Here is a 72,089-nt window from a genome sequence, read left to right as displayed (position 1 = left end):
TTTTTCAGCTCTCAACCAATAGCTGTACAAAGTTTTCTAATCATGTCTGTTTTGTTTTTCTTTCCATTCTCAACCAATAGCAAAACAAAGCTTTTCTACAGCCTTCCTGTTGACTTCTAATATTAAAGTAACAAAATAATATCCCATTTCCTCTTTCAATTATTTTTATTCTACCTACTGCTGTGACAGAACAAAACATGCTAACCCAGGCTCAACATTATAAATCTACATATTATTTAGGAATCAACATGCCAAAATATGCATATGGTAAGAGCAGGGAGAAAGCTACCCTGAATTGCCAAAATGCACATATCAACATGCAGTTCCTAAGTCGCTCATCATTAACAATATGCATATACAAGCATGCAGGAAACTAACCCTACTCATGAGCAGTGATACTATAACCTAGTGGTCACTTAAACTTCACATAGGGAAAAAAAATATGTAAGTAAAAACATTCTTTCTCAACGGTTTGTGAGAGGTATTAAATTGGCTATACCAGTTTAATAGAAATAATACAGCTTTGGAGAATGGATTAAGCCCAAGGATCTCTGATGCACTTCTGCTAAATTGGAAAATTTTGAAAATGAGTCTGAAGTTATGTATGAGAGCTCACACTGCAAACTGTTCTACTTGTAAACATCTTCACCTTTTTTTTTGATGGAAATTACAACTCTGAAAATGAAGCAGCTTAAGCAGGTAGTTTAGGCCTGCTTTGACTTAAACAGCTCGTAACATCCAGGCTAACCTAGCTAACTCTGCACCAGACAGATTAGCGATAGTACATATCTCCTGATAACAGTTCACTGTCATGCTGAATAAGAATCAAAATCTTCTTTCTTTTGCATCAGGACTCTGTTAATGATTTGTTGTTCTGCAGCTAGAAACCAAACTGTTGTTCCTTTAAGTCTCAGTCTTTGTGAGTCTGTGTGACGAAAGGATGTGAGAGCCTTCCAGCAGACAGCCTGTCTGAAATCCTACATAAAAGAAGGATCTGGTAGATGCCCAGCATAGGGAAGGATGCCCCAGTCCTCAGCAGAGCTCTGTTTCCATATGCATCACTAGCAGCATTCTTGTTTTGTGGCTACTCTACAAAGAGACAGGAGTTCATGCTTTCACAGTCACATAAGTGATTGAAGGAAAATCAGAGACACTCCCCTACTAAACTAATGTGCAAGCTGAGAACTAGTATCTAACTTCAAGGCCTTACCAGTATTTGTCTCTCCAAAGTAAAATCAAAGCAAGAAATGAACTTAAACAGGAGAGTGCAGGTTCAAAAGTCTCCCCATGAAGGAAGCATAAATATAGGTGGGAGAAATCCAACTTGAAAAAATCTGAAAATCCACCTAGATATTTTCTAGGCACCAAAGACACCTCGACACACATATCAACAGCAGGAAGTAGCAAATGGGCATGGGAATGTGCAAACTTTCATAACCCTGATTGCCTGACTTTTGTTGAAATTAATGGTATAAAAGATCTAAGTGCTTTTACAACTTTCTTAGCATGTACTTTTTCTTCTTTGACTGTTAACTACCTGTTAAAATCTGGCTTAAAATACTTAAAGTAGAGCAGATAAGCCTGTCAGAAGAATAATATTCTATTTGTTATAAGACAGTGTTCTTCTGTCCTGCAACAAATGTCTACAAATCAGAGAAATGGTGGCATTTCTTGTATGCATTCATCCATATCTTCTACTGTATTCTCAGATTTGTGCAATAAGAATCTGAAATAACAGAAAAAAGACATTTTTTAAGAGCTTGCTTTCACTACACCCACACAGCCGTAATTCCAAAACCAAAAACAACAAAGAGAATCACAGAAAGTTTGAGGATGGAAGGGGAAGGAACCTCTAGAAATCATCTGGTCCAGCCCGCTGCTCAAGCAGGGAATTCTAGAGCATGCTTCACAAATCTCCAAAAAAGGACACTTCACAAGCTTTCTGAGCAGCCTGTTACACTGCTGTTTACCCTAACAGTAAAGTAGGTCTTTCTCATAGGCAGGTGAAACTCTGTATGTTTGAATTTGTACCTGTTACACTTTGGCGTGCCCTTTCTTTCTCTCTCTTAACCCTAGCCTGATCCTAGCCGTAAGCCTCAGGTCACCAGGCCTAGTGCGGGCTAAATGACAAACATAATCCTAGCACCAGTCCACATATAGCACTGTATTTCCTTTGACATGCCCTTTCTAGTCCCACTCCCCAAATGACCTAAGCCAAATGAAGAGTTGTGCTAGTAACATTGCTGACACAGAAATAATTAATATCTATGAGTAGTCCTGTGAAGCACTCTTATAACAGCATATGTAAATACACGAAATAGTTCCTAGACAGCAGCAATGAATGCACTATATGAGACAAAGCTTAAGGGTATCATTTTGTGCCATAGAAAAGATGTGGTAAGTGATATGATCAATGAATAGAAATATTTGCACATGGAAAAGGTTTCTGAGTAAAAGGGAAAGAACTTTTACTGCCAAAGAAAAGACTACAACAAAAAGCTGGGTGTTGAATTTAGAGAAATGAGATACATTTTCCTACAAGTTTGAATATTTAAAGCACTGAAACACATTTACACGTATGTGATGCCATTTGTAAGCACTAAAGTTGGATCACATATTTTTCTAATAGAAAGACTGTGATTCCAATAGTGATTTCGCAACGAAAGGCATTCAAGTGGTTGAAGTGCTTCCCAATTAACATCAGCTTCTACAATGCGTATCTATTCTGTGTAAGGTAGTCACAGGTCTCAGCCTATTTTTATGAGAAACCTACAGCTTGCATACACAGGAGCCCACTCTAGAGGATTTTGGTGATCTTTTCTGGATGCAGAGGGTAGGGGTCTACAAAGCCAGCCTGGGTCAATGTCTTCATTTGCTTCTAAATATTCAGCAGATCATAACTTTGCTGTTGACTCTCTGTGGGTGGAACAGATCCTTTAGCTTCCATAAGCAGGTGCCCATGTTTTCTCACACCATACACACTCCTTACAGACAACCTAAACAGAAGATTTTTTTTTTTTCGGAAATTTGCTTAATTTTAGCCCAGTATCATGGGTTTCTACCTCCGTAGGTGGCAAAATGTGTAAGAATATTCCTCGTCCTCAGAGGTGAATAAAGAAGAATGAGAGTTAGGAATAGAAGGGAGGGGAAAAAGTACAAGCACTCAATAATGCAATGTTATGCAAGAAATAAATGCACTGGAAGCAATTTAGCAGTAATACGAAACCAGCATTCATAGGGATTTTTTTTTGCTACCCAGGGCTTTAGTTAATATAATTTTGGAAGATGTTCCTTTAATAAAGTTCAAAACATATAAAAATGTATGAAGCTGAATTAGAAGATTGATTCTATTTCCAAAAGATTGTGTTAAAAAAACTTACATATGCTCCATTTTATTGTTTTCACTTGTTAAAAAAAAAAAAAAAAAAAAAAAANGCATTCATAGGGATTTTTTTTTGCTACCCAGGGCTTTAGTTAATATAATTTTGGAAGATGTTCCTTTAATAAAGTTCAAAACATATAAAAATGTAAGAAGCTGAATTAGAAGATTGATTCTATTTCCAAAAGATTGAGTTAAAAAAAATTACATATGCTTCATTAAATAGTTTTCACTTGTTAGAAAAAAAAAAAAAAAAAAAAAAAAAGGAGGGATTTGAATCTATGGAATTATAATTGTTCTGGGAAAAAAAAAAAGTCTGCTTGGAGACTTTCTTCAATGTATAAAACTTGTTTAGATACTTCAAAGAATTGAAAGTTGCACATAGAGAACTGCCCAAAGATAAACTAAGATTATTCTTGTTTTACTTTAGCCCTGGCCAGGAGAATTCCCTCAGATTCCTAAGTCACTTACAGAGATTTCTGGAACTATTATTTGTTACACAGGCAATGTCATTCTATCTTTACATATAACAAATTTAGAAAAGCAGAGTAATCATATTTGAACCACATTTTTTTCCAATGTTAATTGCTCTTTTCATTTTATTTTTTAACATTGTTCCATAAATTTCTGAGATTAAAAAGTAGTAAGTAACACCTTTCCACAACTCAGGAGAAAATTTTGAGCATCATCCAAAGATGAACATCTTTGAAGAATGTTTTGCAAATTTCAAAGCACATCAGCTTGCAAAACTGGAGACTTAAGCTTGAAAATTACTTCAGATTTTCAAACTGCAAAGGGCACACTGATATGCTGAGATACGTCAAGCAAGAAATTTAAAGTTCAAGAATTTATAACTCTTATTTTCCTTCATTTACCTCTCAATTAACCTCATTCTTAAAATTTTATTTCAATTGAACTTAATGGGAAGTCAGTCTTTTCAAAATGGGCATAATTTCCCCTTCTTTAACTTTTTTTTTTTTTTTAAATTGGTAACTAGATCCCACTGCTTTCAACTACCTGTAGATCAACCACAACCATTGCTATCTGGTTTTAACTGTAGATGTATGCAGTATTCATCTTTATAGTGCAAAAGCTAATTTTTTTTTTATTTATTACTATAGCAATTGTATTACTGCACTGAAGCAATAAAATTTCCTGGGTTCTACTCCAGGAAATGCAACTATTTCAGCATCTCTTCAGAATATGCCATGGGTCTTCGGTCAGGAGAAAACTCTCCAGCTTCTCTAGTTGCCTGAGGTAATAATTCTATTCCATGTTGAAACAGATACAAAGAGTTTTGTCTGGCTGGTTTATGTATTTAGGTTTCCTTCTTTAAGAACAACAAATTTTTGGAATGTCCCAAGAGGCTGAATATTTCTCACTTGGTTATGAGTGGAATTCTGCTAACATTTGAGGATATAATATCCAAATATTAACACAATGCAGAGTTAACACTATATCAAAAAAGTATTACTCTGAAGAGATATAATCTTATCACTGTTATTAAGGCAGACAAGCTGGACCTCAATGTGATCATCAAAGGGTCATTCTAATTATTAGATCTATAGCCCTTTGGGCATAAAAAAATAATAAAATGGCTTTGATTTGTGAACATTCAGACCACAGAATATCATTTAGCATGTCATTACTGTGGGCAGTCCAGCAAGGGCCTAAAATAATTTTTATTAGACCATCAGTGAAGGGAAACTGATCCAACTTGTTTAGAAGGAATCTGAGAGAAAATGAGGAAATCAAGAGGAAAGAAGCTGAAGAATAGCATGCATTTTCCTATCTATGCAAAGAGGTAATTCCCATTGATTTTTATGCAAGATGCTGGGCAGAATAAAATCTTATTTAAAAGGTCGTTATTTGGCTATGTTATGTAACTGAAAAGAGAAGTGATTAATTTCTAAATGAGACTTAGCCATGAAACAGGAACGAAAGACCAGCAGTATAGAAGGGGGAGTAAATATGAAAGGAACAATGGCATAAAGAAAAAGTACAAAGCAGAGAGGGCAATAAAAAGGGTTTATTAAGAGCAAGTAGTCTTAAAATGTATTTTTCTCGAACCATTTCTGTTTGGAGTTTAGTATACATTCATTCCTTCTTTAGGCTTCAGTCCCACAGGTAGGTGTGTGAATAAAGGTTGACTCATGATCAGTTCAACAAGAAAGCATTTGTGTTTGCACTTCATTGCAGCTTTAGGATCTGAAGAAGTGGGAGTGACCTACTTTCGAATGTTTGTAAATAGTTGAGGTTTATAAGTGGTAAGACTCTAAGGGAGAACGGATGTTTATATGGATAGTAAGAATATAGAGCCAGAACAGCTAATGCAGCTATTGAAAGCAGAACAACCTACTGCTTTAGAGTGAATTAGGATCAGACCTTAATGCAGCAAATGTTATATTCTGTATCTAACTATCTTGAACCATTCCCCGAGGTAACTGCCTTTGGATATAGGTTTTTTGTCCAAAGGATTTCACGAATGATCCAGCAAAACAATTCTGGGGAACATATCACCCACAGTACTTGTCCACATGTTCTCAAATGTGCTGAGCACCTGCAATTGCCACTGAAACCTGGAAAGTCAGCACCTGAAGAGTCATCACCATATCAAACTGAATCAATACTAAGGAATGTATGTAGAGAATCCAGAAATGTATTTTGTGTAGGAAACAAAAATAGTGTTCAGATGAGCAGGGGTTTTATTGGATTCCAGTAAATTTTCTAATAAATTCTAAACCTTCTCCATGCGTGGAAGGGGGTTAGTAATGTATTGTATACAGCCAATATGTTGCTGAACATTGGAAATTAAATGCAGAAAAGGCTACGACCTATTCTAAAAATATATTTTCTCTTGTATCAGCTGCTCAGAGAATCACAGAATCACAGAATGGTTTAAGTCGGTAGGGACCTCAAAAGACCATCTAGTCCAAGCAGAGGCTCAAGCAGCGACACTAGAGCACAGGGCACAGGGTGGCATCCAGGCAAGTTTAGAAGATCTCCAGAGAAGGAGACTCCACATCCTCCCTGGGAAGCCTGTGCCCGGGCTCTGGCACCCGCATGGTAAAGAAGTTCCTCCTCACATGGAGAAGGCCACTTACACTGTTACTATGTTGTGAGAGTCCTTTCCTGTAGACTTGTGCCACTATTTCCAAGATGTTTAACTCAGTAGGCAGATAGTTTAGAAAAGGGAATGAATAATACAGGAGCCCGAGCATTTATTAAGTCCATGCATTTCCACTGGAATTCTTCTCTCTTCAAGTCTTCTGCAGCCACTAAGCACTTTTGTGCTTTACAGCTAGGTTTAGTGTGGAGAACACAGCATCTTCCTGGCAATATACACATTACTTCCCTCAGTAATAAGTGATGACTTCTCTTGTCAGTGAATCCTAAGTGGGAAGATCCTTCTGTTTATATGCTCCAAAATAATCAAACTTACAAAGGTGGTATTGTATTTTCTTACAAGGCAGCATTTTAGCTTTGAAGCTGAAAAAGAAGTCCCCCTACAAGGGATGTTAAGTTTTGACATCCTCTTACGAAAGTCACATCCCTCCCATGTCCTCCCGCATATGGTCTTCTTCACATCCACCCATATATGTGACAACATCCACCCATATATGTGACATGTACCCATACTCATACAGTTTTGCAGGGGCACCACCCACCTTATTATCTTCCATTTCTACAGTTTTAACATCTTTTGAACCTTCAAAGCAGGACTCAACTTTGTAAAATGCTGAAAGAATTTTAGTGTGAAAATTTAGTGTACATTCTCATCAGGATTTGATGGGAATGCATGGCATGTAACTCATTTCTCCCAGACCCTGACACAAAAGAAACATAATCAAAACCAATAAAACAGAAGAAGTCTTATTTGTGAAGCAGATGAAGATGCAAAAAAAAATCTTCATCTAAAGAAAATCTTTCAACTTTATGTTTGTCCTCTTCTAGCTGTATCATTGGCGTCTTTTCACTGAACAAACTTAAGTGGGTCTTTTATTCTTTTCTAAAACTCTAAAGGCTACTCCAAAGATCAGAATGGCCTGTGTCATATGCTCTATCATAATCTTTGAAAAGACCAAGTGCATGATACAATGGCTTTGAGAATGAGGAAATAACTTGGCAGAAGGAGGTACGAAAAGAAAAGCAGAGATCCCTCTCTAAAGAATTTTATAGTACCAGAGTTCCTCAGTCTTCGCTTCACTCTGCATCCTTCACTTGGAGCAAATCTACAGATATGGAGAGCTGAATCAGTTAGTGCCTTATTAACTTTTGTGTCTTAGGACACAGGCTTGACATTTTGTTCACCTAGAAAACACTACACAATTCCTTCAGTTCAAGTAAACATCTTTGCAGACATTGTATACGAAAGTAAAAGCCACTGTATTGTAATACGACACCGTGTAATACCACACATCCAAATATGACCTGTGTGTCCTGATGTCAGTCTTTCTCTGTTCAAAACAATATTTATTATATATGATTATTAGTCCATTCCCCAGACTTCAATGACTTGTTTACAAATACATGTAGATCAGGCAGTATGGTAGAAAAACAATTTCCAGTTTAAAAGTTGTTTTATTCTCTGCCAGTATGGCTTTCAATTCTAATATATTTCTGCTATAAACCCCAAAGGATTTCTGCTCTTAGCATGATTCTCTGAAAACTGATGGACAGCAAAGGAATGTAGCAAAACTAATCACACCATAGGACCCAAGACATATGGCAGCAATCTCTTAGGCAGACTCCATGGGGCAAGTGGGGCAAAGAAAGGAAACGCAAGGGTGTCAAAGAGAAGAAATACAGAGGAATTAAGAGATTATACGATTATACACATGACATGAAATCACTTAAAGATTCTTTAATCAAGTACATCTTTTCCCTCATTCACACCCCAAAATAATCGTATCATATTAGCTACTTTCATTGTATTTTACACCAGATTGAGTGCACTTATGCACCATATTTCTGGTAAAGCAACAGTGAAGAATTAATTTCTGAAGCAGAGCTGGCTTTAATATTATTAAGAGAACATGCTCTGTGTCCTCGTGGGTCTACCAAAGTACTTCTTGAAAACAGATCACAATCACCAGTATTTCATTTTCATTAGAAAACAAGTAGGTGATGAAGGACACTTTTGACTATTTAAACTGTCCTATTTCAGTTTATTGGAATCAAACATGATGGTTTCTTGTCTTGAAATAATTGTTTACTTCTGTATGTTGCATGCTATTAAAAAAACAAAAAAGCTAAAATCAAAAAAGAATTTAATGTTGTGAAAACAGAAGGCTTTGAGAGAACTAAAACAGTTTGTACTTCTTTCTTTTAGAAAGAAATCTGAAATTGTCAGGTTTTATGCTAATTCTGAACTGAGCCAAGTTTTGAAATAATTATATACAACATTCTTACCCTTGGTACTGAGCTGGCAGTCAATTTCTGCTTGATTCTGCTTTTGTTGCTGCTGACCACAGAGGGCTCTGCTGACCTGCACCTAATCCCCTCTAGCAAATTATTCCACTGTAGTGTTTTTATCTTTAATTTGGTAAATTCAAGTTCCTGCTCATTACTGTTCAGTCATTCTTTTGGCTGAGCATTACATAGAAATTTAAATGTGAGAGTGAGACAGCATCATAGGAATGGAATGTGGAAGACTGTCTTGTCTTGCTTTTCCTTTTCCCATTTACTTTTATCTATTCGTGTCTCCGTTTTCCTTAGGTCTTTTTTCTTTCTTTTGTTCTTTCTCTCTTTTTTTTTTTTTNTTTTTTTTTTTTTTTTTTTTTTTAAGGAATTAGTAGGAAAGTCAGATGAATTTACATTAGCAATTATTCCAGAGGGGCAGGAATTGCTCTAATCATTACTTGAGGGTCATATAGGGAGATTTAAAGCCTGAGGACAGCTAGAAAGGAGGAAGTGAAAAATTATTTTTCTTTATTTTGAGAGCCAGTTACTAACCCCTGGTATTACAATGCCCTTAATTGGAAGAGGTGAAGCAAATGGAACAGAATATATCTTCCAATTTACTTGTTTTGATTTTTTTAATTCAATATATTAATAAGATTTGTTTGCAATGGGATTATTTCTTGAATAGAGAAAGAATTTCTCAGAGAGAGGAAGATTATTCCATGACACCATTGCCATATAGAATATACGAAAGAAACCAGCTCCTACTATCCCTGTAGCAAGATCATCAGGCTCACTTAAGCAGAACCAACTCTTAAGTTCAGGATCAAACCCAGAAAAGGTAATAAAGAAATCTGAATGTCCAAAATAGGAATTGGTAATTACTGAGTGTGACAATTCCGTCATTCACATAGGACATATGCCAGAGGCAGAAGGCAGAGTTCAGCAGCCGTGTCCAGCACTGACATTTTGTTTTGATAAAGTTCTAATGCCTTGAGATTATTAAACCTTTCTAAAGTCTTTGTAGAAGAAACAATGCCTTCCTTGATTTTAGAATAACATCCAGGAAAAAAAAACTGAAGACCTTCTTAGACACTCTTGTGGCCATTTTAACACTGAAGCAAATATTCATAATCATTACAGAACTGAAATATGTCATTTGAGGGGCCCTGTTCACCCTTCAGCAGTAAAATCACAACCAAATCTCAAAGACTAAAAAAAAAAAAAAGTCACAGAAATAAAGCAGGTAAGAACTTGTTTTACTTATTCCTGTTTGAACATGATTATTCATTCTTGTCTGGACAAGGTCTAAAGATAGGTTTACACCAATCTTGATTAATAGATTAAAACACATCCTGGTTTTCATGCCAGAGTCTTCCCTTGTGTTAAGTGACAGAATGCATCCTGACCTCGCAATGGGTTGTGTATGTGTAATGGGAAGGAAAATTTATCTTCTAGTTTCTAATCCCTACTGTAAATCTTGTAAGCACATGTACTCACCAGGGCTTTTTTTTTATATTAAGAGATAAAGAAGATTTAGCTGGTACTAGGAGGTACCAGAAAATGTAACTTAATTTTACAGTCACCTCATTCATTGAGAGCTGACTAGAGCTGAGGGGAACAGACATGAGATTTTAACGGGGAGGCAGATTGTCTCTCTTGTCAAGGTTTAGTAAATGAGTGAGAACTTAGTCAAAAGAGTAACAGAAAAGCTGCTATGTAGGTTATGTATAATCTCTAGACTCTGTCAGGTGTTGATGGAGGTTGTGCTCATGCTTTTGCCATGCATAAAATGGTTCTCACACCTTTAAGAAGGATACTTGATTAAAATGCCATAAACAAACAACTCTGCAGTAAAACTGAGGTTAAAGTGCAGGAGGCATTAGAAGCAGCAACACAATTGGAGACTGAGGATATTTTCTAAAAGTTAGAAGAAATCACTTCTGAGTAATTCCATCTCCCCATGTCCATTAGGAGAATATTTAAGTTTATGAATTGAAACAGGCAAAAAGCAAACCAGCAACCAAACAAGACAGCATCTGTCAGAAATGCAAGTGACAGCTTCATGTCATATAAACAGTTGCCTAAAATTTCAGGTTTGGAATCTTGAAGACTGTTGATATTTGAAAAATATCTCACTCAGAGCTTGAGTTATTTATTTTCAGGGAAAAATAGGAGAGAGGGCAATAAGGAGCACAAGAATAGAATAATCCTTTCCATCCCCTCTCCCTTCCAAAAGCTAGATTAGTCCTGCAAGGTCAGCTTTTACATTAAGATAGTGAAATCCACCTCCAACAGAAATTTATCACTCCCAGAAAAACCTTCTGAGCCTTATTTGCTCCTGTGCTTAAGCACAAAGGCTATGCAAGACAGCTTCTGGCCTGGCCCCACCAGGCACCGGTGCAGTGAATTTCAGCCCTTGATGAAGATTTCACTGGCTCTCCCCAAGCTCACAGCCACAGGCACATGTCAATCCAAGGTGATTATAAAAAGGTGTGCATGAAAAGCAACAGGTTTATGAAGTAATAGCCAGGTATTTTTTTTCTGGTTTCTAGCATGGAACAGCTAGATAGTCTACTTGTTAGTATTTTTTTTAAAAAAATGGTAAGTTATAATGTTCTTGCTTTTTAAGAATGTGTTCTCTTAAACCCTCATTTCTTTTAAACACCCCATTGTATTACATGTATGCACATACACACACACATTACTGCAAAATTTGCTGTTAATATTTTCATCACTGAAAAGCATTACAGAGGCTACTGGCTGTTTGTTTAAGCTGTTCTTAAAACCTCCAGTTCCCCTGACCCCACAGTTCTCCCAGTTGATTGCCACTGCTGACCATCCTTCATATTAGAAACATTTCTCTGAAGCAACATCTTTAATCATTTTTGATAGTAAAACAAGTTTTTCACAGCATATTCCACCATGTCAATTACCATTTGTACTGGAAGATTCTGGTTGTCCTGTATACTACTTTCTGATTTTTCTTTCTTAACCTGTGTTTTTGTTTGTTTGCTTTTGCTTTCCCCATTTTCCTATTCTGGCATCATAACTATGTCTTCTAGCATTGCTGGCTACTTATTAAAGATCATATTGTATTATTTGGACTTTTGCAATTATAACAGTGCAAAGTTAGACCATCCCAAGGAAATCCCAACTAAATTCCAAACCTCAGTCCAAATACTGCATCATGTGGTTAGATGCCCTGTTCTCTTTAATGGAGAGATTTTCTTCTTACCATACAACTACATATATGGAATGGATGTTCTGCTCATTTCAGAGCTAGCTTTGGTTCCTTCTCCATTTCCAGGCCATGAATAAGGAATGGGCTGCACTGTCTTACTGGGAGCAGAGACTTCTCTTACAAAATGGAGAATGCCTCTGCACTAGTGACATGAAATACAGATTGTATGCCCATATCTACCAATAAGGTGATGGTCTGTTAGAGAAATATAGATGAATAGGACATTACAAAGATGTCTCAAATTTCTGGAATCCAGCACAATGTTTGAAATGGTGAAGAAGCACACAAGAACAGCAACCTCAGCCAACTCTGAGCCACATGATGTTTCTCCAGAAGCTCATCTTGTTCCATAGCTGATTTGCTCAAGGAATCCCAGCATGCATGAAATAAAATAAAAAGCATATTTTTTCCTTTACGTATTTTAACAGGTCAAATCCACATGGACCAGCAACCTTCCAAATCAAGAAGTATTCAGAGACAGCTAGTCTCCTCAGGTTTGCATCAGAATTTGTTGTTTATCTAGGTGTCACAGCCTTGTGGAAGAAGGCCTATGATTGTGCCATTTAAACTACTTTATGGCCTTGGAAATATCTTTTTATTTTTTCTGCCTTCCCTGTTTACCCTGTGTCTTCCCTATCTGTACACACATCCAGCTCTACAGAGCACAAGCTTGCTTACAGTGAGTTTCTATAGCACTTAGAAGAAAGTAGCCTCTGCTTTCCATAAGATTCTCTAGAAGATCCTGGCAATGTGAGGGATGTACAGCCAAGCCTATGATTTAATGTTGGATGATCTGTGGTTGTATTTCCACATTCCAGTTGGAAAGCAGGAAGGTGTGTGACCTGCCAAACCTGCTGGAGAAGTGACTGCAGCAACAAAACTTTTCCTCACAGGAATTATAGTGGTACAAACCGTAATTTCACAGAATCATAGAAGATGGTTGAGATTGGAAGGGACCTCTAGAGATCACCGAGTCCAACCCTCCTGCACACACAGGGCATATTACAAGGATATCACCGATCAGAAAACTAGGTTGTGATCATCACCCTCGTGTGACCCACCAAACAGAACATCTTGCTTAGGCAGAGTGTACAGTAGCCTCAAATTTAGTAAATTTTCAAGGAAAATTAAGTTGTGAAAAGTTCAGTTGAAGAGTCCATAAATAAAACAATTATAACACATTCCGGCTGGTCCAAGAATGAAGCCTGAATATGCACAGTAGTAGGATAATTTTATTTTGAGCTAGTTCTAGGTTTTACTACAACCTTCACCACAGATTTATGGGGGCTTGACATACATATTTCTAGCAGCACTTCTAACTTCAAAAAGGGGATAATGATCAGTTAAAGAATGCCATACTGCTATGAGAAGATAGGCACAAAGGGTTGTAGGCAAGATACCGAGCAGTCCTTGCTTCAGCAGCCAGCATCAGTGGCAGGCAGAAGCACTGTTCTGTGCCTCTAAGGACAGTGCCCATGAGAGAGAGTAGACAAAAAGTCCACAAGCTCATGGATCTTTATTAACATGGAGCTTATGTAAATTGCACATTAAATAGGTTACAATACTTCCACTTGGCAAGAAGAGAGCCAACCATCTGGACTGATGTGATTAGCAATGTTCATTCTAATATTCTTTGACTAAAAAGCACATAGTTTGCTGGAAACAGATATACATGAGAAAAAATGGAGGATTTCTTTAAGCTGTATTAATAGTGGAAGTTGTGCTGTGTAATACCAATTCATTTGGGTAATGAGGTGTGCTAATTTTCAGACTCAGTCCAGTTTAGACACACAGCATGCATATGCCCTGTAATAGGAGTGTTTATTAATTATATTTAATTGTCATCATTTTTCCTAATGATATTTGTGCTCACCCCCGTTCATTTTGTTACTGAAATGTCGATTAGTGAGAACAAGGAACATGGTTGAATAGGCAGCTGGAACTAAGGAACCATGGGTTGCTGCAGCATAAAAATCGGCCCTCAGCAAGCCAGCCATCAACACAGTCACCCCGGCCATCATGGTCCAATGGCTGGGAAAGGCTTGCCCAACTCAGTTGCTATTCTCCCATGGCAAGCCACTCAGCCTCACAGGCAAATCGAATGTTCTTTCAAATATGGATGCCTGCACCACAAGCAAAGGCTTAATTAGAATTTTCCAATTAGCTGATTGCACATTTTTATGAGGTTAACTAGTGGTAACCTCTACATCACTCTTAGCTGGGGTATTAGGGTTTTTAAACCTTAAAAATGTCACCAGTAGGTGGAGAACGAGTGACATGAATCATGCACATACGTGCACACATACACTCAGTCCTGAGGCACTGCTGTAACAACTTGCAGAGTCGCATTTTGTCACTCATACTAATTCACGAATCCTTTCCAGTTGCAACTTCACTGGTGGTTGCAAATATTCTGGCTTAACACTGGAAGCAGAATTGCCAACATGATTCTTCATAAGGTTGAAGTTTGGAAGAGCTAGGCTAGAGCGTAATGTGGTCTGTACACATATCTGAGCTGGATATATGTTTAAATCTACTTTAGCTGAAGGTACACCATGTATGTAATCCCAAGGTAGTATTTTCAACTTCAAAATGCTATGAAATTATTGCTAGCCATTATAGTGGTGAGCAAAGACACCTTGTCTTCTACATATGTCACTGAGGAACTGCCTAGTATTCTGAATGTCTAATATGGCTCTCGTCTGTACATTCTCTTATATTTTCTTGTACATTGTGATACAGTGACAAAAGCCTCCCAATTTAACTAGGTTTAACACAGCAGAGGGAGGCTGTTATGTTTAGTTGCATCCTTGCTCTTTTTTTTTTCAGTCCCAGACTTTATTAATTGTGTGTAAATACATGATGAAGAGAAACATGAACAAATTCATATTGCACATCTTCCTACGGGTCAAAACTTTCTTGAAAACCAGTTAGTTTGGCAAATTTTTTTAATAATGCAATTTTAATGTTAAAACAGCAAAAATATTAGCTATGATTCCAAGTACCTTTTCTTACTCACACGGTGAGATGATTTCTTGAGAATCCTTTGAGAATGATCAATAAAAATTATTTCAACAGAGGGTAAGCAGCAACCATTTTCCTAAGAGAATACCTGGCACAGGCCACATCAACTCTTCTTCATTTCTGAACCACAAAGTCCCTGGGTATCATTTCCCTTTCTGTTTTTTTTTTCTGTAGCATGTTTCTGGGAGATTAGGCTCATTGAAAAGGAGAAGTACTTGTAGGCTGCTTTCATTTTGTGTGAAACTGGGTATTGTTTCCTCTTCCTCCATCCCAGGGCAAAAGGCTGCATCCATAACAGTTCTGACCAGCATATTTTTATGTTGCAACTCATTCCCCTTTTGCTTTCTGAGTATCTTTTCTGACAGTAAAGAAGGCATTGCATCTTATGATGTTGCAAGCTCTTTTTTTGCAAGCCCTTGTTCCCGGAAGAAATTCTGGGCCTTCCTGAAATCTGTGTAAATAAAAGTCCATAAGCCCTGTTTGAAGATTAGTTACTAAACATGATATAATGGTATGTAATTTGGGGGCAAAAAGACGTATTTTACCACAATGGTTCTAAAGGGATTTAAAAGAGATGTTCACTGAGAAGAGAGGACCAGTGTCTGCCCACTGTATTCTCAGATAGACCTACCAGACATGGAAAAAACTGGTACTCACACTGCATAATCCTGTTCTCTGTTGCTGAACACTTGAATATCTCTTGTGAAGATTTACTAGATACAAGCATTTTCCCACTGTTCTTCAGACATTTTGAATGAGAAAGTTAGTAGGTTGGGGGGCAAGAGGAAGTGGGTTTTGGCAGCTGAGATGTGCTCCTATTTTTATTCTTCAGTTAGCATCATCCAGCTGAGACATCCATCCCCTTTGTAACAACCTTTTGCTGGAGTTGGAGACTGCATGGCTTATCCTATGCTATTGGGAGGCTGTCATACATATCACCCAACAAAAGCATGGTCCCAGGAGAGCCTCAGAGACGCTGAACGCCCCATGCTGCCAGCAGCCTCCAGCACACTCCTAGAAGAGCAGCTCCACATTTCAGGAAGTAACACATTACAGAATGATTCTCCTATTAAGATTTATGCTTAAAATAGAGGAGCCGCAACCTCGTGCATCAGCACAGTTTTCATCAGCTGATTAAGCATGACAGATGAAACAGCCTCCTGACCTTTCTGAGGCTGAGGGGAAAGGGGAAAAAGAAAAAAAGAAAGAAAAAAAAAAAAAGAAAGAGAAATGGCCTCTATTTCACCTCCTTATTCAATGGTGCACTTCCTCAAACAAATAAAAAGACACTCTTGCAGCTGAGCAGGAGGCTGTGCATTTAGACACGGGCCCCTGAAGTTTTTCAGTCAAGAAAGAACATGATATTTTATGATTTATCTGTTCATTGCTCTTGGCGTGGGCCATTGCTCCTAAGTGAAGAATAATCACTGTCAATTACATTCAGATCACTGGAAGGGCCCTGGCATTCTTAGGCAACCTGTTATTAAACCGTTAACTTTCTGATGACTACCTTATTACTTTAAACACATACATACCAGACTGACTTTAAATATACATACTGGAAGTAGTAATAAATCTATCCTAACAGTGGGAACCTCATTTAGTGAGTGCAATCAAAGGGTTGGGTGTGTGCATAACCATTTTTGTGTGTGTGTGTGTATATATATATATATATATGTATATGGATGTATATATGTATAAAATATCTATAAATTCTGTAGAAAGTCCTGCATGAGTAAGTTACTTTTAGTGACTTCATATCATATACTCTACAAAATGATCCTGTCTTGAAATAATTGGGCATATCTTTTTGGAAGATATGGACTCGAATCTGGGTAGAAGAAATTATTCTGATTTTTTAAAGAAAGATGGCTGGAGAAAATGAAAACAAGGAAGAAAAATATTTCAGATAGACTTATTCAAATATGATAGTTTTTGTAGTATAATTTCAAGCACTGGACAAAAGTTTATCCACCTTTGATAGCAGATTTAACACTGCTTATTTAAGAACTAGCTTTTAACTCTTAGCATAATATAATCTAACCTCTGTCACAGGGGTAACGCATTACCAAAAATATTAATCAAGATTAGATTATTTACTACAAGCTATACTTCAATTGCCACCCTGTGCCACATGCTCTAGGTGTGCCTGCTTGAGCAGGAAGGTTGGACTAGATGATCTGTAGAGGTCCCTTCCAACCTTAAATAAATATTCTGAAATATTCTGAAATTCAAGTAGAAATTAATTTAAAGAAGTCTTATGTCCAGAGCTATGAAACAATTCATCCTAGACCAGTAATCTCTCCTGAGTTGGTAATTTATACATCTATGAAAATGCATCAATTTTTTCCATTAATTTATGGAACTAATAGTTAATCAGAGCTATATGCTAATACTAAGTGTTAGACTACCACATAGCTTTCGCATTGTTGCCCCTGAGAATTCACTAGGTATTTAAAACTAGACATCACAACTATTCTTATGCCTTCTTCTTTTCTTGCCTGCAGGAAAAGTCATCTGGATACATTAAAGGACACCTGCTTGTTTTCTAATTTGAACGTTTTAAAAATAAAAAGTTTGATGACACAAAGTGCATACTAAAATTTTGAAGAAAATGACAAGGCAAAGAAAAATAAATAGGTGCTCAGATGGAAAGTGCTCAGTTGCACAGGTTTCCTAATCCCCTGTGGAAATGAATTCCAGAACCTAAAGCCAGCTTTCTGAAAGTTTCTGAGTTTACAAGCTTGTTCTTAGTTCGGAGCACCTTCACTGTTGGACTGTACATGTCAAAGGCTCCGCTGTTAGTAACAAAGAAAAGTAAAATCTGAGATAGAGAGAACCAAACTCACAGAAAATTTTAACAGCAGCAGCAATGTTGACCTGAACTTGAAGTCTTAGGGAACTAGCATAGAATGAAGGAGGAAAGCATGTTTCATCTGGCTCGTGGGGTTTTGGTCACGATGTGCTAGATCAGAGCAGGGATTTGTACATAAATCCCTAATCTAAGGCTTCATTTTCTTTTCCCTTCTGCTCTTCACTCAAAGACTTTTAAGAGATCCCAATTTCAGTGCAAGGATGAATGAAAAACAGAAATACACCAAATAAGGTTAACTAGCAGGGGACAATATTTCTTAAGAAAGCTCAATTTTAGACAAAAAGAACTTTATAATTGTCTTGTCAACCTGAAAGTTCGTACCTGAGACAAGTGACTTAGGACCATAGTTTATCTGATCTTTTCTGGAATCAGTGACAAACAGCAGTCACCCACAAAACAGAGTTCACAGAAGTGCCAACATCCCTCTAGTGGTTATGTTCATTGAACCCAATAACAAGTATATCAGATCAGGTTTGCACTTTCGTTACAGGATCCTATGATAACCCCCTCTCAGGCAACTCAACATTCACTATGGTACCTGATTTACTCTGGAGAAGCACCTACAATAGTGTATGGGTGAGTCGAAGTAAGTACCTTGGCTGAGTCGATAAAATTCATTTACTCTTTGCCAGATCTTTAAAAATATAATATTTCAGGTAAATAATTTCAGATGTTTTATAACACCTCTGACTCATTTTATTTAGTGGAATTTTCTAGGTTTACTGTTTCATTTTTAAAGGCAACAAATGAATCAGAAAAGACAAAATGTACACATTATTGCTCTATCTCCATTTGATAAATAGAAATAGTAATTTTTATTTTCCAAACTTCTACTCTCTGGCCATGGATGACCAAAATTACCTTACGAATTTCATTTTCAATGGCATGGAAATTGAGAATTTTTTAAATTATAAAATTAGAGTAAGAGTATTATTTGATTGCAACATTTCAGTGCAGTTTATTAAATTGACTCATACTTTTTCACATTGGCTTCGTTTAAGAATTAATTTTACCTGGAATAATTACTGAAGTATCCAGTATCTTTATGTTCAGTTTTCCTTCAAAAATCTCCAGACATCTGAAACAAAACTTTCAGGAAAGATTTTGCCAGGTTAAGAAAATATAAACAGAAGTCAAAACAACCCAGAATTAAATGTTGCCACTTTAACTCAGGTTATCCTATTCCCAAACAATGTTTTGTTAGGTTTGCTTGATAAGAATCCCTAAATTTTTGCAAAGTTAGAATTTCCCCACAAGATCTGCTGTCTGTGCCATATGCAAATATGAAACCAGAGAGGTGTCCAAGGAAAAAGCGAAGTGACAGAGACAACCTTTTACTAGCCTCTTAGTTGCCTTATTTAGAAAAGAGATAACTTGAACAGTTGTTTCTGTGACTCATACAACCCAGAGATCAATCAAGGCCTGATGTTCATGGAGGTCTTAACTACTGACAGACATTTTTACTGTCCAGGAACAGCTTTTGTTTCGATTTGGAAATGGGCTAGACTAGTGAAAAGAGGACGTTGTGTCTGAGTCTATTCTCAACTCAAAAGAAGTGTCTTGTAATCCTAGACTTTTGTAAATTAAGATAACTAATCTGCAAAATATGTCTGATCAGAGACAACCTGGATTCATAGAATCATTTGCGGTACAGAAATTTTTTCCATGATGTAATTTTGTTCTTCCTCATAGCTGTAACAACACAACGGAAGTATCACTTTTCTCCATCTTTCTTCAGGGAATCACAGCAAATAGCTCACGATGCCTAGGGAGGTATTGAAAGATTCTGTGTAGACTTTCATGTCTTTTCCTCTTTTAGCAGAAAGAGTTGAACTTCATAAGGCAGTCTTGTAAAAATTGGTTGTTCTTAAGATAATGACTTCCCACTCCAATAGAAATACAACTGCCTTCCCAACAGGGAAGGCCTATCCTCTCTTGCTGGAACATCAAATGAACTTTTCTTGCCTGATCTCAGAAAGGGGAGAAATGAGGCATTTCTTATTACCTCAAAACAGGACACAGGTGACTTGTCATTATTTACTGTCTATATCTACACATCTTGAAAAATCACACACATCAGGATGTGTATGTATGATAAGTCCTGCACGGCTTTTCAGCAGAAATAAAATAGTTTTCCCTCTCCTCTGCACCTTGTAGGAGTCATCAAGGAGTTCTGACCACACTTGCTGAATCTTGGGCATCTCCTAATGGGAGATAAATAAATGGGAGATAAATAAATGGGAGATAAAGGGGATTCCTACTGCTTCTTTTTACAACTACCTGAAAAGAGTTTGTAGTGAGGCAAGGGTTGATCTATTCTTCAGAATAACTATCAATAGGACAAAAGGAAATGGCCTCAAATTGCGCTCATTGAATTTAAGATTAGACATTAGGAAAAAATTCTACATGGAAAGAGTAATCAAGCATTGGAACAAGCTGCCCAGGGAAGTTGTAGAGTCAGCATTCCTGGCAGTGGTCAATAAGTGTGTAGATGAAGCACTTAGGGACATGTTTTAACAGGAAGGGTATTGAGAGGCTTACAGTCAGACTCAATGATCTTGAAGGTTTTTTCCAATTATAATGATTCTATGATTCCTGAAACTCAAATATCTCATGGATCACCATCATGAAGGATGTCTAGGTCCTGAAACATCCTGAAGGATGTTTAAGCCCAGAACCTAGGAAATGTGTTTTTTGTTTCACCTAGGATTCCTGCGTGTTGCGCAGATTTTTTTTTTTTTTTTTTTTTTTTTTTTTTTTTTTTTTTTTTTTTGCCTCATTTTCCCACCTGTGAAATGGAGATAAACATACTTGCCCCCTCTGAGGATTTAGAGACTGTGAGGCCTTCAGGTATTGTGGTAACACACCAACCCCTAATCCAGACAGTTAGCAAGATGGATAGGCCCCAATTATGGCCAGGTTGGCCAGCGAACCTGGCACTCTACCAATACAATCAGAACAGGAGAAATAAAGCCAGCTGGTGCATAAGGTTATTCATGGGAAATCAGCAAACAGCTACTTCACATATGTCCATTTCAGACAAACTTCAGGAGGTCATTATATGATCAGTCAAGGCAGTTTTCTAGTCATAATGATTTTTTGCATGCATAGTCTTACCAACAGTTAGGCACAAGCCACAGATATTACAGAAAACTAACCCAAAGGAAGCTGTGTTCATTGTCTCAGAATTCTCTGCTAAACAAATATTTAGTCTCCAGGAAAAAAACTAATCATCATATCATTTGCCAGGTACAAAAACATAAAAAACTGAATGCAGGCAAGAGCACTTGCTATCAGTTAATGGTTGCAACTATTTGCAGTTCATTACTTTCCCACTTCTCATGGAAATTTCAGGCATATGAGGAGAGTGGAAACAACTCCGGAAACTTTAGTCAACTGTTACATACTACAAGTGTGACCAGTCAAAATTGAACATGTCTTGTTAATTGACAGTGCAATCAATACAAGTGACTGAGTCACAAAAAAAGCGAAAAGCTGTATTCCTTGGATTAGTACAGTGACTAGTACTATTGTATGAAATTACATTGCTGAAAAAGCAAATTATAAATGAACATTGATTTCCACCAAGCATTTACACAGTTTAAGCATCAAGCATCAAGCAGTTTACATCATATTTCGGATAATGACATGTGTTGCTTCAGAAACAAAACCTGATGCCCACATTTTTTAAATCCCACCTTCTAGCTGGAACAATGGATGTAGGTAAAAAACAACAGGCCAAAAGAGCAGTGATTTTCAGTGCAGTGGTAGAGACTGGTGTAGTTGTGCAGCTTGTCTTATGTTGGATTTTCTTAACTTATTGCAAGTTCAAAGAACATAAATAGCACACTTCACTGAATTAAATGTGCAAATATATAGCTGGCCATACATGATACTGATATTTGGCAGAGTAAATTCATTACAAAATTCAAGTCTGTCTATGTCTTCTTTGTTCTCAAGTGTCCTGTTTTTCCTCCTTGTGGACCATTTTGACACTTCCCTTAGTTTTCTCCAGATTAAACATTACATTTAATCTAACTGGTAGTGATTGGTTTCATCTGGCTATGCTCCCTTTTATGTTTCCTTTTCCTAGATACATTATTGATTAAATGATTTCTTGTAAGGAATGAAGTTCCTTTCCCTTCTTCCTTTGCACTGTCAGATTCAGCGCAATCCATTTCCTAATCACTGCTGTCATTTATCTCTTCGCTTTACCTTGTCACCTACTTAATTCCACTAGAGGCATTTCTAACATCTCTGTCTAATAATCTCCACTAACAATGCAGAACACTATTAGCATAATAAGCATTTCCCATCTGCACAAATGAGACTCCTTCTCATCAGTCTGAAAACTAACTACTGTACATAAAAATAGCTGGGAATCATTAGACTTAAAAAGACAGCATATTCCCTTTCAAACCAGCCTCTTCTTTCTGTCCTCTTGATGGTGACAACTTTGGTCATCTTAGATCATTCCATTTGGCCTGTAAGTATGCAAGGCCAGGACACCTGAGATCTGAGCACTATGATCTCAGCACCACAGTTATTAGTGTTGTTTAATGCTAGTATGTCCTACATAATTTTGAGCTGAAACAAAGAGCCAGAAGCATCCAGACTCAAGTTAGGGGGATGGTACAAAGCATGGGTCCATCTCAGCACACAATTTAAAGAGCCACACTGTCTTATGTGTGAAGACAGTTTGACTGCGTGGACCTGCACTGTAGCATGCCATTGCTATCAGACAAGGAGCGATTTCACATTTAACTTCAGAACAGAAATGTAACCTCTGAGTATGACCCAAAGCCTAGTGAGCTGAAGGGAGACCTAGCAGTGAATATCACTGAGACTTTGAAACTTGCCTCTCTTCTTTATGTCAACATGGAAAGAAGAGTTATGTGTATAGACTTAAGTATAGTTTTGTACTTACCCTCTTTAGATGCTTTACCTGACAAACAGGGGTATGTGAGCTCCCCATGTTATTTACAAAGAAAAACACTTATATTTCTGTCCACTCAGCCAAACAAATTCCTTTCTCACAGAGTCAGACTCAGGTAGCAGATATCAGCCTTCCTTTGTCCCATCCTGTCCTGGACCTATAATTTGACAGATGTTCTGCGTAAGTATTGCTCCAATGGCCATTCCCATTGCTTTTGGAGGGCCACCATGAGTTAGATAATTGTTTCAGGGAGATGTCTGGCAAGAACAAAACTAAACTAAAGAAACTTACACTCTTGACTCATGTGTCTTCACAGTCACAATAGCATCTCACAGAAATTAAGTGAGAATTCTGGAAAACGATTAACTAAAAACACAGACTGGCCCATATTCATAGTTACTGTAGGTTCAAAACAGGTGCTTGTGTAATACAGCCTACTTTTTTTTTTTTTTTTTTGTGAAAGCCAGTCTCCTCTCCACCAAGCGCTTTGCTCAGGCTAAGCATAAAAACAGGTTTCTAGCCTTACCCAATAACCACAGAAAACTTCAAAATGTGTCATTAAGTTCTGTCAAACTATACCTTTATGCTTTCCTCCATGCAAAGATGGAGAAAACTGAATGACATCTACTGCGTTTTTAGTTTCAAAGCATTCTACATCTTTGCCTTGCGATTAAGTTGAGGCTGAGGGCCTTGCAAGGAACTGTGACTGTGGCCTGTACATACTGTGACTTGAATAGAGGCTGTCAAGACTCTTTCGTACGTCTACCTCTTGGTGCTGGTTCCCACAAAACCTTCACTGATGAGTTGTCTGGGATTCTTCTGTGGCCACAGGTGAAATCATTTTGAAGAGCTTTAGAAGAACCTCTGACATTTTGAAGTGATTCTGGTGGGGTAGGATTAGTTTCTAATCACACAGATACATGTGGGAACGCTCAGGGCAAAATACATTAGAAAAAAAAAAAATCAAAGATCTTGTCTGTGCCAGTAGACTGGGACTGGAGATGGTACATAAGCACTGATATATGTTCATCTATGTTTTTTTTTACATTTTTTGGCAACACCTAAGCACTGTTGAGGTAACAGTAATATATGAAAGGGTCCATCAGCAGTCAGGAGGAGACCACCCTGTGTGTGCAGCAAAGAGATTTGAGCCATAGGTATACCATGCTATTTGCACAAATGGACCAAGAACAGGCCCTGGACTGGGTTGTTTACTAAAACTGATGTAGCCAAAGTCTGCAGGTCTTTGACCACATCTATTTTCATGCCTGTGACCTTATCCTGATGTCTCAAGGTGCAGGAAATAGGGACACACTTAGCTCTGCCTTGCCCTCCTCTCCCCTCTACATGTGATGTCCTTCAGCTCAGGAGTAATTCATCTCATCATGAGAAGTGTCACTACGTAATATTTGCAGACTATTAAGGCACTAGAAAACATGACTGTTGCTAAAATAGAAATTTCTGTCATATGCCACACTTTCAGATTGAAGGAACAAAATGTGACAAAAGAGACTCTTCAAGCAGTAGATGGAAAACATGAGCATTTAAATCAGAAATTGGACAATGTTAAGCAAATTTAATCATCTTTAATTAGAGATAATAAAATAATAAAAGAATTTATGGAAATTAATTTAAAAGTGTAAAATATATATTAGAGTAAATTTGTTTTATACACATATAGATAGATAGACAGCATTTTCAGCTTGTCAGAAAATAAAATTTCTTCATGACTATGTTCTGACAGACATCTCAAGTCAAAACCATAAATCTTACTCCCCTCTCCTCAAAAAATCCTATAAATTAACCAGGAACAAGTATTTATTACTATCAAAATTTGTAAAATCTAGCTTTTCTGTCCTCAGATTTACACATAAAGACAAATAGTGAATTTTTCATATCCACTTAACAACAATATTTGATTAAAAAGAAATCTTTAGGAAATAAAATAAATACTTGTTGAATGTTGTTGAAATTACACTGAAAAAAAAAATCCTTATCAGTTTGTTTATAATAAAACTATATTTCTTTATTTTAATTTAGATGAGCTTTAGGATGCTGAAGAATGTGTTTTTGTGGATGGTGAAGAATTAGTTTTTGTTTCTACAGGAAACAGTATGTAGAAATAGTTCCAGCTTTTAAACGCACTAATATTGTTTATATGCTCACACACATAAACACATCATGGGTTTTTCTCTAGCTGTTAGTCTACTATATTAAAGCCAATGCAAGTATTTATTATGATAAAATGAAGACATATTTTATTTGTCTCTATGTATATGCACATTTTCTTTTTTTTATAATTTTTCTTTTCATATGTTGAGTTATTTCAGACTGGGTCAAAGCTCTGCTTGTTATAATAACACATACTAGTCCACTAACTGACTGCAGGGCTGAAGATTGCTTGAGCAAATAAGACCAAGAGAATATTTTCAAATACTTTAAAGCATTGTTAAAGATCACTCAATATGATTTTTCCTCTGTGTCAATCATCAGACACAGCCATATGACGAGATTAACAAGATATTTTAAGACTCACTGGTATAATGCTAAAGATACTCTTGTTAAGTAATTATTGATGACAAACTATTTTCCCCTACTTTTTCCCCCTTCAGTTCTTATACTGTCTAATGTATCAGCACTGATTGTTTTTAATGTAACAACATAGAATTTTACTAAAGAAGAATTTTCAGTTCCATCTTTTATATATTTTGTTTCAAGTCATCTATTATTATGTATAGATTTAGCTCTTCATAGAGTTACTTGTTAAAAAATCATTTATCCCAGGATTTTGAACAGCAAGTTGCACACAGGACATAGATGTCTGAGGACTTCTAAAAAAAAAATCTATAAGTTAAAGTGGGTGATGTGAGAAATTCTCTGGATAAATGCAGGATTTAACATGTTGAATAGTTCTTTCTATTTCAACATTATCTTTTCTATAATTTACTAAGGCTTGTTTACAGATCAGGGATTTTTTTTTTTTTTTTAAGTTACATGTGCCTGGAAAGGAAGAATATTTTTATGGTGTTTGCACAGTAGACCTCCACCCCCTCATTTACAATCATTGAGATGGAATGTGGAGATACTGACTTCAGTGATGTTTGGATCAGGCACTCAGACTGTAATTGGATACACTGAGATCTGTGCTAAAAAAGTTCCCTAAGGCAAATGATGCACTCCAGAGGATACAACCTAAATACAGCTTATGGGTTATTTTTTTTTAAGAAATCAGAAATCTGGATGAGAGTTTCTAAAATCCATGCCTTTCTTCTTCCTGAACAATGTGAACATTTAATTTTTCCTACACATCTCCTACTCTACTGCCTGTCAGATAAAAAAAGACTCACAGATGGTTTTGTGGGGGTGATAAAAGACCCTCTTTTAACCTCTACCCCACCCCCTAAATAAATTCATATCCATTGTGAATTTATCAGAAGCCTTATGTGAGTTTCAAAACTTTTGCCAAGTCTACATTTTCTGTTTCACCAAAAATCTAATTTCAGATTTCATTCTTTTAATTAACAGATCACAGATACTACTTTAATTAATTAGACTCTACCAAATTAAATCAGCTCGATGTGGCTGCTTGCTTTTCTGCTGAGCTCAGTTGGAACAAAACTATCAGTGAAAATGCTCACTGATGGAAAGGACCTGTCCTCTCTTATGACATATAGGATCATTCTTTAGACCATTCTCTTGGCTTTAGCTGACCAGATCTCTTTTAGGCTCATACTGGTGCGGAAATTTCCCTTGTGTATTCCACAGCTAAGTGGCTAATCTAACCCTACTGTACTCAAACCAATTTTAGTACTACTTTCAACCAAAAAATAATCAAGCCCTCCACATTATTTCCTGTCTAGTACGTGCATGTCGTTCATCAAATAAATACAACAGACATCTACTTCAAAATACTGAAGAAGCTTCCCAAATACAGCAAAATAGCATTACAATAATGATACTGCAATCATTATTACATAACGATATTGTAAAACTGTTTTGCTGTGTTTGGGAGGCTTCTTCATAAAATGCTCAATAACATGCAGAGAAAAATGCAAGGCATGGAGCTCATCTTTCCCTCAGGACATTTATTGGTACATTTTAATCATAATGCCCCCAAACCAGGCCAATGTCTTTAACCTAATACACAGCAAGTATTTTTTCATAAAATACTAAGATTTTTTCTTGTTTGTGTAATTTTTCTCACTCCTGACCATGTATCTTACAGAAAGGCTTAAAATCAAAACAAAAAGGAATCCCAAACTGAGCAAGGATGTCAACTTTTAAAATAGTTCTTGTTCCATGGCAAATTAAAGGAACAGCATGGAAGCACTTCAGTTCAAAAAGAAGTTCTGAACTTGACAAGAGCAGAAACACAGAATAAGAGCAATTTAGATTGGAAATGTCCATCTGAGTTCATCTAGTCCAACCTACTGCTCACGGGATGGTCAGACTGACCAGGGCCTTGTTGAGTTTGTTTCTGAATCTCCACAAGGAGAATCAATAACGTGTTACAGTGTTTGACAATCAGTGATGATGATTTTCTCTGCAAAAAAAGATAGTTTCATCTAACTGGAATTTCCCTTGCTGCATTGTGTGTCCTTGGTCTCTTGTCCTAACATTGAATTTTTCTGAGAGGAATCTGGCTTTATTTTCTCTAGATTCTCCCTACACCTTGATTTCCATCACTACAGACAGCAGTAATGTCTCCCTCACAGCTATTTCTTCTTGCAGATGAACCAACTGAGATCTTTCAGCCTCTCCTGTGCTCCTGCCCCTGTGGTCATTTTGGTGGCTCCTCTGCTGAACTTTCTGCAGTGTGTCTTCGTCTTTCCTTTTCTGAGGAGCCCAAAAGTGAACAGACTACTGCAGATATGGTCTCACAGATGTTGAATAGAGAAGAATAATCACTTCCTTTGACCTGCTAGCTACTGTCTTGCTAACACAGACCAATTTGCTTTTGACCTTTTTCACCACAATCACACAACGCTGACTGATGTTTGTCTGCTCAACTATCCTGAAAAATATCTGTGGTTGATGACTACAATCCTAAAATCTTGTAAGAGCTATGTATGCTTATTGCATCTATGTAGTAGGGCCTCCAAATAGGACTTAGTTCTGGAAGGTGCAAAGCATCATTTACACTTAATGAAAATAAAGAGGTAGATCTGCTTGAAACTATGCAGGTTATGGACAGTGAGATTTCTAGAACCAAATGGGTACTCACTGAACAAAAGTGCAAGGATCTAGAACACTGGTGATGTCCTTGATTCTTTTCACAACTCATCACAGTATTTTGTGTCATTTGGCATTTTTTTCGAAAGATTCTGTTACCAATTCTGTGACATGCTGTGCATTGGAGTGTGCCAAATAGACATTTTAGGAACTCATTTGGACTATGCATCTATTGACTGCACTTATGGCAACTGGACCTGACGACCCAGATGGTCTCCTGCAGATCTCTGTTTCTAGATGAATCTGTAAATATTAACTGAAAAAGTAACCCACTACTTGGATCAATGACAGCTTGTTTTTCATAGTCTACTACAGCATATTTTTGCATGTGAAATTACCTGCTTGTGACAGCACAGGCATGTTTTGCATGCATATTTTATGTCAGTTGCCTTTGAAAGATAGTCTTTGGATAACCTACACAGCCCTCCAGGAAATCCATATAAATGACTTCTGTTCTATGGGTAAATATATGCAAATGAAACAAAGAGGTCCCACCTCTCCTACAGAATTTTAACTACACACATGACAATCCAAAAAAAGAAAAAAAAAAAAAAAGGCATTTTTTTGCATCTGAATAGTATAGGGACCACAAAAAAAAATGAAATGTGAGAAACATATTCCTAGCAAACCATTTCCTATGTATGCTTGTGAGAGGTAGGACAGAAAAGTTTGTCCAGTCCTTCAATAGCTGGAAAGAGTGGACAGGACTAGGCCCCCTCTGTCCCCTCTGCAGTTCCATCTGTAACTCCATTATCCACTGTAACTCACTTAGACTGCTAAGGAATTGAGAAACAGAGTGAAAGAGGAATGTGCAAAAAACTGAGGAAAAGTAATTATGAAGTGAGGAAATTACAAAGAGAGCATTTACTAAGACACATATGTGGGCAGTTCAAACCAGGACTCCTGATTTAACATGAATTTGCAAGTTCTGCTCTTCTGTTGACCATGTAGACAGTAGATGGGAACGATTGGAAGGTACTATCCAGTGATGACAAAGACTCGCTGAGTAGCAACTGGAAAGTAGTACAAGAAAATAAAGAGTTTCTTACATTTCTTGGCCCCACACAGAAATCCTTCATGGTTTCTGAATTTTGTATAAAATGTTATGTCAGGCTTTCCAGGAGCTCGCTCAGAATCTACCCATCCATTGAATAAGGCAAGGCATCACCAAGGATCTTCAGAAAGATTACTGTGGTGCAATATCCGAGAAGGGATGAAGGTGGTAAGTCCTCACCAATGCACAATAAAAGTGGGTTTATCTCCTTCATTCCCAAGTCCGGGAAGAAGTCACCCAAGCTTTCCACACCTCAGTTCTGCACCTGTACAATAACACTACTCTAAAAGTTGTCAAGAAAAACTATTCCATCCATATTTCCCCCACCACTCCAAATATACCTTTCATACAATTAGCAACATCTTGGTAGCTTGGAAGGCTTGTCTTTCTTTATCAAGGGAGTAGATTCATACAGAGAAAGATTTTCTATCCACTCCACATTCTTAGGTATCTCCATCCTTCTATTTGCTGATTCTCTCTCAATAGAAGAGGAAGGAAAAGCAAAGTACAGGAGTAAGACTCAAATGAAGTCTTGCCTTGGTGTACAAAGCAGTTCCCTGACAAGTTTCAGACACAGGCTAAGTTCTTTTTGTATTCAAATATGGGAGATACGGTAGTAGGGAAAAGGAAACACTGCCTTCACAGAGCCTACTGCCTGCATTTGCACAAGTGAACTACTTTTGTGAGCAGTTGCGCTGACTCATGTGAGATATCTCAAATACCTGAGGATGTTAACTGGAAAAAAAAAAAAAAAAAAAAAAAAAGAAAAAGTGGTGTTTGTCTGTGTACAAATTGCTCACATAGGCAGAGAATTGATAAAGTAGAATTTTGGAGGGCAGTTCAAAATAAAAATTATAGATAGAAGAGGAATCATTTCTTCTTTTGACACTAGCTCTACTCTAAATATCTGTATTAATATGTAGGAATTCCCTGATTATATTATCTGTACATCTCAATAATAAAACACTAGTGTTATTTTCTCAGGAGAGCTGTTACTGCAAAAGAATCACAAAATTGACACCTGTTAATACAAAGCTTAGAGCCATAGATGTCTGGTCTAAGTAATTAACTAGAAAGAATGACAGAGGAACAACAGAGAATCCAGCAGATGAAGAGTACAAATGTAGATTAGCAAAACTTGTTCAATGTCTCCCCTGCTTCTACCAAGACTGAATTGTAAAATGAATGTCCTACATTCATGTCCTACATACAATGGACTGACTTCAAACATTTTTGCCTATAAAAAACACAAAAGTAGCTATGGGTAAGGTTTCCAGAAACTTCCTACCACGTTTGCATGGTGAAGGATCCACTATTCTTATGCCTTATAAGCTGTCTGTGAGTATCCTACTATGACTGGGATCCAAAGTGATGGCCTTACCTCTGTCAAAGCCAAATCCTACGCCCAGCAGTCAGTGAAACAAATCTCTTTAGATGGCCATGTTAGCAAGAGAAAAGGTGGAAAGAGGACAAAAAGTGGATGGTTCCCATTATTCCAGTTGTTACCACTTTTGTGACAACACTATATAAAATTCAGCATGCTTTGCCATCTATATAGTTCTAGATACTAAGAACACTTCCATTTCAGAATATTTCAGAATATTTCAGAATATTTAAGGTTGGAAGGGACCTCTACAGATCATCTAGTCCAACCTTCCTGCTCAAGCAGGCACACCTAGAGCATATGGCACAGGGTGGCATCCAGGCGGGTTTTGAAGACCTCCAGAGTAGGAGACTCCACAACCTCCCCAGGCAGCCTGTGTCAGGGCTCTGTCACCCTCACAGGAAAGAACTTCTTCCTCGTAAGGCGATGGAACTTCCTGTATTTCAACTTAGACCCATTGCCACTTGTCCTGTCACTGGCCACCACCGAGAAGAGCTTGGCCCCATCCTCCCTGCATTCCTCTCTCAGGTACTTGTACGTATTAATCAGATCCCCTCTCAACCTTCTCCTCTCCAGGGAAAACAGGCCCAACTTACTCTTTCCTCGTACAAGAGATGTTCCAGTCCCTTAGTCATCTTTGTCGCTCTCTGCTGGACCCTCTCTAGAAGCTCCACGTCCCTCTTATACTGGGGAGCCCAGAACTGCACACAGTACTCCAGGTGCGGCCTCACCAGAGCTGAGTAGAGGGGCAGAATCACCTCCCTTGACCTGCTGGCAACACTCCTCCTGATGCAGGCCAGGATCCCATTGGCCTTCTTGGCCACGAGGGCACACTGCTGCCTCATGGTTAACTTAGTGTCAACCAGGACTCCCAGGTCCCTCTCCGTGGAGGTGCTTTCCAGCAGGTCAACCCCTAATCTGTACTGATGCCTGGGGTTATTCCTCCCCAGGTGCAGGACCCTGCACTTGTCCTTATTGAACCTCATGAGGTTCCTCTCTGCCCAACTCTCCAGCCTGTCCAGGTCCCTCTGGATGGCAGCACAGCCCTCCGGAGTGTCGGCCACTCCACCCAGCTTGGTGTCATCCGCAAACTTGCTCAGGGTGCATTCCGTGCCCTCGTCCAGGTCATTGATAAACAAGTTGAACAGCACTGGGCCCAGTACTGACCCCTGGGGGACACCACTGGCCACAGGCCTCCAGCTGGACTCGGCCCCATTTATGACCACCCTCTGAGCTCTGCCATCCAGCCAGCCCTCGATCCACCGCACCGTGCACTCGTCTAGCCCACTGTCCCGGAGCTTCCGTATGAGGATGTTATGGGGGACAGTGTCAAAAGCCTTGCTGAAGTCAAGGTAGATGAATTACATTTCTGTAATTCAATTAAGTATATTTATCATTTCTTGTAAGCTCAGACCAAAAGACATGTGTTCAGACACAAATGTCATGCTATACCCCCTCAGGAAGATCAAGATCAACTTTAGCTCATGTTCCACATTGAAAATACTTCATATAACATAAAAATATTTAAACCGTGATTATACTCTGCAGAACTGCTTTCTTACTGCACCGTCATGCAGAGTTCTTGTTAATCTCTCCACTTTTGTACCTCTTAAAATCTTTGCCTAAATATCAGGCCTTCTTGAAAAAGTTCCTTTTAAAGGATTTAGTGGTGTAACTGTTCTGTATACAGGTCTCAGGAACAAATTAGCTACTCCAAAGACCCTATGCCATAAGTCAATGGAAAATCAGGCCATTTTTAATAACTACATTTATTTAAATCTAGATGGTAAGTTTTCAGCATGATTATTTTCTTGCCAAACACACTTCCCTCCCCTCCCCCCCCCAGCAGCTCTTTTCAATGCAGTTGAAGTTTTAAACTCAGCTAAGTGAGTAAACACCACAAAGCAATAGCCAAACACTGCCCTGGTATTGTAATTCTGAAGATTTATAAGAAAACTCCATAGGGACAGGGGGAAACTGTATAGTTTTGAAAAGTGTTACTTAATGGAAAGAAGCAGAATCAAGCCCTACATTTATGTTTCATAAGTCTTTTGTCTCTGAGCCATGGTATCTTCTATTAATAGATCTACTGCCTTAAACTATCACCTGTAACTTGGTGCCATCAGCATTTAGTTTGTAACATGATAACATCTTCTAAAGTTTTATAATGTGAGTTGTCCATTCCTGGGTATCCCAGTACAAGAGTGACATGGATACACTCCTACAAGTCCAATAAAGACCAAAAAGATGATGTAGGGACTGCAGCATCTGCCATGTGAAGAAAGACTGAGGAAGATGGGACTATTCAGTCTGGAGGAAAAAAAAAGTCTGCAGAATCTTATCCATATGTATAAATACCCGGGGAAATGGAGTAAAGAAGAAAAAGATAGACACTTTTTTGGTCACTGGAGACATTCAGCTTGAGCATCTACTGAGCAACCTGCTCTATTTAGACCTTTGAGCAGTGGGATTGGACTACATGATCTCTAGAGGTCCCTTCAGATCTCAGTGATCCTGTGGTTCTTTGGAAATTTGGAGTCCTAAATGCAATGTCCAAAGATAGATGAGTTGCATGAGCTCTCTACATCAGTAAGGCTGACCAGAGGAAAATTTGACATCTGTGGAGATACCTTCAACAGCAACTAAGAAGTATCTTGATTCATTTTAAATAGGATTAAACAAAGCCTCCCTTTATGTAAAAATGTTTTAAGTTTGGGAAATATAAACTTCTCTATAGAAAAAAGTACATGTAAACAGATAAATGGAGGACAGATATCCAACTTTTCTTTTTCAAACACAGCCAAATAAATTAGGAAAAATTTACTGAAGCTAAAATACATCCACTTCTTAAGAAAATTCCAGATGTCACTAAATATTTTTACACCAATAAAAAGCAGAAATTATATATAAATATTAAAGCCTGCATCAGAGAAGAAGTCAAATTTCACCACAACCCAAGCATAGACAAAATAAGCAGCATAAGCAGCAGACTAATAAAATCTGATTTCTAATGTTCCTTTCCCCTGTAGATTTTTTATCTTTTTGTAACAGGCAAACTTTTAACCCTTCTTTCTTTTTCATTTCTTTTACCAAACTATCAATTTCTCTATTAAATTTCATTAAAATTAAATAATAGGTCCAAATATTACTATATAACACACCATCAAACAAAAACATACTAATAAACAGAGGATAATGAAGCAAAAAACTGAGTTCTATGCCTTTAAATCTATAATCCAGAGCAATGGTGTATCTGAAACTTATCCTGAAGGTATTATAGAGGTAAAGAAAACATTATAACTCACTGATTCAAACCAACACCAACACTGTAAACTGTTGCAACAATATTAGTCAAATAACACTAAAGATAATTTAGCTGTAAGAAATAGCTGAGTTTTTCACAGTACTATAGGTAACTTAGAGAAAACCACCACATTGATTTCATCATGCTAATAAAATCCTTGGGCAATGCTGCAATATTTCATGTCTAAGGTCTATCCAAAATGCCTGAAGTTACTTCTCTTCCTTTTTAAGAAGAGCAAAAATATCTGTGGCAATGTATAAAATTAATTCCTCTTCTGCTCAGTCAGAATAAAATAGATGATCTACAATCAACTATATATGTATGTTGATCCACAGTAGTGCAAATAAAAGTTATGAGATGAAAGGTGTCTCCTATATTTTAAAGACTGCATGCTACATGACTTCCAAATTATGTTATGAGTAGCCATTAATACTGGCATCATCTGCTTTCTGCTAGTCTCAGGCAGTTTTTTATGAATTCTTTTATTAATATATATTTTTAAATTTGAAAAGTCATGCAATAGGTACAGATCTGATAAATGTGTGGATATATATATAAAAAAAAAAAAAAAAAAAAAAGAGAGAGAGGGGAGGCATCAATCTGTAGACCTGACCCCCTATCCAGATGTTTCTGTGGCCTTCACAGAAACACAGAAGGGTTGAGGTTGGAAGGAACCTCCTCTAGTGATCATCTAGTCCAACTTCCCTGCTCGAGCAGGGACACCCAGAGCACAGGGCACAGGGTGGCATCCAGGCGGATTTTGGAGACCTCCAGAGGAGACTCCACAACCTCCCCAGGCAGCCTGTGTCAGGGCTCTGTCACCCTCACAGGAAAGAACTTCTTCCTCGTAAGGCGATGGAACTTCCTGTATTTCAACTTAGACCCATTGCCACTTGTCCTGTCACTGGCCACCACCGAGAAGAGCTTGGCCCCATCCTCCCTGCATTCCTCTCTCAGGTACTTGTACGTATTAATCAGATCCCCTCTCAACCTTCTCCTCTCCAGGGAAAACAGGCCCAACTTACTCTTTCCTCGTACAAGAGATGTTCCAGTCCCTTAGTCATCTTTGTCGCTCTCTGCTGGACCCTCTCTAGAAGCTCCATGTCTCTCTTGTCCTGGGGAGCCCAGAACTGCCCCCAGTACTCCAGGTGTGGCCTCACCGGAGCTGAGGAGAGGGGCAGGATCCCCTCCCTTGACCTGCTGGAACGCTGCTCCTGATGCAGCCAGGATCCTATCCAGGGGGCTTTGGACTAAACGAAGCATGTGTTGTGTATCTCTTATACATCTGAAAACTTGTATTATATAGTGGACAACAATAACGTGCCATTATTCATAGTGAATTTAACAATGGTAACTATTCACTGAAAGGAAAGCAGTTTTTTTCCTTTAATTTTCTGTCTTTTTCTGATTTTCTATGTCTAATTTTAAATGAGCATTGAGAAATATATATATATATAATCAAACCAAGCATGAATAAATGAGACAGCAAAAAAGCCTAAGATTTTTCTCCTTTTGTGTGTGGTAAGGTTGAGGTAACTCCTAAGTAATGTAAAGCTCAGCTTTGGTTTTATAGTGGTGGGATTTGCAAGTTGAAAGCCTGTTTAATAGGGAAAGCTAAAAGCACCCCTGTACGGATTTAAATGGCATTCTCATCTGTTCTACAGAAATACACCTTTCTTACTACCGCGATTTGATCGCCTGCTGTTCTCCAATTAAACTATAAACAAGTAAAAGGAACACAATATATTTTCATGTGAAATGCAGCAGAGTAACAAGCAGAGCTGTTTTTAAGAAAGGATCAGTTTGGGAAAAACAATACATGTCTGTATGACAATTCTTCTGAATTGAGAAAATGAAGTGTTAGGGCCTGTATTTTCTTAATAAATCCCAGGATCATTTGGGATTGGGGGTACTCTGAGTGGCAGGATGATGGGAACATAGGGCAGCATATATGATATAAATGGCTTGCAGGACTGTTGGTGGAAAGGAGTAGGCCAGGAAGTAGAATATATGGGCTGTTCTTGGCTTTGCTTTGAAACTGAGAAATGGTATTTCATGTCTTTGTGTTTCAATTCATACATCTGTTAACTAAGCATATCCTTTATTTTCCAATGTATTTTGGTGTAAAAGTGCAAGCTCCTTATACTGTTACTGAGCTCTTTAAGTGGTTTACAGAGGCATAGTATTGTTGCTAATATGCATGTACCTTGTTTTATAAGCATAAAATTTTACATCCACAGAACTCAGAAAGTGTGCAATGAAATACCATTCCCATTTTGATAGAATCGGAAACTAAGATTCAAGGAAGTGACGTGGTTTCCAGCAGTCACCTTCACCTTGTATTGTACTTAAACTGTCAGTGGCAGATGGATCCACTGACAAGGTTAGTGCCAGTGAAAAAGAAGTCGGGTTTTCTGGACATTTGTATAGACAGACTAGCAAGAAGGAAGGGCTGAGACTCTCCTTCCCCACTGAGCTGTGCAACACAACAACCCCTGGTTCATACAATGGGAGATAACCCTCAACAAGAGGCTTTAAACAGACATCCAGTAGCAAGAACAGAATTAGTATTAGCTTAGAGGAAGAGGGTGACAGGAGTCAAGAAAGATCTAATCCCATGGCCTCTTTAGCCCTACTGCCTTCCTCCTGGAGATCTCCACCTGCCACTATATAGGAGTAGCGGGTGGGGGAGTAATTTTATTTTTTGCATGCTATCCTACTGATCAAATTGTGTAACTCCGGACGGGATTATAGCAGTGCGCTGGTTATAAAGAGACGCTTGAACACTCAAAAGCTGAAGAAAATGCATCTGTTTCTTCAACTTAGTCACTTAAATTCTCACCCATTTAGATCAAGGAGAATTTACTATCAATTTCAAAAGAAGAATTTGGCAAACTACGAAAGCTTTTGGTGAAAGTGTTGCTAATCACTGGGACAATATTTGTATGGGAATGAATGTCAGTTACATCCAGGTAGAAATTCTCCAACAAATTACTGCACATCAGAAAATTCAAGAATTGTCTTATGTCAGACATTTCAAGGAAACATGCCAATTCTGGCAAATTTAATTCCAGAGGGGAATCTTACATTTTTTAATGGGAAAATTCAATTTTTGCTTCAAAATTACTTTATTTAGGGATTTGATTAACCATCAGTTCTAATATTTAGTATTTCATTTCCAGATAAATTTCAGAGACCACTCTCTTTTGTATTCCATCTTTGTTTTCTGAAGAGAAGAAAACATTATGGATCCAGAGAATGTTATATGAAAGAAAAAAATCCACTCAGACAGTGATTTAAAGTAATTTCAGCTACTCTCATTGAAATCAGACAGCTTCAACTACAGTCATAATTACCTTCAGAATAATGAAAAACAGTAGTATTGTAGATAATTCCATACAGCAGTACACAAGAAAGCCACACTTTGGCTTGTTCAGATTGTACCTTCTTGCGCTCGTGCTGATATAGAATCTCTGTTGGACTCTCTCATGGGTCTTATTTATTACCTCCATAACATTGTTGCATTCCCAGAGCAGTCAGGATAGCAACATTTTATGGTGAAATGCAGTTTAAACTTCATACCAGAGATGAAAAACTGACATCTACCATAAATATACTGCAAACCATTCCCATCTGAACCTGCAATTCCGTTTTTGTTCTGTTGAAAAAAACATGGTGTTTACAGTACTTAATTTAGAACGAAATCTATTCTACTCAGATGAATTTATTTGTATTTTAAGATCCTAAGCCTAGTTAATTTAAATATCTTTCCAATTATTATTGTGTTTAGAAACATTAGACATTTCTCAGTCAGTTAATAGGATCCTATTACATACAAACATAAGTCAAAATGGTTTTAGCTTGTTATATTTTTAGGACAAGAGATGTTTCTTCTTTTTGAAGGTCAAAATTGATTGAGCAAAATGGCTATGCATTTCTTCAAAAAACAGAAAAACATATTTCATAGACTTTTTCAAATGGGAATTCATGTAGATATTATTACCATTGCTATTCCATAAATATATTCTATAAATAGATCAGAGAATAAATATTTTATTAGTGAGCAAATATCATTCTAAAAAAGATGGACATACATTTTGAAGATTTACGTAGACTAGTAGTAACCAGTAAACTGGTTAGTTGCACAAATAGTCTAAATACTAACCAGAATAATGACTGCATACTTACGTATAATGTAGCCTTCTCTACAAATACATATTAGCAGACAAATTAGCAATTCTACTGTTTGACTTCCTCAGCAAGTCATTCCACACAACCTCTATTTTTGGGGGGGCGATGGGGTTCTTTTTTTTTTTTTTTTTTTTTTGATGTTGTTTGTTTGTTTGCTGGTTTTTGCAAGTATAATTCAGAGTTGTAACCTGAATTATGTGTATGGTTTTCATCTTTAGAGGAGGACAATATAGTGTTGCCTGCCTCTGCGGAAAAAAAATGGTAACTCAGCTACATTCCCAAGGAGTGTGGTCTTTCAGGCACAAGCAAGAACTTCCTACATGAGTGAGTATGTCACATATAAACTACTTTGTTGTAGACTCTACCTACTACAGTTCTCATCCTACAGCCTGTCCTATAATACAAGGATATGCTTTTTCTTTGCCATGCCCATTTGTCTTAATGCTATTGACCTTGCATCTTACTTCTAATCTACAACCATTTATCATCTCTCTTATTGGACCCTCTGTTCCCTGCTCCTTAGTCCTAGTGATGTGGTGTTTCAACCACCCTCAGCTGGAGCTGACAATGTTACCCCAAACTTCATTCACTCTTTTCTTTGATAGTTTTGCTAAGTTTAAATAAACTTTCCTTGCCAGAGAAACAGTTTTGTTTTTCAACAACACATGGAGGGTTTACAGTTATAATTATAGAACTGCTTGGCTGCTATGTATTTGTCTTCCTAAATAAATAAATAAATAAGTAGATAATTAATGTAATGACTTGTCTGTTAAAGCAATTCTTTGCCTGGCAGAGTTTTCAGAAGATTATCTGTAGGTGTTTGCATCAAATAAAACCAAACAACACCTGTTTTCTTTTTATTCACATTCTATTTAGCAATACATTCCACTCTGCGCAACCCACCTCTGTCCCCACACACAAACACTATGCATGCTGAATGCTTTTACTAATACAAATAAACTATGTTCTGCCTGATACCTGTGTATTGCCAGAACATAATCTGTTTTTGTTGCATTTGGCCTTTAAAACCTGAAGTAAAGAGAAGGTTAGGTTCTTTTATTAATTTCTTTCTTGCATCCTCTGGACTAAAGGTTTTGCTTTTTTTATTTATTTGTTTGTTTATGTTTGTTTGCTTTTTTCCTCACAATTTGAAGAACAAAAAATATTATTTGTCATTTCTATGCATGTTTTTTCTAGATATAACATCATTATTGCATACTTCTTGCACATGAATGCACTGCAAAACATGTCATACATCATTGAAAGATGCTAATATAAAAAGATAAGAATGGTGATTTCAAATCAGACTGCAGGTCAATCTAACATAATATTTTGTCACCGTTGGCAGTTAATAATGTTTTAGAAAGAATTAAAGAGGGTAAACACAGGGTCGATGCTTTCCCAGCACACCTTTCCACCTGCCAGTGATAAGTCATTCAAAGACTTCTCTATGTAGAAGTTGACATTTTCATGTTTAACCTCTCTGATGGGCCTTTCTCACGTGAATTCATCTATCAAATTTTGAATAAAAGCACTTCATTTCACTTCCATGCATTATATGTTTCAAAGATTTTTCAGAGATAAAATTAATGTGAATTCTGAAATGCTAATTTTAACAGTTCCAGGAATTTCTCAATTTTAAAATTTTAATCATGTACATATTGACATAGTTCTCTGATCTGTATCATGTGCCCATATCATGGCTTTGTTCCTGTACTGTTCAGAGCTCCCTTCCCTATAGCGTTGCCTCAGGTTCACCACCACCATGGTCAAATTTCTGAAATAGCTGTTCATAGCATAAGCATAGCACAATAGTCTACTGAAAAACCTTTGGGCTTTCCACCCTAGTACACAGTTGATCACCATGTCCACCATGCTGACAAGCTCTACTCTGAAGACCTTCTGAAGGCCCGTTCCAAACTTGCAAAGAATCTATACACTTTTCTGCCTGAAAGGAAGGAAGAAGGGAATAACTTTTACTTTTTATTCCTTCATAGCTAGATTACATTCATTTGTTCTTAGGCTAACACTAATCCCTGCACATTCTTCTGGACTATCCGGACTATCATAAAATACAGGTGTTAGAGTCCCTTAGAGTTAGTGTTAGAGTTTGGGTTTTAGATATTCCACATATGTAGACTGAAATATTTAACAGAAAATTTACTTATTTGAAGATATCTGACATTGCGCAAAGCTTTGATTTGGCACGGTGACATATATATATATATGAAAATCACAATACAAGCATAAACTATATTTAGCAGAACATAGCAATTGCAACATGCAGCTGAGTCACAAAACAAATGTAATTCTCATTATTCACCTCTATAATACACTTACACTCATGATAAGTGTAAGAAACCCAGAAAGGAATATGTAGGTTGAAATCAGATCAGAACTCATTTCTCTCTTCAAATTTTTTTGTTAGTTGCTTAGTTTTATGCTCTGTGTTGGGCTGAGCCACAAATATGGTCTTGCTAACTCCAGCAGAAATTGACACTCTTGCTTAACTCAGACAAAAATAGTTACATGACTATCTGAACCACTGAGCTGTGATATAGTCAGATGAACTATTCAACTGGTCTATCTATCTGCAACAAAGATCACCCTCCCATCCTCTTTATGTGGAGATAAATTCAACTTTTTCTAAAGCCCCTGTGGTCAGTGACTCCCTACATCTCTCTCTGATCACATTGTCCTTGCCCTCCTCCTCTGAATCTTCTTGCATTGCAGGAGTTTATTGGCCAGACACAACAGGTCCCTCAAGCAGCAGTAAAGCCCCACACATAAACACTGTCACACCAACTTCTCTGCCTTGTGGAAATGTGAGGCTGGATCAGTTCCAAGTGAAATATCATGAATGGGATTTCAATCAGGGACTAACACATGCAGTTAATATTTGCAATTAATAATAACACATTCAGTTATTATCTGTGCTAATGGATGAAGTACAGAAGTAAGAAATCAAGGCATTGGAAATGGTATTCATGCATATGGGCATATATCTGGGTACTCTATGGATTATTATTATGGGTGTATTATTATTATTATTATTATCATTTATAAATTATAAAGTGTTCCCTGCTTATGCGTGGAGACCAAAAAAAAATTACAGGGCATATAAACATATTTTTCTAATAGCAGTCATGATTAGGGCTTGGTTTTGTTAGGAAATTTAGTTTTCCTCTGATCATCATAAATAATGTGTTGGATTTTCATGATGCTCTTTTTCCTGAAACCCTAAACATTCAAAGTCTGAAATATTTTGTCAGAAAAGGACCTCAAACCAGGACTGAAACCTGTAAAATATTTTCATGCTTTATTTCTCAGAATGAGATTTATTTATATTTGTGGGTCTCAGACTTTTTTTTTTTTTTTTTTTTTGTCATTTTCACCAACTTACTGCTTATTGTTATTACGGGGATATGGTGTTGTCATGCTTTTCAGGAAATTATGGAAGTGAAGAGCTCTCACAAGCAGCCATTTGCACCTATTCAGGAAGGAAGGAAGAGAGAAAAAAAAAAAAGTGGGATGAACAAAATGCATTAGAAAGACAGTAGTGAAAACCTTTTTAAGTTCCTATAAAAAAATAGGTATTATGTATTTTGAAAGCACTCAATAATTTTACACCACCAGTCCACTGCTCAATGGCCTCAACAATGCTGTTATAGTAGCATAATACAGTACATTTAAGGAAGATAATGGACACACTATAATTATCAACACAATTACAATCACAGCAAGGCCAGTGTTCTCTCCCTCCTTTAAAAATCAGCCCCTCATTCTCATTTCAAACAGTATGACTTTTTACTGTAGGTTTCTAGACATGAGGGGCCACACATAAAGGATTCAGCAGGAAAGTTGCCAAAGTATTGTAATGGGAGGTAAAAGCCTAATTGCCTCACAGGTGAATGCCTCCAGTAAGATCTAAGCTGCAATGTCTTTAAAAGAACTCAGTTGTTTTAATGCAATTATGTTTTGAATTTTAAGTGCAGACACTTAAGGAAAATAATTCCCCAATTCAGGTCTATGTAATAGCTCTTTATGTACAAATGACTGACACCTGTTAACTTAATTAGGTAATTAGTTTACTTTGAATTATTAAGGGAAAGGTCTGAGATGATAAAAGAGCTAGAGAGCTAGATAAAAGAGATGTAACAGAGCTAGAGAATTTTATTACTTTTTTTCTTTTCTGGTTTAACTGAGAAGATAAAGAGGAAATACACAGGAACATATGGTTCTAACCTTCTTGAAGAGAGGCCTATAGGGGATTTTTGCAGGTTTGTGAAGTCAGCTCCGGAGTGATGTTATCCATTTTCAAACATTTTCTTTCCCTGTTTAGCATTTTGAGTTCTAATAGACTTCTTATTCTCTTATTCTTGCTGTTTTTATCAAGAAGCAGTTATTATTTATTGAAATATTTTAAGAGAAATCTGTTCTACTGGTGTTTTCATTTTGGCCAAAACTGAGACAATAACAGAGCCCTTACAAAGAGATGACCTCTTCTCATAAGATTTCCTAGTTCATTTTCATAACAAAGAGTTACTGAAAAAAAAAACTTATTTGCCCTGTTTGAACTAAATCTCTTGAGATTCATTCTTTCACTTTTAACAAGCCCCCACTGATATGTATAGTGAAGACCTTCTCTGTATACCAAGGGCAGCTTGCAATAAAATAGGTTTTGAGAACCAGTAACTTCCCAGCCTTAGATGCACCTGGCATAATAGTGGTTATGCTGATGGATGACCTGATGTGTTATACAGACAAAGTATCACCAATCAGCATCATAGTGATGGTCTTTTTCAGTATGTAAGGGAGATGACTTTGAAAGGAAAACCTATTTCAACATGAAGAGAAAAGCAATAGGGCTGGAGAGTCATGGGATGGTGATGTATTGCTATGCTGTAGCTTCTGCTTGTAAGTATAGCCATCAGAGCTTGAATGAGAGAAGTTTCCTTTTCTTGAGCAAGTTTTTTAAAGCTTAGGGTAGATGGAAGGCAAGGAGACTGGTGCTCTACTAGGTGGTCTTAGTAGCATGATTATACTAAACTGAACAACAGTTAGATGAATTGCTCTGTTGCAGCTCATCAGTGTTGCATCTAAGAGGAAGCTCATTAGTCTTCAAACATATGTTATAGGGGAAACATCAGTATCACTTCACTGAACTAAGGATACAAATCATACAAAACCTTACAAAACATGACTAGCAGTATCACAGCGTAGATGGGACAGCATTAATGTTAGTTCAATTAAGGCTTCATCATACATTCATAATGTAAATTGCAAAAACTTCATATAATATTTCTGAGGAAGTTCATAGCAATTCCTGTTAGGGCCTAGAGGAAGAGCAAGTACAGATTTAACTATCCATGCAGTTGGAGGATGCCATATCCACTAGGAACAGCATAGACATCACAGGATACCTTTCCAGGAGGTTCAAACTGGCTAATCCCAACAAGTGCCCAGCTGACTTCACAGGAGCAAATTCTGGTCTGTGAAGAACACTACAGCCTTATGCCCAAGTAGGAAGCATTGTTAAAGATATTTAAAGATATTTAAAGATATTTACAGATATTTACAGATATTTAAAGATATTTAAAGATGCTAACCTGGAGACTAACTACACTTATAGGCAAAGCTAAGAGTGTGGATAAAATTAGCTGTGTCAAACAATGCAAACAATGTAAAGCACAGATGAACCTCTGTGTTTTACTCTTTACTGAGTTCTTAGTGCACCAACAACTGATTTGCTCTGAGACATTATTTCTCAAAGCATAAGAAAGGCAATAATAATAATATTTCTCCATTTTGTAGATATGCTAAGAACCTTGATTAGGGCTAGTCACATATGTGGGGAAATCCAAAAGTTGTGTTCTTTAATGTCAGGAAGAAGCAGTGCTGAACTTGCTTCATACCAGCTTTTTCACAAAACTGAAACAATCATGGGAAATATAAAAAAAGCTTCTGTTAAAACTGCGGAGGGGGTGAAGGTACAGAGAACACTGGTTTTGGAAGGTAGGAAAGAAGGCTTGAGATATTGCTAGCCATGGTAGTTTTCTGAGGATCATGCAGGAGGTAGATAATTATGTTCCTGTGAACTGCCTCATTCCTTCTGTTTTCTCAAGTAATTCACTGTCCTAATTAGAACCAACTACAGAGCACTGAAGGGGGAGCCTTTGCGATATACGACAGTTATTTAACAGTCAGGCAGGCAACTTTATGTCTCTGATTCAGGTGACTGAAAAAGCAAAACCAGCATAGGGACAGCTGTGTAGGGGAAGAGTCTGCATGGAGAGGGCTGCATTACTATTGTGATAGGCACAGACTATATACTTAACAATATCTTAAAAAATCACTATCAGTTATACACATACCCTTCTAATTTGCAGTTTAGAGACCTAGTGAGAACAGAAGAACCTGTGACCAAGACTCACAGTGTAAGGTGTTATTTCTTTGTATGGTAAGTCTGAAGGAGAAGGATGATCTCTTCTGCTTATACTCAAAATAATAACTACTATCTACTTAGCCTTGTGAATGGGATCTGACAAGTGACCTGCCTTTTAGAATCAATAAAGAATAATATACAGATGGAGCTTCATTTGCACAGTGTGTAGTTCTACATGCACACATGGGCTGCACCTTAGGTGCAGCATTTTCATCTTGCAGTTTGCAGGAATTCTGGGTCTGGTAGCTAAAATCACTGACAAGCTGAAGCCCTCACAGCTTTCATAGAAGCAGAGCTGATGCTGAAGTCTGTCTTAGGTGTCACAACAGAACCTGCCCTTTTACAACAGTACCAAACTGGCTGCTTAAATAGATTCAGGAGTAACAAGTAAATAATCAGATGCAATGTTAAAGCCTGGTGGGCCAATCGGAGTGCAAACTGTTTTCCTGTATGCCAGCTGCAAAATGCATCTGGAGACAGACATAAGGGAAAGACAAGGACTGGACATAACACCTGTAAGACTGGACAAAAGAGGCAAAATAACAGACAAACACTATGCTGGCTATGGAATTTATCACACAGGAGCTTCCATTAACTACTATATTGGCTTCAGGATAAGATTGCATTGCCAGTGTTGGATGTTGAAGTGATAGCAAGTGAAGAGTCTGAAAACTGCTGAAAGCAAAAGATGATGTGAAAAAAACGCACCATGTGGAATGTGATGGGTTTTCGTACACCAAGGATGAAGATGGTGCTAATATTTTGGACTACTGTGTTTCATAATGAGAACATGAGAGCATGACACACAGTCATGATCAAGAGATACATGTTTATCAAGCATGGTTAACTGCAGCGTATGAATTAGTAATGGGGTTTTGCCTTGCTTGCTCACACTGCATGAAGTCTCCCACAGCCTCACTGAAGTGAATAGAAGTACTCTGAGTAAGAAATAGGTAAGCAGAACAGAATGTAGCTTTTAATTGTGCTTTCTAGACAGTCACAACATCTGCAGTTTTTACACTGCTTTCCTATCTCATGGGTTGTCAGGGAAAACTTTCTCTATTCTTTCATTCTTTTTTGTTCCATTGTATTTGGTAGATATTTCTAAAATTGCATCTGTGAAACCGGTTCATCAGAACTGAGCATGGAGCAAAGAAAAACTTCACAGCTCGGGGAGCTTTCCCACCAAAAGTGTATTGGTGGAAGCTTTCCTCTTGATTGCAGTTTTCACAGACAGAAAGATTTTAACCTCAGAAGCACTCTCAAAAAGGAAGATGTATCCAGAGAAAGAACATGGCACAAAGTTACTCTGAACCACTCAGCAAGTGATCCATCACTTGTGAATATTTCTCTCACATTTGTTTGGAAGTCACTGTGGACTTTCAAGAGAACTTTTCAGTAGAAACTTGTTGAGCAGAACCATCCATTTTGTTAATGACCATATAGTTTTTAGGAATTTTCTTTTTATACACATCCAAGTATTAGGACATTAAAGGATAGATCTGGAAAGCAGTTCAGAAGAACTGGTCAGACCCTGAGTTGCAGGGAATATCTGCTTGCTTTAGTACAACAAAACATTTGGTGAAAATTTCAGGAAGATTGGAATCTGAAAAATGGGACTGAACACAAGCACTGCTTAGCCTTAAGAACCAAAACCTGCTCTTTCCTTGTCTCACATACGGAAATAGAATTTGGTCTGTATATCTATCTATATAGTACCAGAAATGAAAATGGCTATAGAACAAAGCTAATTAAACTACTGATGAGATCAGCCCTGTTTCACTTTGCTTGCTTTACTCCTGTCTTGAGAACATATAACTACAGAGCCTTTGGAGAGTGAACATAAGAAAACATGATTGGCTATCTATTGTGTGTGTGTGTCAGTGTGCCAAATAATTATCTCAATATAAGGTACATATACTATACCACTTTTTCTTGATTTATTTTCTATATTAACTACAATGCAAGATGCTTATAAGAAATACTATTATTACAAAATTGGCTCTGAGACAAACACAACTTGGCTGTGTAGTAAATACAACTCCTTGTTTTAAGCATATGCTGCCTTTTTAGCTGACTTCACTGGCAAATATACTAAACTCCCATCTTTTTCTATGTCTTAGTTTGAATATGCTCTATGGATATAGAGTACCTGCAATAACTTTGGCCAAAGTTACCTTAAGAGTGCATTGGCTTTTCCATCTGATCCCATTACCTATTCACCCTTCCTGAGAAACTTTGGTGGCTTTCCTTGTTATTCAGATGTTTACAGTAATATTGCCCCATTCCTTTAAAAAAAAAAATTGCTAACATTTTGCCATATTTGCCACTGCCTTTGACTTACTTTTTCTGTTAGTGGATATGTCTGTATTGGCCCTGAAAAATAAATGGGGGACAGTGCCTGCGACAGTTACAAAGGGCAGCACACACCAGTGTCATCTATCTACACTATGTAGTGTTTAGTCCCAAATCTTCACAGGACTCCAAAAAGTTTTAGGACATAATTACTGGTTTTTTTTGCATACTACTGCTATTTTAAGCCACTGAATTAATGTACAGACCAGATATGTGGAGATGTTTCATGGCACAGGACTGAGGGAATGCTGCACACATGAAGGCATGGGTAGATAGACTAAAAGATATGTTTGAAAATAGGATCATAGGAACATAGGAAGCTCCATCTCCAGGTGAGGAAGTTCTTGACTGTGAGGGTGACAGAGCCCTGGAACAGGCTGCCCAGGGAGGCTGTGGAGTCTCCTTCTCTGGAGATCTTCCAAACCCGCCTGGATGCCGCCCTGTGCCCCGTGCTCTGGGTGTCCCTGCTGGAGCAGGAGGGTTGGACTAGATGATCTCTAGAGGTCCCTTCCAACCTTAACCATTCTGTGATTTTGTGTAATATGTACATCCTGCCGGGATATCAATGGAGAAATGTGTGGGATGGAGGGAGACAAACCGGTGACATCTATACTACGTTGTGGGAATAGTCCATAGCACATGCTGTCCCCATAACTGTGCCCACACAATGTCAGGGAGACTATTTCCGAGGATTATACCATGTCTCTGAACATATTAGCAATCAGTCAGTAGAAACCACCAGTAGTCCAGTGCCTGAGTTCATTTTCTGTTTCTACTTTATTTAGCACATATATACATATAATATACATATTAGAACATATCACCTCTGTTTTCGTGCAAGTCTCTCTGCATGGAACACAGTGTTTTCCACTTTTTTGCTTCAAGTCACAGTATTATAGTCTGTCCCAGTTTCCTATCCTGTAAAAATATATTTTCCATCCTTTCAAAAGATAAATATTTCTTCAAACATTCCAGGTATACTATTCGTATACCATTCAGTATCTGTGCTATTCGTATTGACCAGGTTCAGACCTTTCAGCTCTGGAAGGATAATCTGTAAGGCATATCTTGGCACTTATAGATCTGGTCCTTACAGACCTAACACATTACGCCAAGTAAAACATTGTGACATAAAAAAGGTTGATCGATACTGACACGGCAGTGTGGGATTCAATCTATTCATTTATACTACGTACAGTAGAGAAAAAAAAATAGATTTGGCCATTTAGAATAGTCCAGCTTTCTCGCTTTATGTCATGCTGAATTCAAGGAAATAGTATAAGTCCCATATTTGGTTAATAGACATATGCATGTATACACATACATCAAAAGAGAAATATACAGAAAATGAAATAACATTATTTTGCTGACCCCGTATGCATTAAAAAGGCAGTTTTAGAAGTAAAGCTGGTATGTGTTTTAACAACTATCAAAGGCTACATTTTCTTTAGCTGGTGATTAGTGTATTACTTCAAATATTCCCTAAGAAAGTTCATTCTCAGACTTCTTTTTAGCCTAGTGAATGTCAAGCGCCATTGGAAAAACATATTACCTGACACTAATAGGGTTTTAGAAAGAAGCAGACAGTGTTACTAATATCCCTATTCTGGTCCCATAGATAAGGAGCCTTTTTAATGCTTTGCTTTGTAGTAAGTGAAATTTCTCATCCTTATTTCAGATAATATGTCACTGGTTACTGAAAGCACATCTGAGCCATCAATTTAACAATTTATTAATGGAGTGGGGTATGCTACATACTTTACAAGTTTCCTTTTTCTTTTGTAAATCATAGCCAGCAGCTACCTGTTGCTTTCCTCACTGACTCAGTGAACTGTGGACCAAATATCGGAGTAAAGCTGGAAACAGATGTAACTGGTGTTACTGAAGTATTACAGGACATTTTTCTTGACACCACCAGTGTCTGTTTAAGCTAATTAAGGATACTAAGTTCTAAAATGCATCCAGTTTAACTGAAAACTTTAACTTTATGGGTACATTTGGTGTTTCACATTGCATAGTGATCATGCCTAATATACAGTAACAGCTTATGTCTGAAACAGTGCCAAAAAAAAAAAAAAAAAGAAAAAAAGAGCATATAGCACATGATGCAAGAAATAAAGTTTGAGAGATTCAGCAACATTTTCCTGTATGGTTAATTGCTGGTATTAATCATCATAGGGGGAGGTCTTTTTTCCTTTGTCTTTTTTTTAATCATTATCCTGTCATTCATACTTCAGTAAATGAATTGATGAATTTTTCTCATTTAGTTTGTAAATCAACAATATCCCTAACAAGACTCCTGTTGACATGCAGAAATCCCTAACTATGTGACAAGGATTCAAAAAGAAGCCAAGACAGTATTGCCCAAATTCTGAATTCCTTCTAAAACTTTATTCACACAATAGATAAGATTATTCCTCAGAAGATGCCCCAAATTCTCCTGTAGTGTCAACTTTTATATATGCTTACCGGCCTTACTTATTAGCGTTACATCTCTTGCTAACCCAGTTGGTCCATTCCTGCACTCTACCCCTGTTGTACTAAGCTATTCTTTTCTATCCTATTCATGTTAGACAACATTCAGGACAGAATTCAGCTAGTTGAGCTAACACTGCTGGCAAAGTGCCTGAGATTCTTGTGAAGAAGACATGAATGTTGTCTACTCATGTCTTATGAGTAGAATTACTCAGAGGATTTAAAACAGCAGAAACAGATATTTCTTTTGTGTGTTATTATTTTACTGAGGAGCAGGTCTTTTTACAGAATAAATCTGAGAGATATAAGTTGATGTTGTGTTTCAAATCCAGTCACTCTTAAACATTCATATCAACCCATATTGCTGACACTGCCTCTTTTGGTCTGTCGACAGCTTACAGCCTCACCACTGTTTCATCACTGGCAAGAAGCTTAGGAGAGAACATTGCAGATGGAAAGGAATGGAGAAATTGCCATCTCATCTGTTCCATTCTGGTCAAGTTCCTATGCCATGTCCACTGCCATTGCATCAGGGATTGCAGATAATGATGGATGAACATTAGGTTTTGGTTTATTTTCAGCCTGGAGAAATTAGGTTTAGTTAATATTTTATAGGAATGAATTTACCAATCCCTACCATGGATCTATCAAGATTTTTTTTTTCTGCATTAGAATACTGTTGCATAAGCATAGTGAATAAATGATAAATATTTCTAATGAGGATGAATTAATGAATCCATCTTGAGCTACTATAGACTACTCCTTTGGAATTGCTGTTCATCACAGCATGGCTAGTTTCACTTTTGTAGTATAATAAGATAGATATTCTTCTCCTTTCACTACCCTCACCCCTATATTGTTGCAACAATGTTATTAAAGAGTTTTTATGATAAAAAGGGAATCATGGAAACTGAATGTATGCACACACACACACATATACTTATATAGATATACATAGATATACATAGATATAGTCGTGTTAGACCTTACCTAATCACCAGCCTAAACTCAAGCTGATATGACCATCTCTTTTTTCAAGAGTTTAGTGACATTCGAAATTAAAACTACTTGTCACAAAAAGACTTGATTTTTGATGATGCAAATATCTTCTTCATTATTAAGTAAATTACAGTTAGCTTGGATTTTAAAATCTATTCATAATGATAGGAGAGGGAAACTTACAGCAGAAAAAGGGTTGTAAGCTTTCCACTTACCAATTAATTCCACTATCAAATGGTAAGAAAAAAAATAAGTGCCTGCCAGCTGTGGCTTTATTATGTTTTCCCAGACTAATAATAGAAAAGCCGCTTGGATGCAGCCCTGTGCCACGTGCTCTAGGTGACCCTGCGTGAGCAGGGGGGTTGGACTCGATGACCTCTGAGGTCCCTTCCAACCTTCAGCATTCTATGATTCTATTCTATGAAAAGCTGTGAAAGTCCTTTTTTTTTTTTTTTTTTTTTGCATTAGACCACAACAACAACAAAACACAGTCTTTTGTTTCCCACAGCAAAGAAATTATTTTTGGAAGGTGATCTAACTGGAACAGCAATAGTAAAATAGTACTACTGAAATTAGGTACCTCATTTTTAAACTGAAAGTTAATTCCTACAAAGAACGTCTTGGATATCATGAGCAGTTATTTCTCTGAATTTAGATGCAAAGGTGAGGTGAACTGATTTGGACGAGTGAACATGCAATACAGAACGAAGTACAGCTGGCGTTTTACTACCTTTGCATCAAACATTACACAATGAGTCACACTCATTCCAGCTATTTGGTGAATTGACCACAGACAAGTTTAAGCAAAGGAAAAGCTTCCACTTGGAACAGATATGCCTTCTATAATCTCTTTATGATTCTCTAGCAGTGGGCTCCAAGAAGGTTGGCAACGCCAACAATTTGTTTCTGACTGAGATGGTAATATCAAAATGCCTGCTTTTAAATCTTTCGGACTTAATACAAACTTTATAAATCTGCAAGAATTTTACCCTACTTAATGCTCCCTCAAAGATCACTTTTAAGTGGCCTCAGATACTGTGCTCTCAGTCGGTCCTCTTATTTTGGCAACTTACAATATTACTCAAAATTTTAATCAAGGTCATTTCCCTCAAATTCTTTACCATGTGAATTCTGTTCTGTCTTGTAATATGTGAGTTTTATTCCACCAAAGTCCTGAGCTTAATTTAGTTTGACTCCTAGTTCAGCAAACTGAGAAAGATTACTTATTCTTTTGCAGGGTCAGGCCTGAGGCAAAGAACTAATGAAATTATCCTTCTGGCTTCTTTCACAACTGATGGAACTTCCTCACTGAAAGCATAATTAGACTGTGCAACTCATTGTTATAGGATGTCACCAAGACCAATTCAAATAAGGATTCATAGGTTAAGAATATCTAGTGTTATGATGTTTAGTGTTACAAAAAAAAAATGAAATATAACAACAAAAAAAATGGTACTTCAGAGCTTAAAATGGATTTTACTTCTGAGGCTTAGAATATTAGAAATACAGAATATAGAAACCTTCTTGAGGAAAGACTGTCCTTCCACACCATTTTATGGTGTTTCTAATATATTCTTCTGAACCATATGGTTCTGACAACCATGAATAATAGGATAATACGTTGGACAGGTTTTGATCAAGCACATGACAATCTGACCAGCTATAACAACCTCTACAGCAGAAAGCTGTATGACATATGCTATAGCCATTTTAGTGAACCCTGGAAATGCAAGGGACAAAAAAAAAAAGCACAGCGATTGTTATTTTCATTTATTACATTAATTGGTAAACACGATACTATAAACTGTAAAAAAAAAGTATATGTGAATTTTTATTTTAGCTATATTACTCAAATCTTTGTTATTATTTTTGATCAATAAAAAATAATGTTGAGACGTATCTCATATTAGTACCCCTTGAAACGTCTATAGCCTCCTAAAGGTTCCCTATTCATTACCTGCATCCTGTTTTTGAACTTGAAATAAAAATTATTCCAGGTGATTGTGTTCACAATATTCATCATTTTCTATTCATTTTTACAACATATACATGCATTTTGCATCAGAGTGTTGAACAATATGGGGCTGTCCCTAGAGAATTTAGTTAAGAAACGAGCTTGAGTCTGACTTGTCTGAATGCAAACTTCTGATGCAAGCAGAAAGTAGACCTCTGTTCATAGGCCAAGGAATATAACTATTTTTGTACCTTTATCCAACAAAAAGAAGGTGCTGTAGAAATTCCTCCAGGTGGAATGAAGTCTAATTATTCTAGACCATCTAATTATTCTAGACAATCATCTGAGTTTCATGACAATGCAGTTCTTTCATCTGCTTCCTTTGAAAAGTTTTTGCATTATTAGTGGATAAAGTGGCTGTGGTCTGGTCTGATGAAGTAATTTGCAAGGCTCATGAGGCCTTTTATCTTCATTTGGAATCAGTTTGGTTCCCAGCAAGGATTGTTTTTCTATTGTTTTCTAAAGTCTGTGTAGAACTGGCCCAGAAATGGATTTTCAGTTCCAGGAAAAAAAAGACAAGGTTTTGAAAAAGAAACAATAACCTCCTTCCCCTTTCTCTCTTCCCACTCCTACTAACCAGTAATATTTTTATATAATTCCACAATATTTGTGTTAGGAAACACCACTGCATCATTGCAGCTAGGATGGATTAGTGCTTCCATAAGAAAACGTGTTCCATAGTCTACCCTTTGATGGCTCAAGAAGTCAAGGAAGCTGGATATCTCACCTGCCCACCAAGTGGGAAGCCTTTGAATGCCTAATAACTGGGATCCAAATAATATGGCCACTAGAAACCTATCATCTGCTCAAGGTGATTTCACAGGGAGTCTAGGAGCAAGGCAGCTGGAGACGCTTCTGCCTGCTGTTGAGGCTACTGTATGAATTATTACATAAAATAGCCTGTGCCTAAGTCTACCACAAGAGTTGAGCAAGAGAGTGCTTCACAAAGCCTCTGACTTCAGTTAAATCCTAATGTCTTCCTCACATGCTCAGAACAGACATAATGTATTAGACAAAAAGTAAATTCTAAACTGAAGTATTATTCAGTATCTTTGCATGTGGTAGAATGCTTTTGGAGGATTTTAGTCATTCTGTTGGCTGTATATTAAAAAAATAATAATTATAACACTGTAATAGGCATATCTAACTTGAAAGAAGAGTGCAGCTTTTCCTATAGTAGAGTTCATCCCTACCTTCCAGACAGGATGATGAAGAATCTACTAGTAGCAGCATCACAAAGAAGATCTTCAAGCAGACTTGCTTCCTTAAGCAGGCTCTTATGAGCAGTTCTGAAGAGTACTGTGAGATGGTGAAAGCTTTTTGAGTCCTAAGGGAGAGATCAGCAGGGAACAAAAAGCAATCAGAAAAAAAAAAAAGAAAAAAGAAAAAATTTAAGCCAAAGGGGAAAAATAAAAAGGTAATCACTGATTTTAAGTACCTAGAGAGAAATAAAGGTGTGTGAATGTAGTGATTTGGAATATACAGTAATTTCTGTTAAAGATAATTTATTAAATAATGTTAAAAGTTGATATGATAAAAGTTATTAAAAAATGTCCTCAAAATGCCTTTCCAACTCTCTCTTTTCCTACTCACTTCCTCAAAGGTTAAAAGTTTCTAATGTTTCCTTTCTATCCAAACACCTGTCTAATTCCTACTTTAGTTTGATTTTAATTAGGAGCAGGAACTAATACCCAACTAATTAATTGAGTATCTTCCTTTCCCAATTCCTCTGTTGCTTCTTCTTCTACTCAGATAACTCACCAAATAGGATTGTTCTACAGCCATGAAATTTCCTAAAATAAGACTATGAAGATAATAAACAGTTGAACACTCAAAAAACTAATATATTCAAATTTATTCACATGCTCTTTATTAATCATTAAAAATTTGTTAGAAGTGAGTATCTTGAAAACATTTGATTTAAACAGCACATTTTCATGTGTCTGATAATGTAGTTTGCTATCTATCTATATCTGCACATTTTGTATGAATTGCTAGAATGACAGCAGAAATGGATTACCCTGCCTTTTAATGCAGATTGTCTTTTACTCATCTAAGATTGTTCTGCTGATATAATGACATGATTTCCATGTGCTTTCCTCACAAAATACTTGTCTACAACTTAGCGATTATGTGCTTTCTATAAACTTAACTTCAGTGACCTTAGAAATTGTATGGTTCATTTCAGGTCAGGCACTATCCCTTGTGTAGTCTACAGAGCTTCTCTACATCAATCAAGCCTCTCACCCAACATTCTTGATGGGTATTAAATGAATGACTTGCTCTAAAGAAAGGTGAAAGAGAACCACAGAGAAAATGTGCTTGGTAAGGTCTTTAAAAAAAAGGTTGATTCCATCCCTAGCTTGAAAGGGTGCAAAGGTTGTAGCAGTAGGAGGAAGCACATTCGGCTTATTTTGTCAAAAGTAGTTGTCTCATCTCTGTCAGCCTGTGATAAGAAAAGTGGATGCAATTTCTTCTGTAGCCATTTAGGTTCAAGCTTGGAATAATGTTTCTGTACATTTACAAAGCAGATGTTCTGTAGCATATGCCTGATGAACTTCCAGAATATGCTAAACTGTTTTAGCTTGCCATATCAGTAATATAAATATTTCTTGCATCATGACACCCAAAAAGATTACTTTCAAGAAATAATGTTGCTGCTGGAAGTTGAGAAACACACAAGTAGAACATTTCTGGATCTTACCACCTTTCTGAACATCTAGAATGTCTGTCCTACTACCACAACTAAAATGAATGCATCAAAAAGGACATAGAAGTGGCAGGCTTCAATGGAATCTTTATGATGCCTTTATTGGAAATCTGATTTTCAAACCAAATAGCAAAAACACTAATCATAAACATATGATTAATCTACGCTGGTTTTATACATTTGAGTACTTGACTTCTATTATTAAAATGTACAGTTTAACCAACAAAAATATTAAAGGTTCAAAACTTGAAATTTGAAAATATTCCAAAAATTTTTTATCGGGCCGCCTTCTCCAGTTATTGACCCACCTTTAGTGTATATTGGCAAGAATTTGTAAAGACCTTCAATGAAACCTCCTCTGGATAGGTTACTCTTTAAAAAAAAAGAAAAAAAAATTAAAAAGCCTAAACTGTATGTAGCTTCACTGAGAAGTAAATGCTAGCTTTAATTTTTAAGCAGTTGTACATGGTAATGAGCTCATAATTCTAAAAATACATTTCTGATAATCATTGAGGTATTGATATGCCTGAGAATTTTCTCTAGTGTTGATTTTGAGTTTTTTTCTTTAATGTGCAGATCTTCCAGCTGAAGGTCTGCAATCTGCCCAAATAGCAAAGGAGATTAAAGGCTGAGTTGTCACATGGGAAAATTGAAGACAAAAGAAATCAAAGATTAAAAAAAAAAAAATCAGGAAAATTTCTGTCTGTTCTATCACACAACCTATACCTAATGCTCTCATCAGATACATCATTATTTTGCTGTTCATTTACATATCTCTTTTTTTTTCTCAGAAAAGAGAAGGTTGTTTTTTAAAAAAGTACACTTGCATATGTCATCAATTTGAATATACATTTTTACACAAATGTATGGGAATTATCTCACCTAAGTGTAAGAAGTTACCTAGATCTGGCCATCTTTTCAGACAAAAGGATACAGTGAAGAAACAAAGGCTAATGTTGAAGAGAAAATCCCCAAATTTAGCAATCTACAATATATGAATTAGACTCAGGTACAGCAGGCAGATGAGACCAGTGAGTGTGTGAACAAAGGAGCCTCAGTGAATAAAGTCTACTCAGATTTACAATAGATGTTTACAGAAATTCTTTTGACAGAGACACTTATAGGGTTGAATTCAGTTCCCCACAAATGAGTAATTAGTGCCATTTGAGAAGTTCGAAGTATTAAGCGTGTCAATCTCTGTGTACATGACAGAACTCATGGGAGAGATATACCTGTCTGAAATGGCAAGTAGAGGGCAGGTGAGATACCTGGGGATTTCAAATGGCAGCAGGTTTGATCATTAACTGGATTATATGGGTAATGAGATTCAGTTGGAAATTAAAATACGTAAATTTAGATGTTTACGTAGATGTGTCTACAGACACAGAAAGTGTTTCAGTGCCTGTTGTCTTTAGTGGAAATCAAGGATTTATCTCATTGGAGGCTAAGTAATGATTCAGTTCACCTAAACCAGGTACCCAGTGACTGCTCATAACTGGAAACTTCTCCATAGATTGAACATACAGCACCTTAAGACCTTAGGAATCATGATCCTATGGAGATACCTAAACACATAGATACCTAAATCTCTCACCAAATCACCTCTGAAATAATGATGGATTACAAGAAAGGAAGAAGCAAAAAGTAGAAATGAATGGACAATTATATTGGCAGTGAAGTTCCACCATGAATTCTGGTATTCAGCATATGGATATATGATGTGGAAAATCAAGTGAACAGTGATATGGCAAGAAAATGGGATGAGTATTCCAGGAAATGGCATTTTATGTTTGCCTGTATCTTCTCCCCATTCTTATACCCTTAAAGCATCTATCAATGCCTGATTGATCATTGCCCCCATTCAGACGGAACACTGATGCAACTCAGAGCAGTCCGTCTTATGTTCTGCTTTTTTTTTTTTCCATTTTTGTTTAGAAAATAAGGATATATAATTATACAGTATTTAGTTTATACTTAATTCATTTTAACCTAAAGGAAGATTTACATTATGGTCACCCATATTTAAATAAAGATTATACTTTTTATCAGCTTTCAAGGCAGAAAATGTTAGGAATTTATTAATATGCTCAGAAATGTATTTGCATTATATCCCATAAAGTGATCTCAATCTCTGCTTGGGTGAAAGTAATTTAAAAGATACTTCTTTATAAAGTACTTTACAGACTTATTAAAGTGATTAAATATCTCAGTGAGGGAGACAGAATTGTTCTTATACTAAAGTCTGAAGCACATTATAACTGTATTTCTTCACCACGATAGTGCTTTTAATCAATTATATCCTGTTATACTGTTCATTTTATTAAAATACATGATTTGTGGAATTTCTATAAAAGCAATTAATAGTGGCCTTTTAACACAGGTCTGCATACTGCATATGTGAATGTGTGAACCATACCACACCTTTATGCAGCATTTTAAAATCACTTAATTGCTGCAATAAATCATTTAAATGAATCTTCATTTGAGTAATTATTTTTGATTGGTTCAGTGTGTAGTTTTACTTAATACATTGTGTTTTTCTAATTGGCCAAGATTTTAATAACAAATTACAAAAGGGTGTGGGGGAGGATGAGCAGTGCAACTAGCAGTTTTAATATATGTAGTGTCCTGAACTCAGTTAATTAATCCAAACCGTAGTGTTTGAAATGGCATCTGGTTGATTCAACTAGAAGCACTTTTATAATCCTAAAATGCTCTTTTAACTAATCTGCTCAGGCTTCTTAAATCTATATTTTTAATTACTACTATTATTTGAAATAAAATACATTAGCTTAAAGACATCTATGGTGATTGCTGTCTTCAGCATGTATTCTCCTTATAACTTTTAATTTCATTTGGCATTATTTTTCCTTAAAGAAATCCGGGAAATGTTGAAATTTAATATTCTGTCTTGAGGGAAAGAGCAATAGTATAGCTACCGTGTAGATCAGAGAACCCATTGTGACACTAAGGGTTGGGTTCGTCGGGAATGTTGTTCTGATATAATTATGCCCATTCTATTGCTTTTGCATAGAGTCTATTCTCAAATAGTTTTTCCAGAATAAATAGTCCTTCCTTCACTGAGCTACAGAGGACAAGCCAGTTAGGACTGTAATTCTGAAAGTGGTTATATTTTGAATATTCTGTTTTAGGTGTTTCACATGGACACTTTTTTTTCCTTTTTTTCTCAAATAAGTCTTCTACTTTGTGAAAATCTGACTTATTCTGGTTTGAAAAAACAGGTTTTCCAGCAAAAGGAAAGATGACTATTGTAATACTACTTTATTCAAGACCCTGAACTGAGACCACTTTGGAGGAAAGAGATGCCAATCTGAAAAATTTTACCTCATCCAATGAGGTCATTCCCTGTACACTGGAGAATTGAGAACAAGTATTTTAGCTCCTTATAAGCACAGCTTATGGATAAAACAAAGGATCTCATGCAATTCCCATGGTCTTGGTTTTTCATACCATGAGATTTGTGGCAACAGAATCACAACATATTTCTGGAGATCCTTACCACAGGTCAAATGCCACTGCGCCATGCAGAAAGCTTTAGTGATGGTTCTAGAGACTGCATTTTTCTCAGGCATCAAGATGGTATGGAGAGCATAGCTTGTATTGCCTCCTAAATATTGAGCAAGAGTATCTAACATAAGTACCTTTAGTGACTCTAAGTCATAATTTCTTATGCTGACTTGCTGTGTTAAGTGGATGTAAAACATCACCTGTGACCAAAACAGAGTCACACAAACTTTAAACCAGGTAGCACAGGTACTAGTGGTGTCCAGGTAGAGCAGGATGCAACTCAGCTCATATCAACAAACACATATGTTAGCAGCATGGATGTGTCCTGAAGCAGAAAACATGGCTGGGGAAGTTTTTCTAACACCTTTTTTTTTTTCTTGATTATTTCTTTTCTTTTTTTTTTTTTTTTCAACAAACCCGTTAAGAACAGTGTTCAAACTGCAGAAAAGGAGTTCAAAATGAAATATAAGAGATAAAATTAAAATTTGAAATTCACACCTCTCTCCTATGCTTTGAGCTTCAAATGTCTAATGTGTCTAATTTCAAATTAATTTAGTTGAAAAATTGGTAAAACATCACAAAATATTTCAGATAAAAATCTCATATTTCAACAAAAATTGTTTCTAACAGTGAGAAGTGCTGACTAGAAACCAAGGCCTCAGTCTTTGTGTTGAAGCATTTTCTGTTTTCTATTTTCTACTCCAGAATAGAATAGACAAGTCACTTACATCCATAAATGACTGAGTGGGACTTCAAAAAAACACCTAGGGAAATATGAGCAGCTAGGTACTAAAACAGCTTTAAAATTAGTCCTGTGTTTCCAGTGTACTCAATTATACTTCAAAAGAGTGCTGTAATACTACATGAAAGTAAAATCATCAGATGCTCACTACTGTCATAGTGGCTACCATCAAAACCCTAAACATGATACCATAGTGGGCACCTTAAACATCACAGAGGTGTTTTCAGGCACCTGTCACACTGTCATTTCGAAGATACAACACTTCAAAACCCATCTGTCTCCTTATACACAGCGCTGCTCTTAGTACATCTAGATAGTCATGAGGCAAAAAGAAGTTGCCTTAAAAAACCCTGGGTGGAGATATATTCTTCCAGTGTCATGCTGTTTATTTTTAGACACTAATGATTACCAGAGAGTTTCAGAGCAAAGACATCTCACTCCACCCGCAACTCTCTCAGGACCTAGTTATTTGTAAGGTTCTCAGAAAAAGGCTGTGATCTCATACAACAGGGCTATCCAGAACAGGGACATCAGTCAGAGTGGAAGTCTCAGCTCAGGATTTTCTGGCTTTTCTTAGTTAACAGTCTGATGTTTAGTGCTACTCAATAAAGTTTGTATGTGCGAGTTGTTATCAGACTCTTGCTCCTGTTTTGTTGCTCTGTATTGTAGTTCTAATAATTATGGGTTAATGTTTTAATTATAGACTTTTTTTTTTTCATGGCAACAGCTCTGGTGAATTTTTTATTTAAAAACAGATACAAATTATGGTGAAAATAATGGATAATTTGGGGGAATATATGCAAATGAATCAGTAAAATCACTAAGTGAATAACAGTGAATAACACAGACAAAAGAAAAATCCTCCTTGTACCAAAGGTTTCTACAGTTAGACAGCATCAGCTCTCTATGTCTGTAAAGACACAGCTCAGCATCCTTAGCTTTCACTGAACTAAAACACTGGCCAGCATCACACAGCATTGGGATGGCAAACCTTTTTCTTACCCATTCTGGATTTCTTTCTTGAGGATATGCTTCAATGAAACGCTGAGTGAATAACACAGCCCAGTTAGTACAGTAGGAAAGTAATAAATGAAAGCACTTCACATAAAATAAGTAAATGGGAAACCCCCCCAAAAGATGAATATCTCTTGCAAGTATATGGCAACCTATATTCTGAAAATATGTATATGCATATGCTTGATTTTATATGCTTTTTTATGAGTACTTGTTCTGTCATGAGACCTGAGATATCTACAGGAGGTTATCCGAAGCCTCCTCTTTCCATTGTACATGAGGCCAAAAATTACCAGCCCTGAACACTGGGCCATATCCCTAGTACACATGAACACCTGGACTGAATAGGACAAAAGTCAATGCATCAGCAAAACATAGACAAACATCCTCCATATGGCAACCACCTGCCTTGGAGGATTGTGCTAGCACAAGGTGGATCACTAAGATAATTAAGTTGAATTTTTAACAGGGAATTAATTCTTTTTGTGTGAGGCTGTACCAAATCAACTGCTTTCTCAAACTTTTTAAGATTCATTTGACATATTGCATTCTTGAATCAATGGACTAACTTGGGATTCAACAGACTAACATGGGTTTCTCGCTGTGTATTGACAGGTTAGAGTCTCAAGAAGGGCTTTTACTTTCTGTATTTGTTTAATGCCAGTCTGTTTTATTGGCTGGTTCTTGTCCCATTGACTTGACCACAACTGAATATCTTCTGTTAAGAATATTCCGATGGGACTAACATCGGCCATATTTTCTAGACTCATAGATGGATTTCCCAGAACAAATCTTACTATTTAAAGAAAGCATGCCAAAAAAAAAAAAAGAAAAATAAAAAAGGCTTTTCACTATATTTCTCTGCTCTCTCATCCTCCAATATTCTGTGGGTGTTAACTCTACACACTGCACAGTTTGATTAAAAAGTATAAAACTTGGCCAAACAATGTAAGGCATACAATGGAACTATCCACATGACATGAGTTTTTTCCTAATAGAAAGACTTTGCATAAAACTGATCATCACAAGATATAAAAGATTAAGTTTACATTCTAAAATGGTCTTGTATTACATCATAGGACTGTTGGTACTTTCTAGACTTATCAATTAATTAATTTATATGCAGATATCACTTCTTTTTACAAATATCACTTCTACCTCAAAAATTCAAACATATCTAGAGAGCAAGAGGCAATTGTTTCCCAACACAAGATAACATTACACACAGGTTTAGGAAAGAAATTAAAAATTACATCCAATTGAAACAGCAAGGGGAATTTAGGTAGGCAGAACACAATTACCCAAGCTGGAATTTGGCCAAGACACTGGGGCTAACACTCTTTCCCTTTTGAAAAGTGCCAGGAGATCTTTAATGAGAACAAGTGCCAAGGGATCCCTAATGAGAACAGGTCAGGACCTTTGTTTGATATCTCAGCTGAAACACGGCAATCTCAGCAGCTCTATGCTACCTAACACGAGGCTGGGGCATAAGTTCAAAAAGAAGAGAGACACCAGAGGATCCTGCCTCCTTTCATATCCTACTTTCCACATTTTCCTCCCACTCAACAGCCTACCAAAGTGCTATTTGTCAGGTAAGGAGCAGCATATGAGAAAATCAGTCTTTCTTTTTAAATATGTTTCACTCACCCATTATTGTTCCCATTTGGTAATTTCTTATGGGTAAATTTGAAGTGGATACTGGTTGGCTAAGAACAGTGACTTAACTAAGGATAGTAAAGTGAAGCCTCCTCAAGACATGGGAGAATACAGGTACGACAAGAAATAAAAAAGCATAAAGTGAAACATTCCAGTAATTTTAATCACTTATTATATCAAGGGACGTGGAACTACTGGAAAGAGTCTAGTGCAGGGCTATGAGGATGATGATGACTGAGAACATCTGCCCTATGAGGAAAGGCTGAGAGAGCCGGGCCTGTTCAGCGTGAAGAAGAGAAGGCTGAGGGGGGACCTGATCAGTGTCTATAAATACCTCAAAGGAGGGAGTGAGGAGGATGGGGCCGGCCTCTTTTCTGTGGTGGCCATTGACAGAACTAGAGGAAACGGCCACAAACTGAAGCATGAAAAGTTCCGCAGGAACTTAAGAAAAAATATCTTGACAGTAAGGGTGACACTGGAATAGGTTGCTCAGAGAGGTTGTAGAATCTCCCTCTGGAAGTCTTCAAAACCCACTTGGACGCAATCCTGTGCTACATGCTCTAAGTGACCCAGCGTATTCAGGGGAGTTGGACTATATACTCTCTAAAGGTCCTTTCCAACCTTAATGATTCTATGATTCTATGACTAGTAAAAGTCCTTAAAATAGTATTGCAATGACAGTTCTAGATTGTCAAAAAATCCTTTCAATTGGATAAAATATTTAAAAATGTATTTTGTCTTTCTGGTCTCCCAATTTTTGGGGATTATAAAGATGAGACTTTGGTTATTTCCACAGTGTAAGTGCCCACAGTTCAAATATGACATATTCTAACTTCAAATAAATAAATATATAAATAGGAGGAAAAAGTGATCTTAATTTTGAAATGCTATTGAATTCAAACTCTTCATGTTAATAAACAATCCAGCTTTCAGATGCAGAGTAGGCTTAGCTTCAGTTTGTTTCAATTTATTTCTACTAATGGCACATGATCACATGCTAAAAATGTACTTGGCAGGATTAGGCCTCGAGCCCAAACAAACTAATTTAAAGATACTTCAATAGTATTTGCAAAGACAGCAAATATAGTCACACAAAAGGCAGTTGCTCTCTATTTGTCTTCCATTTATTCCCACTAGGTCAACAACTAGCACAGCTGGTCCCAGATGGTCCACAATTTTCACAGCTAAAGAACACTGACCTGGTTTGATTGATCCAGCTACAAGAAACTCCCATGCTACAGGTGGCTAAATTTGCTCCTAGCCTCCAAATATTAGAGGTACCACCATAAAAAAAGGTTTGATGTAGCTTACTAAGTTATCCTGGTTCCCACTCTTTTGTGCTCACCGTGTACTTATGAGCAGATCTTTCAAAAGAATAAAAGCCACCGTTAAGGAAAATAGTCCTTGATGCTACTGCACGAAATGGAAAGATAGATTCCTCAGTTAGATCAATCTATTGATGGACTTCATGCATTGCCATCTACGTAGCATACTTTCACTTCGACTGCTTTCCATGCCTAGTAGCATGTAGTAATCCTCCTTCTGGATTACTTAAACTGTACACTGTACATTCCCTCAGACTAACTTCTTTGTCAGCTGGATAGTCTCTTGTGGACCAAAAAAAAAAAATGCACAGCAATCCAGAGTTGGGAAATGTAAGTCACCCTTGTTTTCCTTGGCATAAGAGTATGATTTTGAGTAACGCTTCTTAGGAGCACAAAATAATTTGTACAGTGTGTAATGTATGTGTGTAAAGTAAAACACACCCAAATGTGTTTTGGGTTGACATGGGTTGACAAAGAAACCCAAGAGATACAGAATAATTTGTCTCAAAGATGTCCTTTGCTATGGTATTTACAATTACTATCTTATCTGACATCTTCCTAATAATGACATGCTTTATCTTACCTGGTAAAACGGCAGTTACCAGGAAATTATCTGAAAATACAGCACCTCAAAGACTTCAACACGAAGCAGTTCAAAGTGCTTCTACTAGGTACAGAAGCTTATCATGACAAACCAAGACCTGAACTGAGACAGGTAGAAATGTGACAGACTGCACAGTCAAACCACCACCTCCTTTTCCCCTGACTACAAGTGATGGCACCACATCACAGAGCTGGCTGGAGTGGGAGAGAGTTCAGCCTCCCTCTCATACCTTTCTCTTAAGCGAATCTACCTCTGATCAGAACATTAGAAATCAGCATAAACAAGGTCCTTTGTCGAAAATTCAGGAGGTAGTTGAACAAAATCAGATGGCTAGCTTAAAAACTACATGACTTCATTTGTCTTATCAGAATGTTGAGCTGTTAAACTTTATTACTGTCTCTTTTCATCTGCTTGTATTACCTCATCACATGACCTCAGGAACTGGAACTTTAAGAATACTTGATCCTAGAAGAGTTTTGAGAATCTCTATAAGATTAAAAAGTTGAATTTTACTCACTACTATACATTGTGTGTGTGCATACATAACAGAGGACACAAATGAAGCATCTGAATGTTCAGGTGCCTTTGTTGTTCACATTATTTAGCCTTGCTTCATGATGTGTTGTATGCCCAAATAGATACTATATCTGAGTAGTTTATAAGAGCATGGAGCTCTTAGCCAGGACAGCATCCAAATTTCAGTGAGAGACAATCTCTCAGTGGTTGGACTTAGGTGCCTGAACTATTACAGCTGACTTCATTAACAGTGTGGCAGAATTTCTCATTTCTAAGACAACATCCCTCAGGCAGCATTTATATTTTCAGCTTGCATCAAAGTATGTTTAGATAGACAGTTAACAGACTACATATATAAGTATATATTTGTACTTTCTAAACACGTCAATCTGAGACCTTTCAGGTAAACTTGAAAATGTTAAGAGGTATAGTTCATACAACCATGAAAAACTCGAAGAATCAAGAGTAACAAGGAAGACAAAAAACTATATAAGTAGGGAGATTTTGAGAGGAAGATGTCTAAAGGACATTCTTGTGTATCTACACAAAAAAACAGTAAGAAAACTAGTGTTACCTAAATGGGACTGTTACTTTCCCCTAGCTGATTTATGGCAGTTACAGCTAATTTATCAATGAAGAACTTTGAGAACATAGAAAGATCTGTTCACTCAAGACCTGTATCTCATTTTGGAGGATGACACTTCATGGCTGCCCTCTTCCTCAACTCTTATTTCAGCACAGAGACGCTGGGGATGGGCCATTTTTAGCAACTTTGCTTGCTATGATCAAGGGTTTGTCATGATTCCTTCACTTGGGATTTGCAGGTGGTCTCTCTTACCCATTCTTTGGATAGGTTCAAAACAACTTAGTTTCCAAGACTAGAGGTATTAATCCAGTGTGGAATATACCTCAGAAGATACAGATGTTTAATTAAACATAAACTTGCTGAAATACCCAGTATCCACTGAGCCACTACTAATAAAAGTTTAAGTTTCATTTAATTTCCCTGGCCATTAGCCAGAAAACCAAGAAGGACCTTTTAATATACAGCAAACCAAGGAGCTGTATGAGAGAGAAAAAATAAATAAATAAATAAAATTAAAAAGCACTAGCAGTGTCCAGCTCCTGGGCTCACTTCAAAGAAAGGATTTACTTTAGTAGTTCACATTTACCATGACGCTTACTTTGTCCCATAGTGAGCTCTTTTATAACTTCTGTGCAAGTTGACTGACCAGAGATAAGAACTAATAGTGCATGTTTTTACCTGCCCTTACATACAGAAGATTAGTGATCAACAAATCCTAGAAGTGTTGGGTCTGTTTCAGATAACCCTTATCACATTGGCACAAGTATCTGACGTTTGCTAAAATTAACATTTCTTGGTCATGCAAAATCAGCCTAAAAGTAAAAATAGGGTGCAATACCATATTGCCATGACAAGATGAGAGCCAAGTGGACACTACACAGCCTTCTAAAAGATTTGGCTATGGCAGCTTCCAAAGGGTTAAAGGAAAAGGGAATTTGTATTTATGTGCACTGCCTCACCCACTCTTTGTCAAGATACTGACTAAGCCTCAATATGATAGAAAAGAAACTGAAGAGGTCTTTGCTTGGCAGTGGGTCGAGAACAGCTGTGAAAATAAATGATGACTAGAGAGAGAGAGAATATGAGGTACCAGAATGCCTTACTGTATTTTTAAATTTATGCCGCAGATGGTGGAGTGTTTTCGAACCTCAGCACTCTGAAATAACTAACCTGGCAGGTGCACACCTGCTGGACTTCTAGAGGGAGAGATTCAACCACTATTATCACAGAAGATCCAGTTGTTAAAGCGAAGAACTGCACGGCCATGCATTTTTTTTTCTGCATGCCAAATCTACATATGAAATCACAGGCAGAAATTAAAGTGTGCATAAGTATTCATATGCAGGTATACACGTGACTGTGCATGTGCATTTCATGTGTATGTGTATTTGTGGGTATTTGATATTAATGAGAGATTAGGACATTCCAATGCCCTTATTTATTTATTTATTTGTTTATTTTAATTTCACATTTTGGCGTGTGTTTTTAACCAGAAGAACTGGTAACAGGAAGGAGGCTCCACCTCTAGTTACAAGAAAAAAAAATATCCTTCAACCCATGCGATTCTTTTCAACATCTGTTTCTTTTCTTTTCTTTCATAGAAAGTATGCATGAATAATCAGACCACAGAGCTGCCGTTAATTGTAAAAATCATTAGTAAACTTCCAGGTGCTGTTTACTATATAACCATTGTAATTTTCTATCCTAAAATCAGCATCTCACCAACATCATTGTCTGCCCTGGGGCATGGGGATTGTGCAGCTTTTACATTGTCAAAGGCAGTTGCAACCCCATTTGCTAGCAATGAAAGAAATGGATCCACACCTGCAGCGTTTCAGGCAATAATTCCTAATATTAGCCAGACCTCATGAGGAGAGGGCTTTTTTGCCAGTCCTTTATGATTCAACACTTTACAATCCATTTGAAATCATTTAAATATTCTTTTATTTTGTTACTCCTACCCCATGTTTATTCTTCCCTTCATTTCTCCCTCCTCCTGAAACAAACCAAGAGACGGGCACTATACCATACTGTACCTACACAACCAAAGAAACTTAAGAATTAAAACCCACCTCTTATTTTCCAGTATGAATTATTAGACCTATCCAAAAAAAAGGTCAGAGGGACATTATACAATACATTATGACTAAGTACAGATGAAGTCCAAAATTCAGCTTGGAAATAATACCTGGTCTCTACCAAAAAAAAAAAAAAAAAAAAAAAAAAAAAATCAGAGTCTGAATAGAATCTTTGGGCCAGATTAAATAATATCTTCTAAAGCAAACTACAGCTAATAGGACCTCAGCTGGCTCAAATCAGAATATTTTCTCTGACTTCAGGGGGGCTGCACCTCTTCACACCTGTCAAGGCTCTGACCTTCAGTGCTATCAGAACGTACCATCCTTCCACAAGATGGTTAGTTCTCAAAAATGTCTTTGCAATAGGCAAAGATGTATCAGATGTATTTATCAGATGTATCTGTATGTCTGAAAAGCCTTCTAAATTGTCATATTCAATTCAGCAAGAGATCCTGCTCAGAAAAACTCATTCAAAGTGAACAAGCCATCTCAAGCATAATGTCGTTTCTGAGAAACTTCAGTCAATTGTAGATGCCAGTACAAAATGTGACAGAGATTTTGTTCAGTAAGTTTCATCTTCTAGCAGCATGCATTCAACATCATATTTATAGCACTATATAGGCTAAAGTTAATGTTAAAAAAAAAAAAATTGTTCTTTTTGCCATAGCATACTTCTGGTAGTAGCAACTCCGGAGAACCTGAATACACTTAATTAGATACAATATAAAAATTACATGTGTTCTAAAAAACCCTCACCTGTGTGAGTTGGCTTGGCACCCACTAAAACTGCTGGGAAGGAATAAGAGTTGTAGCACTGTAGCCCAGGAAAAACAGTGGTGACTCTAACTCTACTAGTGCTCAGCCCCCATAAACCTTATTGGAGTCCTTAAGAATTGCTGAACTCAAAACACCCAAAACAAGGGAGGCTGAGGAAAGAAAAATATTAAAAAAAAAAAAAAAAAAAAAAAAGGAAGAGCAATAGAGGAGTAGACCAAAAAGATAAGAAAAGGAGGTGGAAAAGGAGGTGGATTGGTGCTGTATTCAGCATGGCGGGTTTTAAATCCAAGCCTGCTAATCAACGTATTTAAAAAATTTTTAATGGCTAATGCTTGATTAAAATCAAGTCCCACGCATATAAACCCCTTTAGACTTAAAGGGTGACAAATACTGAAGTGCTTTGTTGAATTGAGGCCTAGACAATATTGACTCAATTAGGAAGCAATTTTAAATGCTCTACAATGTATCCATGTCTTTGTAACAGACCGTGTTTTCTTCCATAATGAAGAAGGCTCTTCATTCTCATCAAATAAATAACTGCTTGGTAATATTTTCACCATAAATAGACATTTGGATTTGCTTTTGGGGAATGCACCCACACAAACTTCCTTCTGGTGAGGAATTAGAAGAGCTGAACATATAAATATGCTTCTTTTGAAGTATACTTTATTTTCTTAAAAATATTTTTCAGAGTTCTCAGTGTTGACTTGTGCTTTATCATTTTCCATCATAAGCCTACACAGGACACCTCAAAACTTTTGACAAAAAGTCATGGTTCACTTAAAATCCTGAAATCATCTTACTTCCTGAAGCATCCTAAGCTAAATATGAAGTATTTGTCCCTACTCTTACCTTTCACTCAATGGTAAAATGCATTGAAAAGGTTGAACTTGTCTGAGAGGCCCAAACACATCTGGGCATTTGTGAGGCCTTAATATTGCTTCTCAAACTCATATAAAGCACTTTGAAGTAAATGGAAAAAAGCTTTAATAGACATCAATAGATTTTCATCCAAGCCCATCTAGTCTTCAGAGATTTTTTTTTTTTGAACAGAATAGATATTGTCCTCTTTACCTGTAAAGCTGTCTATCTTTGCATCACTAGAAATTTATTTAAAATTGCACCATAAATAATCTGGTATTTACAATAAGTAATGTACAGTATCATTTCCCTCTTTGGCTTTCAGATTGTATTGTTCCAGACGCTTGACTGGAAGTTTTCACCAGTTTTAATTTTCATAACTCTATGAAGTTTGTTCCAAGATTTCCAGGTGTGTCTGATCACTGAGTTATTTGTCTTTAAATCTTTCAGGGTGAATTCTTCGTAGGTGCCAACCTTGCATGTGTCTGTTAATTGATGCTCTGTTTTCACCCATGGCAATTGCACTTCATCAGCCTGCCAGACTCTGAAAGCTTGAGCCAAATTCAAAGCCCACTGCTAGAGCTTTACATTTGGTAATTCTAAACCTCCATACTGAAGATTGGCAAAATGTGTTGTACTTCCCATCTCCAGCCTATGCTTTGCAGAAAGAAAATAGAAATGGCCTTAGTCACTTGCATAGAAGCCATGCAAAAGCAAACTTGGAAACACACAACTAATTTGTGGAGTTGTGACGATTTGAAATATGCCTTATAGGTTAATAGGGTAAGCTTGGATAGATACTGGTGCCTGACATCTCCTCATCTATTCTGCTTTATATGTACACATATTATGATTTTAAAGATTTATTTCTGAAAATATTTTCCTATTGTCCATGTTCTAAAAAAAAACCTCAAGGGAAATACTAGTTTCCACTGCATACCACTGTAGTTGGTGGCTTGAAACATGGCTGAAATCCAGTATCACTTTCAGATGGTATTTGTATGCAAGCACTTGACCACATGTCTGTAGCATTCATCAGGCCCTCTTTTTTTTTTAGTAAATCTCTTTTGTTATATCATATGCAGCAGACTTCTTTGCAAATCAGTTGCTAATAGACCTTCAGGCCATTAATTTGTTTTAATAAAAAAATAGCTTTTGCCAACAAAATATTAGCCCAAAACAACATTTACAAAATTTTATTTCTGTGTGAATTTCTGCTGGTTTATGTCTTATTCTTCAGAGATCACCTCCTCTACTAATCTTGGAATAGATCAACATCTGTTGGTCTGTGTGGGTGGAACAGAGACGTAAATAACGCTACTACTGCTGCTACTACTACTAACAGCAGGACACCTCTCAACTGTAGTCATCCAATATAAACTTGTCAGGGTGCCCTAATAGCCTCCTCGGGATATCCCCTGATTTCTGGCCAGGCTCAGGAGCCCGATTTCATCTTATCCCAGGGCTGTCAGCCTCTGGCACAGTAAAACTCTAGGAGTGTCAGTCTCCAGTCCCACCTCCGTGCCCATCTCCTTTTGATCCTGGATGGATGTCTGGGATGGCTCCCAGACCTGGTTCATCGCTAGCCATGTCACAGCCCTCAATTAACCCAATCTACCTTGTATTTGCCTGTGAAACTGGAACCATTGGGGCACAGCCTACGCCAGGACACCCTCAGTCCCAATCCTTGGACCTAGCCTGGCCTCATCCATAAAATCCTGCCGTTTAGTTGTTTATCTCATAATCTAGCATAAAAATATGGGTTTACAGAATCTCTGTGGAAACAATATTGGAGCAAACAGCAGAAACTTCTAGTATTAATGTACTAAACATAGATAACCTCTGCCTTGCAGTTACTCTTCCCTTCCCTCCCAAGGTACAGTAACTAGTGTCAGTGATGACCATACTAGGCCTAGGCATCATCAAGAGGAGTTTCTTGGGAAATGAGACTCTGATTTTCACACTTACTGGGAAAAAAAAAAAAAAAAAGTACTCTCACTCCACTTATCCTGCAGGCTGAACATGTGTGTAAGTGGTTTTACGTGAGTTTTAGGGCTAAACTGTGTAAGCGGCAGAGGTGCAGAAGAATATGCCTTTTTTTTTTTCACATCTGAGAATAACACCAAAATCCTGATTCAGCCCACATAATGAGAATTTAATTTAAGAACATAGGAATACAGCAGCATTAGACACTCCTGCCGTTAGTTATGGCAGTCATCTCAAAAATGCAATTGTAAAGGTAACTGAACTGTTCCCAATATGACTGAGGTTTGCAGGAGAAAAGCTATGCTTCCCGATGGAAATGAATCGCTATCATGAATATAGCTTCCTGCAGAAGACAAGCTATGACTTTCTAGAAGTGTCTGTGTCACTGTCATCCATTCCTCTTCTGTGACAGCCTTCTCAGAGCACCACTCACAACTTAGGTAGACTTTCATGAGAAGCACAGAACAGGGAGGCAGGTGCTGACTTTAATGCTTTTACCAGAACCAGGCCTAGAGGCGTTCAAATCAAGCTAGAAGGAGACAAGTTCTGGGCAAACAGTAGCAGATTCTGTTCTGCCTTCAATGTGGGGTCAACCTATGTAATTCCTTGCTACAAGAACACAAATGTAGAGCATTAGAGGTATCTGAACCCAATGGGCTTTGGCACCTGCGGGGATTCCTGATGTGCCAAAAAGGAAGGTACTATAGCCCAGGTCCATCCAGAGGTGATTGAGCACATATTCACAATTGGTATTCATGCACAAAGACACACAAATGGCCATGTGGATCAGCATAAGTAAACAAGTAAAAGTGCCATTATCTATGTAAGAAAACACAACAAGTTATAACTATGAGCAGCACAAGAGCTCATTCCAGTTGCTCACCTCCAGCTGACCAGACTTGAAGCTTTCTTGTGGAACACATAATTTGCATTTTTCCAGTAGTTAGTGCAGCCTCACCGGAGCTGATTAGAGGGGCAAGATCACCTCCCTCGACCTGCTGGCAACACTCTTCCTGATGCAGCCAGGATCCCATTGGCCTTCTTGGCCACAAGGGCACACTGCTGGCTCGTGGTTGTCAACCAGGACTCCCAGGTCCCTCTCTGAAAATAGGTATCTAGAAACCATACAGCTCAGAAGTCCGCCCATGCTGTAAATGATTGAAGGTTATGAGAATGCCAGCAGAAAGTATCATATACACTTGTCTTGCTCTTAAACTCTTCCCTTGACAGGTGCTTTTGATTCTGTCCTAAATACGGTAGTGAAAAAATGAATGTTTAGTCTTCTCTAGGATGGCTGTTCTTATAAGGCACAACCATGGCCTTAAGGGCCAAAAGCTCCGCCTAGAAGAAGAACTTTACTGACACTGTAACAAGTATTAATCTCTGTAATGC

Source organism: Nothoprocta perdicaria, unplaced genomic scaffold (genome assembly GCF_003342845.1).
Source record: "Nothoprocta perdicaria isolate Ctin4 unplaced genomic scaffold, notPer1 scaffold_19, whole genome shotgun sequence".
Taxonomy (NCBI): Eukaryota; Metazoa; Chordata; class Aves; order Tinamiformes; family Tinamidae; genus Nothoprocta; species Nothoprocta perdicaria.
Note: the sequence above shows the minus strand (reverse complement) of the source record.